Genomic DNA, 58,992 nt, shown 5'->3' with positions numbered 1-58,992 from the left:
TGGAGCAGGTCTCCACTTTGATTTCATTTGGCTCTGGAAAGTGTTTCACCAGGTTTCAGATTAGTTTCAAACTAATTTGCATTAGTTTCTTTTATTTATCCTATTTTCAGGGATATGAATACAAGCATATCCCATAATGTCTTGAATTTCTCCAACGGATGAAAAAAATCACGTTAAAATCAAACTTAAGATATTTATACCATAATTTGATCCTTTTAAGAAATCCTGAAGTCTACAATATTTTATATGATAAAAATGTATACTCTGATATGATAGACTGAGGCTGCTAAAAAATAGAATATCTCATTGAAATATGCTACTTGAAAAAAATACTTTAAAAAAATGGCATTACTAATGTCATGGAGAAATGCTTTTGTCTCATCCCTGATTTTAAAAGCTTGTTTAAACACTTTTATCTTGATAAACAGTTTTGTGTGGAAAAGAAGGCTTGTACTTACTACCAATTCCTTCACAAAGCATGCTTAAAAGATAAACACTCAGTGACCACAGTTTAAATGTATTAACTACTTTCACCAACTATGTTCTGGAGATGAAGCAAGGGATAAGAACACAACCATTTTATCCGAATAAGTAAACACTTCCTCCTTGAATTCATAACCAATGCTGGCAATATCTTTCCAGCTTACATCATGGCTCACAAAATAATTGCCAACTACATGAAAAATCCCTAGCATGGGGGTGGTGCAAGGAACTAACCAGTAGGTCACTGAGCACTTCCCTTTCATTTATTTCTGCACATTTCTGCCAGGCATTGATTGATACTCTGCACATCTTTGATTCTTTCCAAATGTAAGCCAAGTGTCTGCCAGAAAGCTCACGACAGACATGACCCTTCTATGCTGAACGGCATTAATGTTATATGATGTACAACAGTCCACTTGGATTATGAAATTCCCAGTGGCTAATTAAAGTTTCTTCCTGGGCATGGTTATTATCATTAGCCTTAGAGTTGGATTTGTAAACTTTTCAGCAGTATGTAACTTCTATATTTTTTTGTTTGTTCCTGTGTTTTGTTTTGTTTGGTATACAACTTTGATGAATGTTTCTTTAGCTTTGGTCTCTTCTCCACCTTTAAATGACAAAAATTTATCAATTTCATATTAGAAAGCATTATTTTGTGCTTGCTCAGGAAAAACTCAATTGGTTTATCAGAAAGGTCACGATACTTTGAAAGCAATGCAAAAGCCCCCGTGGCTTCTTGCCATTCTTTAACAAAGTTTTGAAACAGACAATGCAATAGGAACTAGAGGCAAATTGATTGCTGGTCTGATAAAATCAAATTTTCACGTATTCATCAAGATTCACTTGTTCTAACATATATGGCCTCACATGTGCTGTTTGCATTGGACTCCTGTTCACTGTTTACATTTATGCTACTGTGCTTCTGTTTATATTACCATTTTCATCACTTCCTTTATGTTTTACTTAACTACCTCTAAGCATGCGATTTCTTTCTGTGACTTGCCTATCATAACACACAATTAAAAATATAGAATTAGATGTAAAGAGCATTTAAATATATAAAATCTAACAGGGCAGGAGTGAACCATTAACTGGTGAACTAGTTGAGATAAACATTTTCGGAACATAGTGATTATTATGCATGCAACTAGATTCCTATCCAAATGATAAATTGATCTTAACGTTCAAACCTGCAAAATGAAGAAGAACTCAAGTGTTCCCTTGCTCTTTCCTTCTGTAGCTAGCCTGGGAACACAGATGATCCACAGTCTGCCTGTGATCAAGAATTCCCCCTGGGGTGGGATTTCAGGGTGTTGGGACAGCTGTCTGCCCTCCAGAATAGCTCATCCTCTAACTAGCCTGATAGCCAAAGTCCTCAAGTCATTAGTGATTCCTCCTAGGAGCAAGATAGACCTGGCTCACAAAATTCAAGGTAACTTTTATGAAGCCCACAGCAGAAAGGTGGTTTATAAATACAGGCAATATATGAAACAGACACAGTTCCTGCCTTCTGGAGCTTATGATTCAGACCTTAAATAAACACATAAATTGCAAACTACTGATTATGGTAAGTGCTGAAGGAAAAGAAGGACGAAAGAGAGAATCATAAAGTGGCAGGCGCGGGGAGGGGAGATCTAATTTAAATAGACGGGTCGAGGGCAAGCGCTGTGTGAATTATTCTCTTTGAGATCCTCAAAAAGCAGAATAATCCGTGGGTACTATATATATGTACATTCTTTTTTCTAATAACATTTGTGTAGTGTAGGAACACCTAAGAAACAACATTCTTTTTGTTCTTTCAATTATTATTATTATTATCATTGATGCTTTTAGTGTTTGCTATGTTCTAGGTACTGTTCTGGGCTCTGGTGTAGAGTTGTGGACGGAACAGACATTTCTGTTCTCATGCAGCTGAAAGTTGAGATGCTCCTCAGAATATGAAAAGAGAAAAAGATAACTAAACGCTGGAGTAATCTGTTAATAAAAAAAAAATATGTAACTTCTCTGGTAGCCCAGTGGTTGCGACTTTGCTTTCTCTTGCAGGGGGTGTGATTTCGATGCCTGGTCAGAGAGCTAAGATCCCATATGCTTCGCAGGCAAAAAACCAAAACGTAAAACAGAAATATTGTAACAAACTCTATAAAGAGTTTTAAAAATGGTCCATATAAAAATCTTAAATAAAAAAGCTTATAAAGCATCATTTCATCAATAATGCAAGATCACCATGGGAATAAGAAATATGCCCTTGCCTGACAACACCTGGCTGTAACCTGACTGCATGCTAAATCATACGTTTAAAAACAGGCATATATCAGTCAAAACTAGAGAATAGCAATGTTGAAGATAAAACCCCCGTAATGGAGCTGCTGTATCAGGTTGTATAGATCAATGACACCAGACATTAATATCATCTTACTCTTGTGATTGAAATTTGGACTCAAATGGAAATTGGTCTATAAAAAGAATTGTTGACAAGTCTGTGTTACATTTTTATAACTGATCAATAAATTGGCATTCTGGTCAATCTGTAGAAGTATGTTTAACCTGAATGTTTACAAGAGAGATCATACATCAAGTCTGCAAGGCCTAGTACCTGCCCATCAGGGTGGCCCTAGGCTTTCTCCCTGAGACCACTGGCTTTAGGGTAAGTTCTCTTTCTGATCAGCAATTTGCATTAATCAATAATCATGAGATAGTTGGAAGCTACCTCATCAACTGTCCCTAGTGAGGAAAATAATGATTTGGGATGTGGGGTAGGAAATGGTTATTTCAAGGTTTACAATAAACCATTTTCAACAAAATCAGCTGATATTCCTAAGAACTGTCGAATAGACTAGAAAATGAAGGAGCAATTGAACCCACAACTTTTGATCCTTTTGTGAGTGTAGTTGCCTGCGCTTATCAGTAGGAAGACAGGCTAACACAACCAACGGAGTGCAGACGTTTCTCATTTATCCCAACAAGCTGAAATAGTACAGAAGATCAAAAAGGAAGCTTCCAGCAGTTCAGTCTTGTCTCCTTTCTTTGTGAAACTGAAAAGAACCAAAGTAAGCACATCTGAATTTGGCATAAATGGGACTAAGAATGTTTATCGTAGACAGTTGAATATTAGTCATGAGATCAAAGCTGTTCCTTCCAAATTTAGCAGAAAAACACAAAGAATTTGATAAATATTGAATTATGCTATATGGCAGCTGCTCATACTTTTAATATAATCTGCTTTTTATGAATTTCTTTCCTTCTACTTTAAAATCAAAGCCCATCACCAAATACAATTAAAAAAAATACTACATTGAATTGCTTTTCATCTCAGCTTAGGGAAGAGTTTTACTTGCTTTCACACCATCATCTTTAGCAATTTTTCCTCTGAATAAGGGGGAAAAAAAGCTTAAAATTTCCAGAGAAATGTAGTGAAAAATAAGCTGCCTGGAGAATGATGTGGTCATGTCAGACATATCACATATATTACTCTTCAGTTAATGTATTTAAAGACATCAAATTAGACTATGGTAATTATTTTAGAAATTTGATTTTTCATTTTATGGAACTTTCTATAAACTGGAGCATATTTAAGCACCTGAAAACATTGGTCACTTTTTCTAAACTTTGTACATTAGGATCACTTGGCTGGGACACAGGTGGATGGTGGAGGGAGTGGGGAAGGGCCAATTTTAAAATTGCTAATACCTTATTTCCACCCATGAGAATCTAGCCTCCTAGCTGATCATAATCTGCCATCAAAATTAAGACTATTCTAAAAAAGAATTGTGGTAACATAACCACCAAAATTCTCGAAATTCAAAAGGCATTTAAGTTTAGGTTAGGTTGCCAGATGAAATAGAGAATGCTTATTTAAATTTGAATTTCAGATAAACAACAAATACAAACACTGCAAAGGCACCCTATGTTTTTATGTACTGACAGCCCTAAATTAGGTTCTTTTTTCTCTTTTTGCTTAAAAATTCTTTGGAATAAAGTTGTTTACCTACTCTTGGAGCTGCTTAGAAACAGACTTCTTTGATTTAAAACAAAACAAATATCCTGTGATATCACTTATATGTGGAATCTAAAAATTGGTACAAATGAACCTATTTACAAAGCAGAGAGTCACAGATGTAGAAAACAAACTTATGGTTCAGAAGTGGAAAGGCAGGGGTGGGGATAAACTGGGAGGTTGGGATTGACATATACACACTGCTATATATAAAATAGGTAACTAATGAGAACTCTACTCAGTGCTCTGTAATGACCTATATGGGAACAGAATCTAAAAAAGAGTGGGTATGTGTCCATGTCTAACAGATTCACTTTGCTGTGCAGAGGACCGCGTTGCAAATCAATGATACTCCAATAAAACTTAATTTTAAAAGATGTATTCCTTTCCTAGATCCTAAACCTGTTCATCTCCTCCTAACACTTCCAAGTTCTCCCTTGGTTGTGTCTTGACTTGTGTCCATGGTTTACAGTTGTCCCTAGCAGGGAGGGGCTGCTGCTGCTGCTGCTGAGTCGCTTCAGTCGTGTCTGACTCTGTGCGACCCCATAGACGGAAGCCCACCAGGCTCCGCCGTCCCTGGGATTCTCCAGGCAAGAACACTGGAGTGGGTTGCCATTTCCTTCTCCAATGTATGGAAGTGAAAAGTGAAAGTGAAGTCGCTCAGTCCTGTCCGACTCTTAGCGACCCCATGGACTGCAGCCCACCAGGCTCCTCCATCCATGGGATTTTCCAGGCAAGAGTACGGGAGTGGGGTGCCATTGCCTTCTCCGGCAGGGAGGGGCAGGGAAAGACAAAGCTAAACCATCTTGTTGAGACCCCAAAGCAAAGTACCTCTCTGCTGTCATGATTAGAACTTACGTTTCATTCAGAAAAGTGAAAGAAGTGCTCTTTGTATATTAAGTGAAAACATCAAGAAACTGGGAGATAGCTGCCGCTAACATTATGTATCCCTTTAAAGCCTGCGTGCGTGTGTGCTACATCGCTTCAGTCGTGTCCGACTCTTTGTGACCCCATGGATTGTAGCCCGCCAGGCTCCTCTGTCCATGGGATTCTCCAGGCGAGAATACTGGAGTGGGTTGCCATGCCCTCCTCCAGGGGACCTTCCCCGCCTAGGGATGGAACCTGCATCTCTTACGTCTCCCGCACTGGCAGGAAGGTTCGTTTCCACTAATGCCAGCCGGGAAGCCTCTATTTCTTTCCAAGTTCTAAATAAATACATTAGATAGATGTAGACCTAGGAATCGGTACTGGGAGATTGGATAACTGAGGCAGAAAACTCTCAGATCTGCTGTCTTCCCTGTTTTCTACTGTGTATCTCAAAGAGGAGGAGCAGTGACCATCTCAGCTTCACATACTTCCTCGCTGTTTCTTCCCTGCCTAATTATCCAGTTCTCCCTAGACTATTGATTACGTAACTTTTCTCATTTATTTGTGATGCTGTCTTTCCTATTTACAAATTTTTGTTCATATTGTGAACCAGGTATTTTTAAATTGTGCCTTGTAAGTCATTTTCTGTTATAAAGAAAAGTTCTTAACGTTTATCAATTTGTTTTATTTTGACTTCCTTAGTCAAGTTTTTAGGAAAGAAGCTTGTCAAACTCCGGGAGTTGGTGATGGACAGGGAAGCCTGGCGTGCTGAGATTCATGGGGTCGCAAAGAGTCAGACACGACTGAGCGACTGAACTGAACTGGACCCCTTCTTTGGTGAGACTTTATTCCATCTCTAGAATCTCATCCTAGTGAGTGGAAGTGTTTTGACACCAGGACATAGGAGACCAATCAAGGCATTTGGGTCCCTTTTGTGTGTTTGTGTGTGCGCGCTCAGTTGTGTCTGACTCTCTGTAACCCCATGGATTGTAACCCACCAGGCTCCTCTGTCCATGGAATTTTTCAGGCAAGAATACTGGAATGGGTTGCTATTTCCTCCTCCAGGGGATCTTCCCCACCCAGGAATCAAACCCACTTCTCTTTCATCTCTTGCATTTGCAGGCGGATTCTTTACCGCTGAGCTACCTGGGAAGCTTTTTATTCCTCATCAGATACCATCAAGTACGTTCAAACAGTCCTCATCTTGCTTCTAGCCCTCTTGTGAAGGAACGACTCCTTGGGACCACTGCCTTACTCCTCACAAAAGAGGGGTGTGCAGACCCCTGTTACTACCACCTCTGGGTCAGAACCTGTGTGCTCAAGGTATCCTTCAGTCTCAAGATGTTTACCAGCGATACATGTTCTGTGGTGATTTCCAAAAACCTAACTTGAACGTCATTAAGGCTAACTTGTATACCTACACACATTCTCCTGCATATTTCAAATTATCTCTAGATTACATATAATACCTAATACAATATAAATGCTATATAAATAGTTGCATGGCAAGTTCAAGTTTTACTTTTTGAAACTTTCTGGAATGTTTTTTTCCCAAGTATTTTTGACCTGATAGTGGTTGAATCCAAGGATTGGGAACCCATATGGAGGGAATGGAAAACAGACTATACTGAATTAAAAAATCACTTTTCTACTTTTTTCCCTTAGTCTTCCCACTCAAGTATTGATGATATCCATAAATACTATAGGTTTTTTTTAACTTCATAGAAATGGAATCATATAACGTACAGTATTTTATATCTAGATTCTTTCACTAAATATTATGTTTTTGTGATCCATCAGTGTTGATCTGAAGCATTCTTATGGTTACAACTCTACAGAAACGGCTTTTATTTCCCACCCCTGCTCTGCTCCAAACCAAGGCAACCTGCTTGTGTACGTATGGCTGAGTCCCTTCACTGTTCCCTTGAAACTATAACAGCATTGTTTATTGCTTATATACCCCAGTACAAAATGTTTTTGGTGTTAAAAACAAAATTTTTTTAAAAAAAGAATAAGTTGGTTATGTTCATCCTGCTTTTGGTGTCTTGGCTTTAAGAAGGAGGGATCTCCTCTTAGACCTTTACCTTGGGTAGACCCTGGGCTTCCATTTCTGTTTTTTACACTCTTCAAGGCTACTAAAGCCAACATTTGCCTGGTTTAGGAAATGTTCTTAAGGCAAAACCAGTTCAAGTGCTCTGCTGATATTTCCAGGGTCCCTTCACTATTTAGATTTTGGCCTGGAAATTCACCATTTTAAATTGCTCTTCCCTCCAGCTGGGAGAGTTGGTCTAAGCAATTTAGCCTTTCATATTATGGGAAATGGAGGTCTTTTATAATAAAAAATTATGTTCAACCTGTATTTCTATCCCTATTTTCATTCCACATGCATTAATGTGTGCTTATATGTGTGCATTTCTTAACCATTATTTCCTAGTGCATTTTTGTATTATTTTTTCCTCCAGAGATATAACTTGATTCCCTTACAGCTCTAATATTTTTTATTTCCTAATTCTTTAATTTCTGCTTTTATCCTTATTTCCCTTCTCATTTTTTTTTTTTAATTTCTCTAACTTATTGTGTGGAACACTTAGTTCATTTACCGTTAGGCTTTTTTTTTTTTTTAATATTGAAAATTTTTAAATAATGAATTTCTTTTTGAGTCTATCTTTGTTTGCATCCCATTAGTTTTATTATTTCATATCCTTCTTTTGTAAAGGGTCTGTAATTGTAGTTTTTATTTCCTTTATGATCTTAGGCTTATTTGGAATGATTTCCTTCCTCAATTTCCAAAGGATTGCGTTTTTCATCCTTGTTTGACCACTTATTATTAAATTTGGATGTATTTTACTATTTTTAGAGAATGTGACCTTTTCAGTTTCAGAGTTTTAAAAAGTTTACTGAGTCTTTCCAGCCAGCGCCAAGCAATGGGCATCTCTCAGGACAACTGGCACAAGCGCCGAAAGACCGGGGGCAAGAAGCAGAGGCATGAGCTGGGACGCCCCGCTGCCAACACAAAGATTGGCCCCCACCGCATACACACAGTCCATGTGCGGGGAGGCAACAAGAAGTACCGGGCCTTGAGGCTGGACGTGGGGAACTTCTCCTGGGGCTCGGAGTGTTGTACACGCCAAGACAAAAATAATCGATGTTGTCTATAATGCATCCAACAACGAACTGGTCCATACCAAGACCCTGGTGAAGAGCTGTATTGTGCTTATCGACAGCACACCGTACCGACAGTGGTACGAGTCCCACTATGCACTGCCCTTGGGGTGCAAGAAGGGGGCCAAAGCTGACTCCTGAGGAGGAAGAGATTTTAAACAAGAAATGATCAAAGAAAATTCAGAAGAAATACGATGAGAGGAAAGAGAACACGAAAATCAGCAGTCTTCTAGAGGAGAGTTCCAGCAGGTCAAGCTTCTTGCGTGCATCACTTCAAGACCAGGCCAGTGTGGCCAAGCAGACGGCTATGTGCTAGAGGGAAAAGAGCTCGAGTTCTATCTGAGGAAGATCAAGGCCCGGAAAGGCAAATAAACCCTCTTCCCTCCTGTCTTAGCTCATCTAATAAAGGTGTTTACTGTTCTATGCCAAAAATATATATATATAGTTTACTGAGTTTTTTGTAGCTTAATATATTATCATATATATTTATACATATAACATATATATGTTTATATTTAACATATATATTTATTATATATATATTTAACATATATTTTACAGATCCTTGTCAAAAAGAAGGAATGATACATTGGGTCTAACATTCAGGATATACATAACATAGATTAGATAGTTACACAGATACTAATTTTTAAAATTATATTCATCTAAGGCAATTTTTTTCCTACTTGATTTGTCAAGTCATTAATTCAAACGACAGGTATCCTTACCTTCTTAGGGATAATATGTTCAAGGCTATACCCTTCTAAATTTGAAGACATTATCCTTTACATTAGGGGTGTCCCTGGTAGCTCAGCTGGTAAAGAATCCGCCTGCAATGCATGAGACCCTGGTTGGATTCCTGGGTTGGGGAGATTCGCTGGAGAAGGGCTAGGCTACCCACTCCAGTATTCTTGGACTTCACTGGTGGCTCAGCTGATAAAGAATCTGCCTGCAATGTGGGAGACCTGGGTTTGATCCCTAGGTTGGGAAGATCCCCTGGAGAAGGGAAAGGCTACACACTCCAGTATTCTGGCCTGGAGAATTCTGTTGGACACAACTGAGCGACTTTCACTTTCACTTTCCTATACATTACTTTAGAAAACTTAATATTTTCATTAACTAGTGATACTGGAAAGAGTAAAGCACATGATTATTGTCTGTTAAGTTTTTATTCCCTGTACCTCTTTCAAACTAAATGTATACCGACTATACCACAGTCAAATACATATCAACCATGGTCTTTATAGATCTTGTCTCTCCAATAAATAACATGACAACTGTGTTTTTTTCTTCATGCCTTGGACAGTCCCTGTGTCCATTTTTTCCTAGTAACCATATGTTTAGGGGAGAAAATGAGCAAGAATGGTATCTCTAACTAGTATTTTGACTTTGGAAAGTCCCTCCCTCTCTCTTTACTTCTTCCTTAATCATTAAATTGATAAAGTATAGGAATAAAATAAGAATTTAATAGGAATGAAATGACTTCTCATAGAAAATTTGAAAATAGTATCTGCAATATTAAAAACTGGAAAAAATGATATGCAACTCCATCACTCCAAGGCAACAACTATTAACTAGTTTTCCTTGTTTCCTTCTATTTTTTTTTTGAGAATTGTTTTTACACAATTGAGATCAATTTTGTGTCCTGACTTTTCTAGTATTTCTTTATTTTTTTTTATATCATAGGCATTTTCCATTATTTAAAAATTCTCCATCAAACTTATGTTTAAATGCTTCAATAACATTCCACTATTTACTAAATATTTGTTTAATGATAGAGTATCATTTTTAATATCTTTGTATTATAAATAACATTTTGATGAATTTCTTCTTTTTTTTCCTCCAGTAATACAGTGGACCCTGAAATTTCAGGTGCATCAGAAGCATCTGCAGAGCCCCTTGTCCAGAGTTTCTGAGTCAGTAAGTCCAGAGCAGGCAAAGAATTTACATTTCTAACAACTTCAGGTCATGCTGATGGTGCCAGAACCACAGTTTGAGACGTGTCACTGGAATCAGTGTAACGAATAGAATGTGCAAGGATTTGCTTCAATAAATTTCTGAGAAGCAATGCTTCTTCTTTCCACAGTAGGTTGTATCTTTGACATTGCAGGGAAAAAATTGTAATGCTTATTCTTATTAGAAAAGAAAATAGTGATGTCTATTTCAAGGTTCTCTTAAAGTCTTTTAGTCACTGGCTTTTGCTAACCCATTTGCATTTACTGTGGAATCTTACTGGAACATTCATCCATTTGACCCTGGAGCTCCATCACTATACAGCTGGTCTCTTTCTTTATTATTTTTTTTTGGTAGGTCACCTGCTCTCATTTAATTCATTTCCTTTGGTGTTTTCCTTCCTGTGGGAAGTCTCTGACATCTGTCCCACATACTTCTCTATGAATACAAAGGCTCATCTTTTATCTTTTTATTTTTAACTTTTATGAGTCAGTTACTCTTAACCTTTTTATAGTTGTGCTTTTTTCATGCCATATGTTTTAAAAAGACACTCTAGACTGTAATTCTTTATGGTTGCCTTTTTTAAAAAAAATGTTATTTTTTAACACCTTTAATTGCATTCTGTTGACATTTATATTTAGGTCTGAGCCTAATATGTCACATACTAGGAACACATGGCTTCTCACTTTATTGGCACCATCATGTGGTGAGTTTGTGTATCACATTGGAAAATCTGCTGTATATAGTGAGTCAGGGTGTCATATTATCACATCCTTATGATGAACTTAGAGAGGTCATCATAAACTGGGGGATCTACAGTAATCCCGTTACTTTAGTAAACAGCAAAACAGGAGCTAATAAACATCAGCCGTTAAGCATGTGGACACTGGAGTCAAGGACATGAACTCAAACCCTGGCTCAAACCACTTGTAATAAATACTATGACCATGGGTACTGGGTTAATCTCCTTGAGCCTCCGTTTTCTGCAGAGCATGGGGGTACCAGTAGCATCTATCTCGAAGGGATGTGAGAGGAGCAGTTAACATTAAGATAACAGTTCACAATGGTCATTAAATAGTTTAATAATATTAGCTATCATTGTGTTGCGTGCTTAGTCGCTCAGTCATGTCCGACTCTTTGCAACCCCATGAACTGTAGCCCGCCAGGCTCCTCTGTCCATGAGGATTCTCCAGGCAAGAATACTGGAGTGGGTTGCCATGCCCTCCTCCAGGGAATCTTCCCAACCCAGGGATTGAACCCAGGTCTCCCACATTGCAGGTGGATTCTTTACCATCTGAGCCACCAGGGAAGCCCATTAGCTATCATTAGCTGTTAACAAACCCTCACATTTGGTTTTTCCTTTATATTCCAACTCAATAGGAAGAGTATCAGGAAAGAATAATTCCCCTCACTTTTTAGAAAATTATACCACAATGGTATATTTTTAGAATGATAAGAAATAGCTTGAAAGGGACTTCCCTGGTGGTCCAATGGCTAAGACTCAGTTCTTCTAATGCAGGGAGCCTGGGTTCGATCCCTGGTCAGGAGGCTAGATCCCATACACCACAACTTAAGATCCCGCATGTTGCAACAAAGACAAAAGATCCTGTATGCAGTGACTAAGACCCGGTGCAGCCAAATAAATAAAGAGAAGCTGACTGTGAATAATTATATTTTTTTAAAAGTAGCATGAAGTTAAAAACTGCAAAAGGTAGATACTTAAAAAATATTTAAAATAAAAATGTTTTGGTTTTTTTTTAGAAAAGAGGAAGGAAACTACTGGAAAAAAGGTCTTCTTAAGTCTACTTACAAAGTGAAGTTTGAAAAACATCTGGCTAAATTAACTATAATTTACAGTCAAAAGAAATAATTACCAAGGGAGCAACTTAACATTGTTTTCAAGGGTGGGAAAAAAACTTTCAAATATTAAAAACAATTTATAGCCTCAAGTCTTTCCAAAGGTCTATTAAAGAGAAATGTTTACTTTTATAAATCCTTGAGAAAAAATACACTTAGGACAAATCTAGGTATTGGAAATTTTTCTATTAAAAATTAATTTTAATTATTTGATTAGAAAAACAGGATGAAAAAGTTACTTAAGAAATAAAGCATGTGAGGTACTCCCTACCCCCCTTAAAACCATACATCATGACTGAGTGGAATCGGGGATCTTGCCAGAACCAGTCTTACACGCAGTTTCCAACTGTGGTTTCCTCAGATAGTTAGCATCATTCAATAAGTTTTTGTTACACCATTATGCAAATGTACTCTATGTTCATTATCTTTCTACTTATTAAATTCATCAAAAGCCATCCAGGACCAGATTTTTTGTTTTGTCAGCCACACAGTCTTGTTCCCACATTCTTCATCAGCATTTATAGACTGTGAGGGAAAGAAAACAAGAAATGAGAACGATTTCATGAATTTTAAACATGCTGGAACTCTGTTTCAGTGCAATATTCCAGGGTATAACAGCCGTCTGCCACTGCTCCCAGCATACCCAGTCTCAGGGCGCTGCCGAGTTGGTTGGAATGGGGATTAACACGTCCATAATCAATTCTTACGTCATTCCACTGGTTGTGCAGTGCAGAAAAATGTCCTCTGTGTCAACCTGAACTTCGGAGGCAAGCAGTCTAGAAAATCATTGCCTTTGATTATTGAAATTTGGGGATTTTCCAGAAATCCCTTTATTATTGACTGCTATTTTAATTTCATTGTGGCCAGAGAGCAAATTTTGCATAAGTTGAATCCATATAAATGAGTTGAGGTGTATTTTTGCTTGGAGCATGGTCTGTCTTCGTATATGTTCTGCGTGCACGAATATGGTATGTATCTTCGTTTACCTAGCTCTCCTTTCATTTCAGCAATGCTTTGTAGTTTCAGAGTAGAGTTCTTACCTTTCATTGAATTTATTCCTAGGTATTTATAATACTGTTATAAATGGTACATTTAAATTTTTCATTTTCTAATTGCAGCTTGCTATCATAGAGAAATATTGATTTTTCATATACTGATCTTTTACCCTATGAGCTCACTAATTTCAATGATTAATTCTAGTAGATTCCAAAGATAATCTACATGGGCAATTTGTTAATTTAAAGACAATTACTTAATTTAATCTATTAATCAAAAGGCAATTAATAGTTTAAGAATTAGACTTTCTATGTAGACCACTGTGAAGAGGCAGTTTTATTACTCTTTTCTAATCTTTATACCTTCTATTATTTTAGTTATTTTTCATCTATTGTACCATCTAGACCTCTGAAACACAGCCAAATGGAAGTGGTAAGAGCAGACAGTCTCACCATCTTCCTCACAGAATTGACTAATTGACCGCTAAACATGATAGCAGCTGTTGGTCTTACAGTATCTATACATGTCTTCATAACATAAGCTCTGTTCTAATTTCTAATTTTCTGATTGTTTTTGTCATTAATTGGAAATATATCAAATTATTTTTTTTGATTCATTGAGATATCATAGAATTTTTTCTCTTATATTAATGTTGTTAAATTACATTATTTAAATAAATGTAAGGCCAACCTTGCATGCTTGGAAAATCTCCAGTTGACCAATGTATCTTTTTCTATATTGCTATGTCCAATTTACTAGTATTTTGAATAGGATTTTTGCACTTATGTTTAAAGATGTGATGGTGGTCTGTGATTATTTTCTTCTAATGTTCACTTACATATTTCTATCAGGGTGATCCAGTTATTATAACATTTATTGGTAGTATTTTCTCCTCTCTTTTCTCAGAGAGTTTATGCAAGATTGACATTATGTGCTCTCTAAATGTTGAGAGAATTTACCAGTGAAGTCACCTGGACCTGGAGTTTTCTCTGTAAAGTGCTTTTGGGTCATGAATTCAGACTCTGTAGTAAATGTACAACTACTCTGATTTTCTATTTCTTCTTAGTTTTGGTAGATTTTATTTTCCAAGGAATTTGTTCATTTATTCTAAGTTATCAAATCTTATTGATCTAAATTTATTTATAATATTGTCCTTTTAAGATTTGAATTAGAATTTTTTGACCTCAGTACTACTGATGGAAACAGTGACAGACTTTATTTTCTCGGGTTTCAGCATCACTGCAGATGGTGACTGCAGCCATGAAATTAAAAGATGCTTGCTCCTTGGAAAAAAAGCTATGACAAAACAAGACAGCATATTAAAAAGCAGAGAGATCACTTTGCCAACAAAGATCCATATAGAAAGCTATGGTTTTTCCAGTAGTCACATACAGACAGGAGAGTCGGGCCATAAAGAAGGCTGAGTGCTGAAGAACTGATGCCTTTGAACTGTGGTGTTGGAAAAGACTCTTGAGAGTCCCTTGGATTGCAAGGAGATCAATTCTAAAGGAAATCAACCTGGAATATTCATTAGAAGGACTGATACTAAAGCTCCAATACTTTGGCCATCTGATGCGAACAGCCGACTCATTGGAAAAGACCCTGATGCTGGGAAAGATTGAGGGCAGGAGAAGGGAGCGACAGGGAATGAGACGGTTGGATGCCATCACCAGTTCAATGGACATGAGTTGGAGGAAACTTGTAAAGATAATGAAAGATGGGGAAGGTGGCATGCTGTAGTCCATGGGGTCAGACACGACTGAGCCACTGAACAACAACTATTGATATTTGGGGCAAGAAAACTCTAGTGGGAGACTGTTCTATACGCTGCAGAATGTTTAGCAGTATCCCGACTTTTCCCCGAGGGAAGCTGATAGTTTGAAAACCAAATATGTCTCTCAGTTCAGTTCAATTCAGTTCAGTTGCTCAGTCATGTCCCACTCTTTGCGACCCCATGAATCGCAGCACGCCAGGCCTCCCTGTCCATTACCAACTCCCGGAGTTCACTCAGACTCATATCCATCGAGTCAGTGATGCCATCCAGCCACCTCATCCTCTGTCGTCCCCTTCTCCTCCTGCCCCCAATCCCTCCCAGCATCAGAGTCTTCTCCAATGAGTCAACTCTTCACATCAGGTGGCCAAAGTACTGGAGTTTCAGCTTTAGCATCATTCCTTCCAAAGAAATCCCAGGGCTGATCTCCTTCAGAATGGACTGGTTGGATCTCCTTGCAGTCCAAGGGACTCTCAAGAGTCTTCTCCAACACCACAGTTCAAAAGCATCAATTCTTCGGCGCTCACCTTTCTTCACAGTCCAACTCTCACATCCATACATGACCACAGGAAAAACCATAGCTTGACTAGATGGACCTTTGTTGGCAAAGTAATGTCTTTGCTTTTCAATATGCTGTCTAGGTTGGTCATAACTTTCCTTCCAAGGAGTAAGCGTCTTTTAATTTTATGGCTGCAATCACCATCTACAGTGATTTTGGAGCCCCCCCCCCAAAAAAGTCTGACACTGTTTCCACTGTTTCTCCATCTATTTCCCATGAAATGATGGGACCAGATGCCATGATCTTCGTTTTCTGAATGTTGAGGTTTAAGCCAACTTTTTCACTCCCTTCTTTCACTTTCATCAAGAGGCTTTTAAGTTCCTCTTCACTTTCTGCCATAAGGGTGGTGTCATCTGCATATCTGAGGTTATTGATATTTCTCCCAGCAATCTTGATTCCAGCTTGTGCTTCTTCCAGCCCAGCGTTTCTCATGATGTACTCTGCATAGAAGTTAAAAAAATAAGCAGGGTGACAATATACAGTCTTGGCGTACTCCTTTTCCTATTTGGAACCAGTCTGTTGTTCCATGTCCAGTTCTAACTGTTGCTTCCAGACCTGCATATAGGTTTCTCACGAGGCAGGTCAGGTGGTCTGGTATTCCCATCTCTTTCAGAATTTTCCACAGTTTATTCTGCCAAATGTTCCTTGGGGACCAACAGCTCTGATTGAGAATCAGTGTTTTAATGTCTATAGGATCTTTAGTGACCTTTCACCCCGTGTACTGGTAATTTGTCTTTTTATTTTTTAATTTTGTTAGGAGCTTTGCATGGTGTACTAAACAAACCAGGTTCTGCCCGAGATTTGGCCCATGGATCATTTTGCTGACCTTGACTTAGAACATTAACTCTTTTGTAATCGTGGTGATTGCTGGTTTAGTCGCTAAGTTGTCTGACTCTTTGTGACCCCGTGGACTGTAGCCCACCAGTCTCCTCTGTCCATGGGAATTTTCCAAGCAAGAATACTGAAGCGGGTTCCCATTTCCCTTCTCCAGGGAATATAATTTTTCCCTCTAAGAATACTTTATTTGTCTCATAAATTTCAAAATGCTATGTGGTGTTGATGGATATTAGCCAATAAATGGGTATGGAGAGTACTGTTTATCTATGTAGATAACATATGGGCATTATTCTTGCAACAAAACTACTTACAAATGGATTTTGGGTTCTATGAGAGATAAGCAAGGAACAATATTAATATAACAATACAATACAATTTAATCACATAGATATACTCTCACAACTAGTTGATATAAATTCCTATAATCTGGCAATATTATTTTAGCTCTTCTAGCTAAGAAAAGCCAGTCTGAAACATCCAAGCATGTTTACCAGGATGAGAAAACAATGATTTTACAGCAGCTTATCGAGTATTGATTTGCTGCCACCTGCTGGGAGGCAGATATGGGTTTCCAGCATCCTTAAAAGGTGAGAATGATGAAATTAGAAGTTGTAAAAGTTTGCTTATCCCATAAAATGAAACATAATATATGTAACTTTAGGCTTGGAAGAAGTCAATAACTCTAGGATAAATTAACTACATGTAAGGAAAATACGATGTGCATAAAAATGAAAGTATTATTTTCCATTTAAGAGAAATTAGATGGCATATTTACATTTACCATGAAATGATTATATAATAGTTCCTGAAAATGGTGAGCTCCTCAGGTACTGATTGTGGATTTGTGTAAAGGTAATTAATCACTTGACTGGGGCTTATGGAGAAGCTTAAGATCTGAAGAACCACTGCTAAATGAAGATTATAAAAAATAAAACTAAGTCTAATGATAACATTGATTGTGATAGGCAGCAGAATAATAGCCCCTCGAAGCCATCCACGCCCTAATTCTCAGTGCCTGGAGGGTGAAGCCTTGAGCCCAGGGAGCAGAACCAAGAGCCACAGAGGATGATTCCTGGGCCTTGAAGTGTAATGGAGACTGCCAGGCTGGATTTTGTAATTGTCTGGGCTTGTGACTCCTTCCTTCCGTTTTCTCCCTTTTTGAAAGGTAATGGTTATCATTGCTCTCCTGGACCTCCTCTATGTTATTCTGAGAGCAGAGAACTTGTTCTCTAGTTTCACGGGTCTACAATGGAAAGGGACTTTGGCCCCAGCATGGATTATACTCACTTATACCTTAGATGTAGATGATATTTGCGATTTTTGAGATTTAGATGAGATGCTGTAATGGCTTGAAAATCTGGGGGACTTAAAGAGGGGATGAATTGATCTTGCATGTGAATGGACATGAATCTTTAGGAGACAGAGGGTGGACTGGGACAAGCAGAACAGCCCCTCCCAGAGATGTCCATAGTCCAGTCACCAGAATCTGTGAATAAATTACCTTATGAGAAAAAGTGACTTTGCAGATATGATCAAGGTTAAGGACCCTGAGATGGAGAGATGATCTGGGTGGGCCTAATTTGATCACCCAAATCTTTAAAGTTCTTTGACCAGTGCAATCTTTGACCAATGTTACTAGCCAGGGGATGTTGCTGCTGCTGCTGCTGCTAAGTCACTTCAGTCGTGTCCTACTCTGTGCGACCCCATAGACGGCAGCCCACCAGGCTCCCCCGTCCCTGGGATTCTCCAGGCAAGAACACTGGAGTGGGTTGCCATTTCCTTCTCCAATGTATGAAAGTGAAAAGTGAAAGTGAAGTCGCTCAGTTGTGTCTGACTCCTAGCGACCCCATGGGCTGCAGCCTACCAGGCTCCTCCGTCCATGGCATTTTCCAGGCAAGAGTACTGGAATGGGTTGCTATTGCCTCTAGAATCAGGGAAGATCAAAACAGCAGCTTCTCCCTAGAGCCTCCAGAAAGGAAGCAGTCAACTGATGCCTTGATCTCACCCGCAGAGAGACCTGTATTGGACTTTAGACCTGCAGAATGTTAAGATAATATATTTGTGTTCTTTTAAAGCACCAAGTTTATGGCAATTATCTTACAACAGCAATAGAAAATGAATCCAGTAATAACAGCTAACATGCTATGCTCTTGCATTACAGCACTACATCCATCTAACTCCCTTAAGAAAGGAAGCTAAAGCTCATCTGAAATTATATTATGAAATCTGGCCTTGGTTACCTCTCTGATGTCATCTCCTACTACTCTCCCTCTTGCTTCTATTATCCATTCACTCTAGTCTCCTTACTATTCTTTAACTATGCCAAGCAAGCCATTCCCTAATTTTAGTATGTGCTTTCCTTAGATATCCACAACTAACCCCTCCCTTTCTCAGGTCTCTTCTCAAACATCACCTTCTCAGTGAGGTCTTCTTTTTCACCCTATATATGCCCACACTTAACCTGGCACTCTCTAGTTCCTAATTATTCTATAATACATAGCAATTACAATCATTTTATTTGTACTGGAATGTTGATTCTGTTTTTTTTCTTGCTCCCTAAATATAAACTCTATGTGAGCAGGGGCTTTATCTATATTGATGACAGCTGTATCTTCAGAACCTAATATAGTGCCTAGCACACAGTAGTCACTCAATAAATATTTGTAAGCATAAACGAATATTTTTAAAACTATTGACAGATTACAAGAATTCATTTATGCTAAAATTCTCATGCAGAATACACAGCATAAAGCGGGGCAGATAATACACATTAACATTGCTTTGGTTGGCAATTAATGGACCTCAGTGTACAGATGCAATATTATGCCTTGAAGAATGAGATCATTTCTCAAATGACTTCCTATATATGGTTCTTAAATATGGTACACCTTTCTCAAGGTCAGATTATAAGAAAACTACTATACAAATGAGCGCTTCCCTGGTAGTTCAGCTGGTAAAGAATCTACCTGCAATGCAGGAGACCCGGTTCAATTCCTGGGTTGAAAAGATCCCCTGGAGAAGGGATGGACTACCCACTCCAGTATTCTTGGGCTTCCCTGGTGGCTCAGAAGCTCCGCCTGCAATGCAGGAGATGTGGGTTCAATCCCTGGGTTGGGAAGATTCCCTGGAGGTGGGAGGGCATGGCAACCCACTCCAGTATTCTCACCTGGAGAATCCCCATGGACAGAGGAGCCTGCAGGCTACAGTCCATGGGGTGGCAAAGACTCGGAAACAACTGAGCAACTAAGCACAGCACAGTATACAAATGCATTTTGCATTTTCTTATAAATAAACATAACCAATGCATTTTTAAAAGGTCAGTGCTGGCTACATTTTTCCCCCCAACTTTTTAAGTGTTAACAAAATTTCAAACCTATAGAAAATTTGAAAGAAAGAACCACAATAATTAACATAATGCCATATTTTCTCTCAGGGTGTCCCTGATGGCTCAGATGGTAAACAATCTGCCTGCAATTTGGGAGACAGGAGTTTGACCCCTGGGTCCGGAAGGTCCCTGGGAGAAGTAATGGCTACCCACTCCAGTATTTGTGCCTGGAGAATTCCATGGACAGAGGAGCTTGGTGGGCTAGTGACTCAAAAAATCCATACTCCTATCCAAATCACAGTTGTCCACTAATGCAGACAAGTACTCTGCCTTGCTTGTCTTTCAGGATACTGACATTACTGAAAAGTCCAAACAAATCACATTCTGAATTAAACTGTTTCTTCACAGATTCAAGCTGTTTCTGTTAGAACATTGAAACAGATTCTAATGTTCTGACAAGAATGCTACACCACTGTACTTCCAATAATTTGTGTTTTACTCAGTATTGATGCTAGTTGTTTTTTTTTTTTCCATGAAGCAATTATTAACTTTTTGCAAAGTGCTAATGTTCCATGGAATATGCTTCAGGGAACACTTAGACAAGGAAAAAAAAAGTGAAATGCACTAAAATGTTTTAGAGTTTGAAGTGAAAAAGCAGGTAAGGATTAAAAATCATTTTTAAATTACAAACTTCATTTCCTTAGGATATGCAAACTGAGCTTTCATAAAGTTTGCCAAAACCCACCACAAAACACTGTTCTAATGCTCAGCTCCTGGCTTAAAGAAAGAAGCTTCTCCCAAATTCTGCTGCTGCTGCTAAGTCGCTTCAGTCGTGTCCAACTCTGTGCGACCCCAGAGACGGCAGCCTACCCGGCTCCCCCATCCCTGGAATTCTCTAGGCAAGAATACTGGAGTGGGTTGCCATTTTCTTCTCCAATGCATGAAAGTGAAAGGTCAGAGTGAAGTCTCTCAGTCCTGTCTGAATCTTAGCAGCCCCATGGACTGCAGCCTACCAGGCTCCTCCGCCCATGGGATTTTCCAGGCAAGAGTACTGGAGTGGGGTGCCATTGCCTTCTCCATCCCAAATTCTATCATTATGTTATTCAGGAGCTAAGATCTAAAACCAGATTTGACCGCTTACACGTTCTTTCCATCAGCCCCTCTCCCTTAGCCTTCAGTTCTAGTTTCTGTAATTGACTTTTCTTGGATCTACAATTACTCTGGGATAAAAGTGGCTGTCTTTTAGTCTAAATAAGAATAATAAAGATGATAAGGAAGACTTAACTCATTTTTTATTGTTCCATATTCAGTAAGAATCAAGAAATGGCAGAGGAAGGTCTAATCCCTCCCACAGGCATGCAATTATGCAAATCATATGCGGGGGCCTGGGATTTCGGCTCCAGACACTAATTGTATTATTATAATTAGGAACCTATTTACGACTATTTTTATTCACTGTAATTTGATCCCTGCTATTGCCTAATGATTGTCTTTACTACATTACAGCAAACATATAGGAGACGCCAGTATTTCTTAAAAGTCCTACAACTCAAGCTCAGGTTTTACTGTTCTTCCTCGTGATAGTGAAAAGTGAGTCACTCAGTCGTATCCGACTCTTTGGGACCCCCATGGAATACAGCCCATGGAATTCTCCAGGCCAGAATACTGGAGTGGGTAGCCTTTCCTTTCTGCAGGGCATCTTTCCAACCTAGGGATCAAACCCAGGTCTTCTGCACTGCGGGCAGATTCTTTACCAACTGAGCCACAAGGGAAGCTCACTCTTCCTGGTAGCTCAGTGGTAAAGACCCACCTGGCAAAGGCAGAAAACAGGAGAAACCAAAGGGACAAACCAGACCAGAAGGCAGAAAACAGGAGGAGTTCCATCTCTGGGCAGCAAAGATCCCCTGGGGAGGGGAATGGCAGCCCACTCCAGCATTCTTGCCCGGGACATCCCATGGACAGAGGAGCCTGACAGGCTACAGTCCACGGGGTTCCAGAGTCCACCACGACTTAGCTACTAAACAATAACAACAACAACGGATCTAACAGGTTTCCAAAAAACTTAGTTACTATTCTGACGCCCAGTGAGGTCGCAAATGGTAAGCATGTTCGTTTTCACCCCCATTTTAGGCGAGAGCCTTCCCTCTTCGGGTGACTTTCCGGCGGCGGTGAACGTGGGTCCTTGGTTTTAGTACAAATTAGGAAATAGTAATCAGTACAAATACGTAACTTTTAAGAAAAAAAACTGCGAGCCCTTCAGCTGTTACAAACTACGCCATGCTTTAAAAACTCGAGTTGTATTTCAACTGAACACTGAGCATTCACTCCCACAGGCTGGAAATTGTTTGCCGAGTTTTAATTCTCTTAATTTCACCATATTATCAAACGACCCATGTCTCACCTTCCACCCATATAGTTATTTTTTAAATTAGAGGATAACTGCTTTACAATATTGTCTTGGCCTCTGCCATATATCAATATGAATCAGCCATAGGTATATAAATATATAAATACACGACTACATATATATATATATGGGGGAACATATGTACACCCATACACTTTTAAGCTTCCAGGAAGCGTTAGGAGAAGGTTGCGGCTGGGACCGCCGCTGATTGCGCGGATCCGGACCGGACTCGAGCTCCATCTCCCGGCTTCGCGAAGCGCCGAGGCCGGGACAGAAAGGATTTAACTCTCCGCCTTTGGAGCCGATGTGAACCTACAGGAGGGCAAAAGCTATCCCTAAAGACTGTCAACCGCCCTTCTCTGTTGCACTTCTCAGACACATGTCCGGCGCCCCGGGGTCGCCCCGCGGACCTCCCCACGCTCGAGAACGCCGCCAGGCCTTCAGGGTCCCTGGACCGCCCTCACACACCGGAATCCCGCGGCCACGCCCGCCGGGGCCCAGGCCACGCCCCACGCCGCCGCCCAGCCCCGGGTCGCTCCCGGGGGCCCGGCACCCGGCAGGGGGCGCCGCGCCTGCGCGCGGGAGAGCGCGGGGCGGGGCGAAGCGGCCCGCCGGAAGGGGCGGGGCAGGAGGACGCTGCACTTTTACGGCCGCGGGCGGGTGAGTACGGGGCGGGGGTTGCGCGCCGCGTCCGGATTGGGGCCAGGCTCGTGCCTCAGGCCGCCGGGGGCTCAGCTCTGCGTCTGGGGCGCCCCCTGGAGAATTCGGGGAAGGGAGAGGGAGAGGAGACTGTGATTGAGTCCGATTGATGATGGGGGTGCGGGAAACGTGTGAACGAGCAAGCGTCGGCAAAATGGATTCACAGGGAAGGTTGGTTGGTTTTCTGCTGAAAAAGGAGATTCTCTGTGAACAGCGTGTTACATTTTTCATTATTTTGGACAAGCTTGTGATTTTACTGTTGTGCCGCAGTAAGACAGTTTTCATAAAGTGGCTCGTAGTTTGCCGCTGGCAAATGGTTAACCAGACGGTGGCCTGTAAAAAGGCACTGTAGTTCAGTGTAGCAACTACCCAAGAGGGAGGTTAAACCTCGTCTTTAACGGAATAAAAATCAGTAAATAAAAATAGGACTTAGACTGGAAGTCACAGAGACAGCATCAAGGTTCGATGAAATGCTGTGCTGGGCGTGGGCTAGGTCTCTTCCAGCAGACATACTGTGTTAAGTAATTCGTGTTTATCATTATGAAAGATGAATACAAATTGTTACTATGAAAGACAGTCTAAGCCAAAATGGCATGAAAAATTTTAATTACCTTGATAGTTGTGCCCTAATATACTTTGGAAAACAAACACTACTATAGCTTTTCCAAATTGGTAGAAAACCAGGAGTTTCCCAAAAGCCTGTGTACATTTCTACTTGTTTGGGGGTCTAGTACTCTTGCCTGGAAAATCCCATGGACGGAGGAGCCTGGTGGGCAGCAGTCCATGGGGTCGCAAAGAGTCGGACAAGACGGCGACTTCACTTTCAGTTTTCACTTTCATGCATTGGAGAAGGAAATGGCAACCCACTCCAGTGTTCTTGCCTGGAGAATCCCAGGGACCGGGGAGCCTGGTGGGCTGCCGTCTGTGGGGTCGCACAGAGTCGGAGACGACTGAAGCGGCTTAAGCAGCAGCAGCAATGTCCAGAATATTCTTTTGTATAGTGAAAACCCATATTGTTTTGTGTTCGAAGTAATGAAAACCAGGACAGTTCAGTTCCTTTAAGGGTTGTATTCTATTAGAGCCAAAAAAAAAAAAAACAACCATAAAAAGTTGCGTAAGAAATGTAAGTTACGGTTTGAGATATTTGAAGACGTCTAAAAACCTATATTTGGCATGGAAAGAGCTGGTGACTGCTGGAAACATGTGCCCTTCCACTGATTGTTGCCATGTGGGAATGTGCGTCCCTCATGCACAGATCTGACTTTCCCCCTCACAGGCCAAAAGTCTCTATCTTTGTAATATTTCTTGATTTTTATTGTTATTGGCAACCAATCCTTTATGCAGTCACATAGCCTCTATGGGCCAGGAACAGCCAGTTTGTGACACCTGCAGATTATCACCTGAGTACTCAGAAATAATTGGAATTAAGAGAGGAAAAAGTTCCTGGAAACTGTGTCAGGAAGGGATTTAAGAAAACAGTGGGATTTAAAATGGGTTGAAAAGGAGCAGTGTCATGGAGGAGAAAAATATAACCAGTGAAGACTTCGCTGTTGGTCTAGTGGCTAGGACTCTGCATTGCCAATGTAGGGGTCCCTGGGTTCAGTCCCTTGGTAGGGGAACTAAGAGCTCACAACTAAAGATTCTGCATGCTGCAGAATAAATGTGAAGCAGCTAAGTAAATAAATATTTAAAGAAAGAAAGAAAAGAGAATGCAATCAGTGAGTAAAATCTCAGTTGGAAAGTGAATAGTAGGTTTGGAAGATCGTAAGTAAACTCTCCTTAGGAGAAGTCTGAGAAGGCAAGTACGGTAAATGGAGGAAAACTGGTTTGGGAGACCCTTGAAAATACTAGAGTTTATCCTCAGGCACTGGTTCTCAAATTTGAGCTTATGTCATAATCACCTGGCAGGTTTGTGAGATAGTGGCAGGCATGGCCCCCACCTCCAGAGTTCTTGCTTCAGAAGTTCTGGGGTGGGGCTTGAGAATTTCCCTCTTATCCATTCTCAGTTGCTGGAGTTGCTGTTGGTCTGGGGACCACACTGAGAACTACTGTCCTAGCATGGGGGAAACTATTGGAGGAATTTGAGGTGGATTAGTAAGGAGATCACGTTCATGGTTCAGTGTAAGTCTTGCTGTGTTGTCCAAGATGGAGGATTGGGGAAGGGAGGAAAGAGAGAAGAAAAGGTTCCTTACAGTTAGTTAACACCTGTTGGTGCCAGGCCCTCTCATGCACACAATTTCATTTCATAGTCTGATGTGTAAGTCTTAATATTTTCACATGGAGAGTAGTAGAGATTCCCCAGGTCCTATAGCTCTGAGATTATCAGAGCCCCTTAAGACTAGCTCAGATTTGAACTAGGGTAGTAGCAGTGGAAATGAATCAAAACGTTGGCTGGTGATAGAATTTAGAAAAATCGAGACTCGCCCAGAAGACTGAAACCTTGAAGTAGAAGTTGGGAAATCAGTCCTAACTGGAGGGGTGATCAAAGGTAAGGCAGACAGAGAACTTTAGAATATTCCCTACATGAGCTCAGCGCGTGTTCTCTCTCACTCTTCTGTAACAATGACCTAGGTAAAAGTCGCTTATTTAAAAAGCCATTCTGTTCTACCCAGATTTTCTGAAAATTATTTGAAAAGGAGAAAGTAAAGCCTCCAGTGGGGGTGGTGGTGGTGATGTATTCACTAAGCCGGGTCCAACTTGCAACCCCATGGACTGAGCCCTCCAGGCTCCTCTGTCCATGGAATTCTCGAGGCAAGAGTGCTGGAGTGGGTTGCCACTTCTTTCTCCAGGGGATCTTCTCAACCCAGGGATCGAACCTAGGTCTCCTGCATGGGGGTGGTGGGAGATGGTAAAGAGATGGATGGCATCCGACAGCCTAGCTCCACATTAAAGGTAATTAGCATGGAGAAATGGAAACGCATGGTGTAACACCACTTTGCCTGTATGAACTGTTGTGCTGCAGACGCTGACCTAATGTATTGATTTTGGAAATCCTCTCTGCTGTTTCTTGCCAGAGTAGTTATTGAAATTAAGAATATTCATTGGATCAATTTCAAGACAAATACTCCAAGTCAGACTGGCTGCTGCCGAACAAATTTTTAATGAAGGAAACATCCATATATTGAAACCAGACTTTAAGGAGGAAGTCCTAAAAATATACAGTGAAATCTAGAAAAATGTAAGTTTTCGAACATCAGTCAACTAAGTAATCAACATAATGGAGTTATACATACGAAATTATAGCATACATTCATTCATTTATTCCGTGACTGATAAACTATGTTGTGGATCCAGTGATAACTCAGTCTAGGAAGACTGACACTTTTTAAAAAATGGTCACAAAATGATGTGATCAGCATTGTAATGCTGATTTCAAGAGTTAGAAATGGTGACTGAAGGAGTGTAGAAAGGAGGCCACAGAAATGTTTTTAGAGGAGACCCTTTTAAGTTGATCTTCAAGGCTGAGGAGGAATTTGCGAGGTGATTAAGGCATTCTGAGAAGAGACATCAAGAACAATGGCCACGATGTATAAAAGACTGAGTTTTTCTGGGACCTTCGTGCAGATCAGGATAGGTATAGCAATATGATAAGAGTGGAGGAGGGGGATGAATTCACTTGGAAGGGTGGATAAGAGCACTCATAAAGAATATGAAACTAAACTTCATGTTAGGAACCATGTTGGACCCGTATACCAATGAATGCTAAGGCCTTAACAGAGCTCCTAGGATATAACAGAGCTCCGTAGACTGTCAGTAAATAGTTGCTCAGTGAATGAATGGCTAAAGCACAGGGGAAACAAAATTGAACAAATAATACACAAGGAACTTTTAAAGTATTTTAAGCATTTTAAAGTATTTTAAGGGGAGTAATATAGTCAGTTTTACATTTTATGAGGATAAGTGGTGGTATGGAAGATGAATTAATAATGGCCATAGTTAGCAGTCAGTCTAATGAGTGTGGGGTGGTATCTCATTGTACTTTTAAATTGCATTGTCTTTATGATTGATGATGGTGAATTTCTTTTCATGTGCTTATTGATCATTTGTGCATCTTCTTGGAGAGCTGCCTCTTCAAGCCCTTGGCACTTTTTTGATTTGGGTTGTTTCTGTTGTTGAGTGTCAGAAGTTCTTTATATATTCTGGATATGAATCTCATGTCGGGTATATGATTTGCAAGTATTTTCTCCCATCCTGTTGGTTGCTTTTTACTCTGTTGACATTGTCTTTTGATGCACAAATTTTTTAAATTTCCATAAAGACGAATTTGTTAAAAATACTGGCCATAGCAATGGCTATAATAGGTTGTGCCCATTGGTAGATTACAATTTTTATCTTAAGAAAAACTTGAAAAGTATTAGCATATAGCACATGTAATAGGGATAAAAAATGTTTTGTGAAGCTTGTTTCAGGTATATGTCTGTGTATTGAGTGGTGTAGGTGTGTTTCTTTCTATGAACTTCTGTCAGAGTTTGAAAGCCATTATACTAGAGAAATCTGAGTGTGATGGTAAGAGAATGGAATGGATGTAAAAGATATTTAGAGGAAAACAAGTGTGAAACCACGCACCTTAAAATTCTGCTGTCCATATGAACCCTCTTGCAGGAGAGGGGATGTACTTACCCAACCTCTTTCAGTATTTTTGCCTACTTGGTGCTTTCATTATATATTAATAAGTAGACTTTCTGGGGGAATATTGGTGCTTTGAGGTATCTTACTGAGTGTTGTAAGTGCTACAAAATTTCTTTTTATTTTCCTACTCAGTGTAAAATTGTAGGATGAAACCATACTCTTAGGAATTGTGAAAATTCGTTGTAACAGTTTGATTATTGGCCAGCTTCTTTGATTTCTTTCCCTAAGAAAGCAGGAAAGGGTGCTTAGATACATGAGCAGGTGGGAAGTCCTTCTCCCTGTTGTTGCTTAGTTGCTAAGTCGTGTCGGACTGTTCTGCAGCCCCATGGACTGTAGCCTGCCAGGCTTCTCTGTCCATGGGATTTCCCAGGCAAGAATACTGGAGTGGGTTGCCATTTCCTCTTCAGTGGATCTTCCCGGACCAGGATTGAACCCAGGTCTCCTGCATTGGCAGGCAGGTTCTTTATCACTGAGCCACCTGGGCCTGCATGATTTTGCCACTCTAGTAGACTTAGTCTATTCTGTCTGTGACATGTACATACAGGCAGAATGGTGCTCATAGAAGGCTGAGTCATATTGGCGCTTTTTAAAAACTGTGAGCAAGAGCCTTTGTTGTGATTTATTTATGTATTATTATTTTTCGATTGCACTTCCTCTTCATCACCGCGTGCGGGCTTTTTCTAGCTACAGTGAACAGGGGCTGCTCTTCATTGTGGTGCACAGGTCTTGCGGTGGCTTCCTGTTGCAGAGCACAGACTCTGTGGCTTGCAGGCTTTGGTAGTAAGGGCACATGGGCTGTATTGTTCCAAGGCATGTGGAATCTTTCAGACTAGGGATCGTTGAACCCATGTCCCTTGTATTGGCAGGCGGATTCTTAACCACTGGACCAATATAGAGGGAACTCCTCTGTGCTGGCGTTTAAAAAGTTTACGGACTTCTTTAAAATCCAGTTGGTTTTGTGAAATTAATGGATTTAAGTATATTTTGCATTTAGTTGTCAAGTGGAATTATTCTGTATAGAACAAGAAAACATTAAAAATTTTAGAAATTGGGTCTGTTCTTTCACCTAATACATTATTAGGATCTCCTACTGATAAGGTTTGCACAGAAAATGTAAATTAAGTTTTCCTTTTGGCCTAAGCCAAAGAGAGAAAGGAACAACACAAACAGCCTGTGCCATAACCAAATATGATTATTTGATGTTCCCTTAATGCGACATGGTGCCACTCCTCTTTTTATACAACAATCTGCTGCTGCTGCTGCTGCTAAGTCGCTTCAGTCATATCTGACTCTGTGTGACCCCATAGACGGCAGCCCACCAGGCTCCCCTGTCCCTGGGATTCTCCAGGCAAGAACAGTGGAGTGGGTTGCCATTTCCTTCTCCAATGCATGAAAGTGAAAAGTGAAAGTGAAGTTGCTCCGTCATGTCCGACTCCTCACGACCCCATGGACTGCAGCCCACCAGGCTCCTCCGTCCATGGCATTTTCCAGGCAAGAGGACTGGAGTGGGGTGCCACTGCCTTCTCCAATGCAAGAATCTAGATACTGTATAGATCTGGCTCAATGAAATCTGCAGTTTCCCCAGATTCTGCCACTGGTTGTTAGGCGTTGGTCAGTCAGCCTTGCCTTACGAGCCTCACCTGTGAAATGGACTTTGGTCTGCTGTTCTGAGGTTTAGCTGAGGGAATGCCTGCTCAATAGCTCACACATTATCAACATTGAGTAAAAGGTAGCAGCTGCTGCTCTGCCTTTCAGAAGGTCCAGAGGGTTTGGAAGCACCAAGAAAATCAGCCCTCAGGGAGAGATTTGAAAGTATAAAATTCTGGAATTATATACATGTGGATAGCTTTCTAGTTTTGGCAAAGAATGAATGACCTAAAATGTTATCCTCTTCCTGGCTCTTCCTTTTCACTTAAAGACCTTTTCAGATTTCTGTTGGCATGAAAGGGCAGGGAACTTTACAATCCCAAATTGTTATAAATCCTACAATATAAGCCATAAGCTTGTCAGATAGCTGGCATGGATTTTCTGAGAAAAACTACAAATAAATTGTTGTAAGAAATCACTATTCTAAATGTTACAGCAAAATCTATATTCTACTGATATTTATTGTTGTTGTTCAGTCACAAGTTGTGTCCGACTCCTTGCCACCCTGTGAACATCAGGCTTCTCTGACCTTCCGTGTCCTTCACTGTCTCCTGGTGTTTGTTCAAACTCATGTCCACTGAGTCAGTGATGCCATCCAACCATGTCATCCTCTGGTGCCCCCTTCTCCTGCCTTCAATCTTTCCTGGCATCAGAGTCATAGTGAGTGGAATCTTGGCATCAGGTGGCCAAGAATTGGAGCTTCAGCTTCAGCACCAATCCTTCCAACGAATATTCAGGGTTGATTTCCTTTAAAATTGACTGGTTTGATCTCCTTGCAGTCCAAGAGACTCTCAAGAGTCTTTTCTAGCATCACAGTTCAAAATCATTAATTCTTTGATGCTCAGCCCCTTTAATGGTCCAGCTCTCACATCCATACACAACTACTGGAAAAACCATAGCTTTGATTAGACGGACCTTTGTCAGCAAAGTGATGTCTCTGCTTTTTAATACTCTGTCTAGATTTGTCTGGCTTTTCTTCCAAGGAGCAAGTGTCTTTTAATTTCATGGCTGCAGTCACCATCTGCAGTGGTTTTGGAGCCCAAGAAAATTAAATCTGTCACTGTTCGCATTGTTTCCCCATCTAATTGCCATAAAGTGATGGGACCAGATGCCATGATCTTAGTTTTTTGAATGCTGAGTTTTAAGTCAGCTTTTTCACTCTCCTCTCTCACCTTTATCAAGAGGCTCTTTAGTTCCTCTTCACTTTCTGCCGTTAGAATGTTGTTATCTGCATTTCTAAGGTTGTTGATACTTTTCCCAACAATCTTGATTCCAGTTTTGATTCATCCAGTCCAGCATTTAGCATGATATACTCTGCATAGAGGGGGCTCAGTTGGTAAAGAATCTGCCTGAAGTGCAGGAGACTTGGGTTCCGCTCCTAGGTTGGGAAGATCCCCTGGAGAAGGAAATGGCAACCCATTCCACTATTCTTGCCTGGAGCGTCCCATGGATAGAGGAGCCTGGCAGGCTACAGTCCCTGGAGTCGCAAGAGTCGGACACAACTTAAAGATTAAACCACCACCGCCACCACTCTGCATAGAATTTAAATAAGCACGGTGACAATATACAGCCTTGACGTACTCCTTTCCCAATTCTGAACCAGTCCATTGTTCCATGTCCGGTTCTAACTGTTGCTTCTTGACCTGCATACAGGTTTCTTGGGAGGCAGTTAAGATGGTCTGGTGTTCCCGTCTCTTTAAGAATTTTCCACAGTTTGTTGTGATCCTCACAGTCAGAGGCTTTAGCTTGCTCATGAAGCAGAAGTAGACGTTTTTCTGGAATCCCCTTGCTCTTTCTATGATCAATGGATGTTGGCGCGAGATAAAACCTGTACCTCATCCTTAAGTGTTGTCTTTCTCTCCCATCCATATCTTATGTTACCAGCTCCTCCAGAATTCATCCAGCATCTAACTCCAGCCTGCCTGGTCGAGGTCACTGTTAGCTCATCTGCATTTTTGCAGTAGTTTCTTAGCTGCTCTTTTCCTTTCTGTTCTTGCATCAGATCTGAAGGGAAGTCAGATTGGGTTCTCCTCTGCCCCTTGACCTCCCCTCTCACTCAGAGTCGAATTCCTTCCAGTCATCTTTAAGGCCCTATATCTGATCCCCTCTCTGGCCTTCTCCTTTACACTTTCTCTCTTGCTCATTCACCTGCAGCCACACTGACCTTCTCATTCATAGCCTGTTGTCTGTTTCCCTTGGATGTTAGCCTCATGGGGGCAAGAACTATTGTTCTGTTAGATCACTGTTGCATCCCCAGTGCTAAACTGCTTTGTTGGATAAATGCTTTTGGATCTTGTTTCTCTCTCTCTTTCTCTTCATATTACTTTCCTCTTTTTGAAGAGCATAGCTCTGTTGGGTAAGAGATTGTCATGGGAAGAATTAATTAAAGAATTAATTAAAAAATTTTTTAAATTAAGTTAATTAAATATTTTAAATGTAAGTTGTTCTTTGGCTCCTCCTAATGATGCCCCATCACTGTACCCTGAAAATGCTTCTTACCACTTTGGGAGGCACAGAGTTACTAATATCCATTTCCCAAGGTAGCTCCTTTATTCTAAAATAATTTATGGAGAAGAAAATGCCACAGAGAGTCAAAAACCTGGGTTTGAGTCCACCGGCTATGACTGTAGTCAGCTAACTCACTCTTAGTTTCTCTCTTAAATGAGAATAACTATCCAATTGTCCTCATGGAATTGTCTGGGAGAATAAAGTGAAATAAAGTATTCGAAATGGTTCATACACTCTTGAGTGACAGGCAAGTGGGAAATGAAATAAGATCAGATTAGCATTCTTTAGAATAATTGCAGTATGTCAGACTCCATGGCAAACTTTGAGGATCCTAACATGGAAAATCAGTTCAGTCGCTCAGTCATGTCCGACTCTTTGCGACCACGTGGACCACAGCATGCCAGGCCTCCCTGTCCATCACCAACTCCCGGAGTTTACCCAGACTCATGTCCATTGAGTTGGTGATGCCATCCAACCATCTCATCCTCTATCATCCCTTTCTCTTCTTGCCTTCAGTCTTTCTCAGCAAAATGAATCAGTTCTTCACATCAGGTGGCCAAGGATTGGAGTTTCAGCTTCAACATCAGTCCTTCCAATGGATATTCAGGACTGATTTCCTTTAGGATGGACTGATTGGATCTCCTTGCAGTCCAAGGGACTCTCAAGAGTCTTCTCCAACACCGCAGTTCAAAAGCATCAATTCTTTGGCTCTCAGCTTTCTTTATACTCCAACTCTCACGTCCATCCATGACCACTGGAAAAACCAAAGCTTTGACTAGACAGACCTTTGTTGGAAAAGTAATGTCTCTGCTTTTTAATATGCTATCCAGGTTGGTTATATCTTTTCTTCCAAGGAGCAAACATTTTTTAATTTCATGGCTGCAGTCACCATCCACAGTGATTTTGGAGCCCCCCAAAAATAAAGTCTGTCACTGTTAACATTGTTTCCCCATCTATTTGCCATGAAGTGATGGGACCAGCTGCCATGATCTTCGTTTTCTGAATGTTGAGGTTTAAGCCAACTTTTTCACTCTCTTCTTTCACTTTCATCAAGAGGCTTTTGAGTTCCTCTTCACTTTCTGCCATAAGGGTGGTGTCATCTGCATATCTGAGGTTATTGATATTTCTCCCGACAATCTTGATTCCAGCTTGTGCTTCTTCCAGCACAGCGTTTCTCATGATGTACTCTGCATATAAGCTAAATAAGCATGGTGACAATATACAGCCTTGACATACTCCTTTTCCTATTTGGAACCAGTCTGTTGTTCCATGTCCAGTTCTAACTGTTGCTTCCTGACCTGCATATAGGTTTCTCAAGAGGCAGGTCAGGTGGTCTGGTATGCCCATCTCTTTCAGAATTTTCCACAGTTTATTGTGATCCACACAGTCAAAGGCTTTGGCATAGTCAAGAAAGCAGAAATAGATGTTTTTCTGGAACTCTCTTGCTTTTTTCCATGATCCAACAGATGTTGGCAATTTGATCTCTGGTTCCTGTGCCTTTTCTAAAACCAGCTTGAACATCTGGAAGTTCACGGTTCACGTATTGCTGAAGCCCGGCTTGGAGAATTTTGAGCATTACTTTACTAGTGTGTGAGATGAGTGCAATTGTGCGGTAGCTTGAGCATTCTTTGGCATTGCCTTTCTTTGGGATTGAAATGAAAACTGATCTTTTCCAGTCCTGTGGCCACTGCTGAGTTTTCCAAATTTGCTGGCATATTGAGTGCAGCACTTTCATAGCATCATCTTTCAGGATTTGAAATAGCTCCACTGGAATTCCATCACCTCCACTAGCTTTGTTCATAATGATGCTTTCTAAGGCCCACTTGACTTCACATTGCAGGATGTCTGGCTCTAGGTGAGTGATCACACCATTGTGATTATCTGGGTCATGAAGATCTTTTTGTACAGTTCTTCTGTGTATTCCTGCCACCTCTTCTTAATATCTTCTGCTTCTGTTAGCTCCATACCATTTCTGTCCTTTATCGACCCCATCTTTGCATGAAATGTTACCTTGGTATCTCTAATTTTCTTGAAGAGATCTCTAGTCTTTCCTATTCTGTTGTTTTCCTCTATTTCTTTGCACTGATCACTGAGGAAGGCTTTCTTATCTCTCCTTGCTATTCTTTGGAACTCTGCATTCAGATGCTTATATCTTTCCTTTTCTCCTTGGCTTTTTGCTTTTCTTCTTTTCACAGCTATTTGTAAGGCCTCCCCAGACAGCTATTTTGCTTTTTTGCATTTCTTTTCCATGGGGATGGTCTTGATCCCTGCCTCCTGTACAGTGTCATGAACCTCATTCCATAGTTCATCAGGCACTCTGTCTGTCATATCTAGTCCCTAAAATCTATTTCTCACTTCCACTGTATAATCATATGGATTTGATTTAGGTCATCCCTGAATGGTCTAGTGGTTTTCCCTACTTTCTTCAATTTAAGTCTGTATTTGGCAATAAGGAGTTCATGATCTGAACCACAGTCAGCTCCCAGTTTTGTTTCTGCTGTCTGTATAGAGCTGCTCCATCTTTGGCTGCAAAGAATATAATCAGGCTGATTTCGGTGTTGACCATCTGGTGATGTCCATGTGTAGAGTCTTCTCTTGTGTTGTTGGAAGAGGGTGTTTGCATTCTCTTGGCAAAACTCTTTTAGCCTTTGCCCTGCTTCATTCCATATTCCAAGGCCAAATTTGCCTGTTACTCCAGGTGTTTCTTGACTTCCTACTTTTGCATTCCAGTCCCCTAGAATGAAAAGGACATCTTTTTTGGGTGTTAGTTCTAAAAGGTCTTGTAGGTCTTCATAGAACCATTCAACTTCAGCTTCTTCAGTGTTACTGGTTGGGGCATAGGCTTGGATCACTGTGATGTTGAATGGTTTGCCTTGGAAATGAACAGAGATCATTCATTTTTGAGATTGCATCCAAGTACTGCATTTCGGACTCTTCTGTTGACCATGATGGCTACTCCATTTCTTCTGAGGGATTCCTGCCCACACTAATAGATATAATGGTCATCTGAGTTAAATTCACCTATTCCAGTCCATTTTAGTTCGCTGATTCCTAGAATGTCGATGTTCACTCTTGCCATCTCCTGTTTGACCACTTCCAGTTTGCCCTGATTCATGGACCTGACATTCCAGGTTCCTATGCAGTATTGCTCTTTACAGCATTGGACCTTACTTCTATCACCAGTCACGTCCACAACTGGCTATTGTTTTTGCTTTGGCTCCATCCCTTCATTCTTTCTGGAGTTATTTCTCCACTGATCTCCTGTAGCTTATTGGGCACCTACTGACCTGGAGAGTTCCTTTTTCAGTATCCTATCATTTTGCCTTTTCATACTGTTCATGGGGTTCTCAAGGCAAGAATACTGAAGTGGTTTGCCATTCCCTTCTCCAGTGGACCACATTGTGTCAGACCTCTGCACCATGACCCGCCCGTCTTGGGTGGCCCCACAGGGCATGGCTTAGGTTCATTGAGTTAGACAAGGCTGTGGTCCATGTGATTAGATTGACTAGTTTTCTGTGATTATGGTTTCAGTGTGTCTGCCCTCTGATGCCCTCTTGCAAGACCTACCATCTTACTTGGGTTTCTCTTACCTTGGATGTGGGGTAACTCTTCACGGCTGCTCCAGCAAAGTGCAGGCACTGCTCCTTACCTTGGATAAGGTTGCCCCTCCTGACCTTGAATGTGGAGTAGCTCCTCTTGGCCCTCCTGCGCCCGGGCAGCACTAGTTCCATATATTGGGTTGGCCAGGAAGGTCATTCCTGTGTTCCTGTAACAGCCTGAAAAACCCAAACAAACTTTTTGGCCAACCCAATATATATGCCCAGTGTGTCTGCTTCTTTGAGTTCCTCAGTTGTCTCTGATGTGGTACAGACCAAGCCCAGCCTCTGTATAAGTACGTCCTCAGCCTGGAAGGCCTGCCTCGTCCTTCTGCAGCTTTATTTAACCTTTCACACCCAGCCCCGGCATTGACTCCTCGGTGACTTTGAACCTTCTCCTGCCCCAGGAAAGTTCTTTTCCATGACCTTGTCTGTTCTCACAGCCTATTGCTCTTTCTCTGAACACAGTGTTTGTAGTACTATGAGCTGTTGAAGTGCTGGGTTTAGACCATTTAGGGTAAGATAATGAGGCAGTCCACCAAAGGAGGTGTAGTGGAGTGAATGTTGGTCTCCAAAATGATTTGTCCACATCCTAAACTCTGGAACTGGAGAATGTGATTCTCTTCGGAAAAAGGATCTTTGCAGATATAATTAAGTTGAAGACCTTGGGATGAGACCATCTTGGATTATCTGAATGGGCCCAATTCAGTGACAAATACCCACACAGAAGAGAGACACAAAGAGTAGGCCATGTGAAGAAGGAGGCAGATATTGGAGTCTTTTAACTATGAGCTGAGGAGCCCCTGATGCCCCAGGAAGCTGGGAGGCGCAGGGAAGAGTCTCCGTCTAGAGCCTTCAGAGGGAGCGATGTCCTCCTAGCATTTTGGTCTCCGACTTCCCACCTCCAGAGCCATGAGACGATAGGTTTCTGTGGGTTTAATCCACTGAGTTTACGGTAACTTGTTACAGCAGCCTTCGGGTGCTAATATAGAAGTTTATAGTACGGTGACTGGCGCATAATAAAATGTCATTGTCACCACCATCGAAAACATTATCATGACTGTTGTTATTGTAACCTGGCATGGGGCGTGGACGGTAGTACTGCTCAGAAGATCGCCTTGCCTGTGCATGTCCAGTTTGCTGGTAGTGATAGTGGTGTGGATGAGAAGTGTGTTTAACGTCTCGAAGAGAGCTTCCAAAACAGAGTCCCTCTTAACTGTTTTTGTTTTAAATGTCTCTTTGTGTATTTCTTCACAAATTACCCTTTGTGAAGCGTAGTAGTGGATGTTTTGAACTTTTGGATACATTTTTACACATTTTAAATTAAATTGTACTTTTAGAATAAGACTAATAGAAAAATGATGAGCAGTTATAGTTCTAACAATAAAAAAAATCTTAAAATGTTTCTTTTTTTCTCCTAATAAAACTGTTATTTAGTTAAAATTAATTTTCTGCTGGCCTTGGAATATAATTTAGAGAGGTACTTTAGGGCAATAAAGTAATTTATTTCATTGTGCTACATGGTACTTGAAAACCAAAAATTTCAAATACTCATGAATGCAGACTTAAGTATTATATGTCATTTGCCTGACATAATTTTTACTAAAGTTTTATAAGTTGGCATCTCAAGAATAAAAGCTAATTAAGTTTATTAAGCTAATAAAGTTTATTAAGCTCTTACTCTGTGCTAGGCACTGTCCCCAGCTGTCTATATGAATTAACTCGTTTTGTTCTCACAGCTTTCCTAGTCCTTGATGTGTTCTCTTAACTCGAGAGGAAGCTGAGGCGCACAGTGGTTAAGTGGCTTGCCCAAGGTCGTTGCTTAAGTGGCAGAGATGCCGAGTGGCCGTGGCCCATAACCTCTGCACTCTCCTGACTCGCAGTGGACCCTGTGAGCCTTCATTGTCTAATACAGTCTGAAGCAGAATATCAGTACATCTGAGTAAAACACCCTGTCCGGTTCCATAGTTGTTCAGACTTTAGTGTGCTTGCCCACAGAGATTCTAATTCTTGGGGCTGGGGTATGTAGTTTTCATAAGCACCCAAGTGGTTCTTTCCGTACTTTGAGCATCCCCACACTGGATCGGGTTCCAGAAAGCCTGCAGTTCATTTCCCGCAAAGGCTTGTGGCGGTGGTTGTGGTGGTCTGTGTGGAATGTCAGACCGTCCCTGGCGTCTGTCTGTGTTCCAGGTGAGTCTATTGAATGCGTGCTGTGCTGTGCTCCGTCGCTCAGTTGTGTCCCACTCCTTGCGACCCCATGGACTGTGGCCCACCAGGCTTCCCTGGCCATGGGATTCTCCAGGCACAAGCACTGGAGTGGGCTGCCATGCCTTCCTCCAGGGGATCTTCCCAACCCAGTGACTGAATCCACATCTCCTGCATTGCAGGTGGATCCTTCATCATCTCAGCCACCGGGGAAGCCTCAATACTGGAGTGGGCAGCCTGTCCCTTCTCCAGGGCATCTTCCCAACCCAAGAATTGAACCAGGGTCTCCTGCATTGCAGGTGGATTCTTTACCAGCTGCGCTACCAGGGAAGCCCATTGAATATGTACATGGATCTAAACTTATACCTCAACGCCTGTATTACTAGGCACTTTGCTTTTGGGGAGATGAATAAAAAAGGGATTTTTTTTTTAACCTATTGAATGAGTTTTAAAATAAAGTATATTCAATCTGAGGAAATTGTTATAATAAAAGGTTTGCAGACAGAAGAAAATAACCATTATATAAAGTTTCTATCCTGATAGGTTGTGGGTTTTTGGGGGAGAGGGGGTCAGTTTGGTTTTTGTTTAAAAGAAAAGTTTAATGTGCTGTGCACTTCACAGCAGAGCAACAGTTTATGGTTTGGGTGACTCTGAATATTAACTCTGGACAAGGTGGGAGTCTTCGCTCTTAAGTTTGGAAAGAAACTTTTATGCCTTTGTACTATCAAAATCCGTGATTCTGTGTGTTTTGGAATCTAGGGAGGACACTAAGCTTGCCACTTCACCACTTTAATACCTTAATTGGATGTTGAACTGGTGAAATACGTTTTTTTTTTTTCCTCTCTTAGGGAGTCACAAATCACATTGAACCAAAAACCATCCAGCGTTTTCTTCAGTTACAAGCACAATGAATATTCCCATGCTGCTCCAGCGTCCTCACCAGCACTTCCTAAAAGGCCTTTTGAGAACACCTTTCCGACGTTACCGCTTCATCTTTCACTCAAGTCCTCACTTCGGATCTGGAATCCCGTGTGCTCAGCTGCTCAGTTCTCCTGGACTCCATTGGGCAAAGTGGATGCTGCCATCGAATGGTTTAACAAGAAAATTATGTTTGCAGACAACCTTAGAGGAACACACAGAAGGACTTTCTGATAAAGAACAAAGACTGGTGGATAAGCTCTATGCTGGTTTAATCCAAGGCCAAAGGGCCTGTTTAGCAGAGGCCATAACTCTTGTAGAATCAACACACAGCAGGAAAAAGGAGTTAGCTCAGGTGCTTCTTCAGAAAGTATTAGCCCACAACAGAGAACAAGAAAAATTAAATAAAGGAAAACCACTAGCATTTCGAGTGGGTCAGTCTTTTTTTTTTTTCAGTACATATTTTTCAAAATTCTCTTCTTTTAAAATAAGTCTAAATAGCTTATGATTTAAAGGGGATTTTTTTTTTCCTTGCAGAAGTTTGGAATGACTTTTAGAGGCCTTTTCTGTGCAAACATTAGTCTTGTTATATTGGTGTGGAGGGAAAATGCCATGGCCATTTGAACCAAGGCTCTGTATTTTAAGAGAATAATATGAGATTTCTATTTTGGCAGAGACCTTGCTATGGATTTCCCTAGTGGCTCAGATGGTAAAGCATCTGCCTCCAATGCGGGAGACCCAGGTTCACTCCCTGGGTTGGGAAGATTCCCTGGAGAAGGGAATGGGAACCCACTCCAGTATTGTTGCCTGGAGAAATCCATGGACAGAGGAGCCTGGCGGGCTATGGTCCGTGGGGGTCTCAAGAGTTGGACGCGACTGAGCGACTAACACTTCCTTTGCTGTGGCTTCCAGAGTAGAAACAGGTGTAGGAAGAAGTGTCCACTGGTTTCGTCCCTTCTCTCAGCAGAATTTCTGCTTAATAGTCTAAAGTGAATTCCTTGTGGTTGGGATTATTTCAACCATAATTGTCCTTATCACATTTCAAAATTATGCTTCTTAGGTGTTTCATTAGTCTTTCTCCAGGCCAGTTTCACTTCTGTCAGGTAGTTTTTTATTAGAGTTTCGGAAATGGCTCTAAGCATAGTCATCTCAATACCTAAATGTATTTTAAAGGTGACTCCATGTTCATATACTGTCTAAAATGTTCACTTGATTTCGTGAACAGTTGACCTGTTTCTATAATTGCAAATAAGCTTGTTATATTTTCAAAATTGTGGAGTCTAGAACAATGTAGATGTGTTTGACCAGAAGGAATTAAGCAGGTCAGTTTTGGGTAGGATGCGTGCTTTTCATGATGGCAGACTTAAGTGATTCCAACCAACCCTCCCACTTAAAACAACTAGAAGTGGTGGACAAAGTGCAGAATGTTTTTGAGGAGTGAGTAAATACACTTAAAAATGGATTGACATTACATTATACTCATATCTCAGTTTATTTGCAGTATAGAGCCTAAAACCTAGATTTTTGGGGTAATGGGGCCAGAATACTTTAAAGATAATTTCAAAAAGAGCTCACCAACTGCTATTTGTACTAGTCCACATTTTTCCTACATCTTATTCTTCTGCCCTCACTGAGAGGTGTCTCTTTTTGAAGGTACTACACTGGATGTTAATAATCATTATGTATTGTAGACAGATAAAATAGCAAACTCCCATAGAGAAATTCCAGTTATGATCAAGTGTTTACTTATTGGCTGTAGAGAATCTTTGAAGAGAAAATGTCCAGAAATACCTAGAGTTAACGAGCAACTCACACCTAACTGTTGTTGTTCAGTTGCTCAGTCGTGTCTGACTCTTTGCAACCCCATGGTCTGTAGCACGCCAGGCTTCTCCATCCTTCACCGTCTCCTGGAGTCTGCTCAAACTCACGTCCATTGGATCGGTCATGCCATCCAACCATCTCATCCTCTATCACCCCTTTCTCCTCCTGCCACAACCTTTCCCAGTATCAGGGTCTTTTCCGATGAGTTGGCCCTTTGCATCAGGTGGCCAGAGTATTGGAACTTCAGCTTCAGCATTAGTCCTTCCAATGAGTATTCAGGGTTGGTTTCCCTTAGGATTGACTGGTTTGATCTCCTTGCTGTCCGAGGGACCCTCAAGAGTCTTCTCCAGCACCACAGTTCGAAAGCATCAATTCTTCTCTCTGGACCTTTGTTGGCAAAGTAATGTCTCTGCTTTTTAATATGCTGTCTAGGCTTGTTATAGCTTTTCTTCCAGGGAACAGGCATCTTTTAATTTCATGGAAATTTACAGCACTCTTCTGGTTCTTCCATCTTGATCTTATGAGGCCAGATAAACCTGGGTCTTTGTTGCAGTTGTTTTATCACCAGCATAAATTAAAGCAACAAATGTTTATTCAGCACCCATTAAGACAGAGACCTGCCCTCAAAATTATGGTATGGAGCCAAGCATACCATATGCCATGCATACTTTTGAGTGTAGTTACAATTAAGTCCTTATGTTTTATAGTTTTTATTGAACATAGTTATATATCTCTCTTGACACCATGTGCTGTTCTAAACATATTGCAAAATTAACTCATCTAATCCTCACAATAACCTAAAGGTGCTCTTACATCCATTTTATGGCACAGAATACTCAGCGTACAAAATGATTAAGTGACTTGCCCAAGATTACACATCTCATGAGAGGCAAGGCTAGAAACAGAACGGGCCAACTGGCTGTAGAGTTTGTGTTTTCACCTTCCAAGCTCTATGGACCCTCCAAATAGGGGTATTTCTCTCTTCTTATAATTTTTTCCCCAGGATTCAGTTTATATTATTTATTTGAATTATGGGTGAGATGAAAAATTATCTTTCATAAATAGAAAGTTAGTTTCTCAGTTACTGGGAATTTCTGGAGTAAAGAGTTGTTTTTCAAATGGGAACATGGCATTGGGGTGGGTGGAATAATTGGTGATCATGGTGAGAGGTGGGCAGATACTGTAGAAATTGAGCACAGTAATAACATAGGAAACGAAATCAGCCCCCAAAGATCTACATTATAGTAAAAAAGAAAATCACATTTAGTAATTTTTACAAGTGAATCTGGTGAATGTATGGAACTCAGAATCATTTCCTGTGTGTATCCCTGTTAATTCAGGGAGTAGATAAATAGGTAGATTTTCATTTACTGCTTTAGGAAATGTTAAACTGAGTTAATGGTGGTTTTAATAAATTAGGAGAAATGGAAGCCTAAGATTTTAGTCTAATAAAACTTATTGTGCTGATTTCATTTATTTCATTAAATTACAAACTCTCCACTGTAGGATTGTCTGGGCCTCCTGGTGCTGGAAAATCAACCTTTATAGAATATTTTGGAAAAATGCTCACTGAGAGAGGACACAAATTATCTGTGCTGGCTGTGGACCCTTCTTCTTGTACTAGTGGTGGTGAGTATCACAGGTTCTTTATAAACTGCACAGGAGTGGTGTGGGCCCTTCTTGTACTAGTGGTGGTATCACTGGTTTGTTTGTAAATTGCAGAGCAGGGGCTCCTGGGGCCAGCTCTCTGTTACAGTTTAGAGGCAAATTGAACCAGATTTGAGTTTGGTATCAGTGAAGTAGAGAGTTCAGGGGGCAAGGTGGAGACTGAGGGAAATGGTTTGGGTCGTTGGGTTTTCCAGAGGAAGTTGGCTTCCAGGTCCCCCAGGAGTAAGCTGGGTGCTTAGAGAACTAGGAGAACAAGTGCCAGAAGTTGAAGATAATCAAAAGCAAATGTCAGTGCTTTCTCTGTCACACCTGGGGCTCAGCCCCTTTTCCCTCCTGTTGGCTTTCCTGCCTGCATCAACCCCTGCGAAGTACAGAAAATGACGTCTCACTCACTCATTTCCTCATATTGTTGTAACTTCTTTTAAGCTTAAAGAAAAAAAATCTTCATGCCCTATCTAACCTGTCACCTGTTTCTACTACTTGTTCAGTTACACAGAAAGCTCTTAGAAGGACCTTGTGATATACTGCGGTTCCCCACGGCACTTAGCCCAGTATGCTGCACATGGTGCTGTGCAATTACTTACTGATTTGAGGTCATGCAGTCACTCAAAGCTTAATTTGCAGCTCATCAGAGGTAAAGTGGATAAACTTAGTTCCCAAAAGGGTCATTTAAGGGAAACATAAAGCATGCTATATAAATACTCAAGAAAGCTTTTTCTTCCCTTCTCTTTATGATTTAAGCATCTCACATGCAGTTACTCATTTAACAAGTATTTTAGCACATACAGCGAGATCCTGTGCAAAGAACATGCTGTGTTATTTAATGGTGAATAAGACACAGTCCTCTTGGCCTTGTGGAACTTTATATCTTGTGAGGAAAATAGGTGCACACAGGCCATTACAGGGTAATGCGTGTTGTGAAGGGGGAAAATCAGCATGCTTTGTGGAAAGGTTGTTTTATATCCTGTGGGTTTAATGCTAAAAAAATAAAGATATCATCATATTTTAGGGGCTTTAGATCAGCAGACAGGTGGATAGCAATTCCTATTACCACCCATTGAGAAATTTGGCTGATAACATTCACAGTTTTTGATTCACTATAATGAAAAGGTTAACCATAAAATAAAATTTATACTTGCAAAGTTCAAGATTAAATCCATGTCAGTGCATTATCTTTTTTTATAGTCTAAGAACTTTGTTAAAGGTAAGTACTAGCAGGTGTAAAGTACTAATAAGGTATAAAGAATTTATTTACAGTGGTCTTTATTTCCATATAGGTGCAAAGGCTTTTCTCCTCACCTTCATAAATATTCTATCATACTTGGAATAGCAAAAGAAAACAGTAGCTTGAGATGGAAGTAGCAGAAATGGTGACATAAGATAATCTGACTGGGACTTCCCTAGTGGTCCAGTGGTGAAGACTCTGCACTTTAATTTCCAGGGGCACAGGTTCAATCCCTGGTTGGGGAGCTAAGATCTCAAATGCTGCGTAGTGTGGCCAAAAAAGTAAATAAAAAATTTAAAATAAATGTCTTTTTAAAAAAGGTAGTCTAATTAAAGCCGCATAGCCGTGTGGTTTTTGACTTTTCTCAAACCAAAAATGATCACCTTTTCAGGTGAAAATACATAGACTTTGAAAGAAAAAACTACATAAAGATAAACAGGACACGCCAGTCTTACCTTATCATCGCAACAGTACATAAACATTTGAAAATAGCATTCCATTGAATGATCTCTGTTCGTCTGCAAGGCAAACCATTCAGTATCACGGTAATCCAAGTCTATGCCCCAACCAGTAACGCTGAAGAAGCTGAAGTTGAACGGTTCTATGAAGACCTACAAGACCTTTTAGAACTAACACCTAAAAAAGATGTCCTTTTCATTATAAGGGACTGGAATGCAAAAGTAGGAAGTCAAGAAACACCTGGAGTAACGGGCAAATTTGGCCTTGGAATGCAGAATGAAGCAGGGTAAAGACTAATAGAGTTTTGCCAAGAAAATGCACTGGTCATGGCAAACACCCTCTTCCAACAACACAAGAGAAGACTCTACATATGGACATCACCACATGGTCAACACCGAAATCAGCCTGATTATATTCTATGCAGCCAATATGGAGAAGTTCTATACAGTCAGCAAAAACAAGACCAGGAGCTGATTGTGGCTCAGATCATGAACTCCTTATTACCAAATTCAGACTTAAATTGAAGAAAGTAGGGAAAACCGCTAGACCATTCAGGGATGACCTAAATCAAATCCCTTATGATTATACAGTGAAAGTGAGAAATAGATTTAAGGGCCTAGATCTGATAGAGTGCCTGATGAACTGTGGAATGAGGTTTGTGACATTGTACCGGAGACAGGGATCGAGACCATCCCATGGAAAAGAAATGTAAAAAAGCAAAATGGCTGTCTGGGGAGGCCTTACAAATAGCCGTGAAAAGAAGAGAGGCAAAAAGCAAAGGAGAAAAGGAAAGATAAAAGCATCTGAATGCAGAGTTCCAAAGAATAGCCAGGAGAGATAAGAAAGCCGCCTTCAGCGATCAATGCAAAGAAATAGAGGAAAAGAACAGAATGTGAAAGACTAGAGATCTCTTCAAGAAAATTAGAGATACCAAGGGAACATTTCATGCAAAGATGGGCTCGATAAAGGACAGAAATGGTCTGGACCTAACAGAAGCAGAAGATATTAAGAAGAGGTGGCAGGAATACACAGAAGAACTGTACAAAAAAGATCTTCATGACCTGGATAATCATGATGGTGTGATCACTAATCTAGAGCCAGACATCCTGGAATATGAAATCAAGAGGGCCTTAGCATCACTACGAACAAAGCAGGTGGAGGTGATGGAATTCCAGTGGAGCTGTTTCAAATCCTGAAAGATGATGCTGTGAAAGTGCTGCACTCAATATGCCAGCAAATTTGGAAAACTCAGCAGTGGCCACAGGACTGGAAAAGATCGGTTTTCATTCCAATCCCAAAGAAAGGCAATGCCAAAGAATGCTCAAACTACTGCACAGTTGCACTCATCTCACATGCTAGTAAAGTAATGCTCAAAATTCTCCAAGCCGGGCTTCAGCAATACGTGAACCATGAACTTCCAGATGTTCAAGCTGGTTTTAGAAAAGGCAGAGGAACCAGAGATCAAATTGCCAACATCTGCTGGATCATGGAAAAAGCAAGAGAGTTCCAGAAAAGCAACTATTTCTGCTTTATTGACTATGCCAAAGCCTTTGACTGTGTGGATCACAATAAACTGGAAAATTCTGAAAGAGATAGGAATACCAGACCACCTGACCTGCCTCTTGAGAAATCTGTATGCAGGTCAGGAAGCAACAGTTAGAACTGGACATGGAACAACAGACTGGTTCCAAATAGGAAAAGGAGTATGTCAAGGCTGTATACTGTCAACCTGCTTATTTAACTTCTATACAGAGTACATAATGAGAAACGCTGGACTGGAAGAAACAGGGTGGAATCAAGATTGCCAGGAGAAATATCAATCACTTCAGATATGCAGATGACACCACCCTTGTGGCAGAAAGTGAAGAGGAGCTAAAAAGCCTCTTGATGAAAGTGAAAGAGGGGAGTGAAAAAGTTGGCTCAACATTCAGAAAATGAAGATCATGGCATGTGGTCCCATCACTTCATGGGAAATAGATGGGGAAACCGTGGAAACAGTGTCAGACTTTATTTCTGGGGGCTCCAAAATCACTGCAGATGGTGACTGCAGCCATGAAATTAAAAGATGCTTACTCCTTGGAAGAAAAGTTATGACCAACCTAGATAGTATATTCAAAAGCAGAGACATTACTTTGCCTACTAAGGTCTGTCTAATCAAGGCTATGGTTTTTCCCGTGGTTATGTATGGATGTGAGAGTTGGACTGTGAAGAAGGCTGAGCGCTGAAGAATTGATGCTTTTGACCTGTGGTGTTGGAGAAGACTCTTGAGAGTCCCTTGGACTGCAAGGAGATCCTATCAGTCCATTCTGAAGGAGATCAACCCTGGGATTTCTTTGGAAGGAATGATGCTAAAGCTGAAACTCCAGTCCACCTCATGCAAAGAGTTGACTCATTGGAAAAGACTTTGATGCTGGGAGGGACAAGGGGCAGGAGCAGAAGGGGACGACCGAGGATGAGATGGCTGGATGGCATCACTGAGTCGATGGACGTGAGTCTGAGTGAACTCCGGGAGTTGGTGATGGACAGGGAGGCCTGGCGTGCTGCGATTCATGGGGTCACAAAGAGTCGGACACGACTGAGCGACTGAACTGAACTGAAGTTTGAGAAGCCTATTGTCAATCCTTATTGTATTTTGAAATCACAGGCCCCCTGCAGTGGAAATTTGGAGACCTCCCTAAGGGCCTGCAGTCAACAGTTTTGGATTTACTGACAGACAGCTATATGGGACAGTAATTCCATAAATGTTTAGTTTGGTGTGTAGGGAATAATAGGATAATAATTTAAAGTATAGCTTTGGCAGATTGTTGACTTACACAGAGATGATTTCACCCAGAAAATTACTTTAGAACATTTTATGTGCAGTAAATATGGTAGTTGAGTTCTGTCATAGGTATATGTTCTAGAATTAGAACCTATGAGAATTTGAAATTGGACTCATCAGAGAAATGATCATCTCTTTAAGGACCGCCTCAGTGTTTAGCATCAGCCTTGGAAAAGTCACCTCTTAAGCTGAAATTAAAATTTAGGTTAGCACAGCACCCACCCCCTTCAGATGTTATTATGTGCTTAGTTGTTCAGTTGTGTCTGACTCTTTTCGACCCTATGGACGGTAGCCCGCCAGGCTCCTCTGTCCATGGAATTCTCCAGGCAAGGATACTAGAGTTGGTTGCCATTAGCTTCTCCAGGGGATCTTCCTGACCCAGGGATCAAACTCGGGAAATGTTACTATGTACTAACAAAAAGAAGATACAAGGTAATCTCACTAGTTCTAGAGCTCTCAGTCTATTAGAATTTGCAGGTACTGGTGTTTGCCAAAATAACTGCAAGTAAGCCCTGAAACAGCACCAGTTCTGTTCAATAGGTATTGCATTAATTGCCTACCATGAACAAGCATTAGGTGTACAGAATATGTAAGAAATGAGCCTACAGACAACGAACACAGATTAAAGCAGTTTCTCTTTAAATGGCCCTCTATGTTGTGGGCAGTTGTTAAGGACATTCTATGTTGTGGGCAGTTGTCCTGCACACTGAAGGATGTTCGGCAGTATCCTTGGTCTCTTCCTGCCAGATACCAGGACACCCAACCCCCCAGGTGTGACAAGTGCACATATCTCTAGATACTGATAAACATGTTAAGATGACAGTAAAGAAACCACGCCAGCTGAAATGGAAGCTTGGTTTGGGGATTAGTAGAAGCTGAATTGGACAAGCAATTAGGTGGCAATCTCAGGGCCTCCAGTGCAGGGCTGAAGAATCTAGATTTGAACCACTAGTCAGTGAGCCATTTGAGGGGCTGGAAATGTTAAACAGGTTGATTTGGTATCATTACAATACACTGTGTTGGAAGAAAGTTTAATAGTATGAGATATAGTTTGAGATTTTGGGAGAAATGTCCTAAAGCATTTCCCCTAAGAATTGGCTGATTGATCACTGGCCCTTATAGGTATTCTGTGATTGTAAAATGTAACTGTGTGTTTCAGGATCACTCTTAGGTGACAAAACCCGAATGACTGAGTTATCTAGAGATATGAATGCATACATCAGGCCGTCTCCTACTAGAGGCACTTTAGGAGGTGTAACGAGGACCACAAATGAAGCTATTCTTCTGTGTGAAGGAGGCGGATATGACGTCATTCTTGTTGAAACTGTGGGTGAGTGTTTTCTATTTCATAACAATAAAGTGCCAGGGGTCCAGCCCCGGTGGATCCAGGGTGATTCGAAGGTGGGGACGGAGTTGGCATCCTTGGAAATAACTTATTTAATTACAGAGAGAGAGGGATTAGAAAATTAGCAGAGAAAAAGAGGCTGAATAACTTGGTTTACATGGAATACCAATCACCACCTACGTAGGCTGCAGGCGTCTTCCCGTTCTCCTGAAGGAGAGGAGGCACTGAGGTCCACCCCAGTCCGATTTTAGAAGCCCAGGCAAAATTAGTAGGCTTGGTGGGTACCGATGCACCAGATGGGAATTCGGCCAGAAAAACAGAGAGCAAGAAAGAAGCGACATGGGGGAATCAGTCTTTCCGGAAACTGATCCCATTTCTTTATTTTGGATTTGCTTATATACCTTTTGTTACACATAGGAATGAATACAGAGTCACATGGGGGTCAGCAGTCCTGACCTTTATCAAAATCAGGTGCTTCCCATAAATGTATTAAAAAAAAGGTCTTAGGGGTTTTACATCATCTTCTGGCCATGAGACCTGCTGACATTTTATGACCCTTTCTTTCTGATAACCAAAAAACTTATTTTTTCCAAGGGTGTTTTTTCTTAAACCAGGCACCTCCCTCCAAATAAAGTTGCATTCCTATAGGGTGAGGGTGTAGTGAGTTACAATCAAGAAAGGAATTTATTTAACCCAAGGTTAACATGATTAATCTTAAAGGTTAATACCTATTTCTCCTATATGCTTAAAGGTTAATATTTATTTCTCCTATATGCTAGTTATATTCATTATAAGGGCAGGGAACATGGAGATTTAGCAGCAAACATCAGCCCAACAAATGAAAATCCTTTCACCAGTGCTCCCCTTAAGATCTATTTAGTCTTAAGATAGTGATAAAGTTACATTTTTACATAGCAAGGACACAGTGATTTATAACAAAGTACAGTAATCTATTACAAAAGAGAAAATTCGTTGACTCAAAAAGTCTAGTATTGTTAACCTTAAAAACTACTATATTTCCTTTTCTATATGCCAAATACATTGATTAATATATTCCCAGGTGCCTAAGGATATGGAGGCCTGGCAGCAATCATTGACTCAACAATGAGAAAAGCCCTATGCTAATTAAGACTCTCAAAATAGTCCAAAACTCTCTGTGCTGTTTATGGGTGAGAGGTAGTAAACAGGATAATCCTGTCACACAAGCTAGTTTGCCAGCAGAGAGGTTTGACCTGAGACACCCTTGTCACACCCAGGGCAGGGAATTAGCAGCAATTATTGGCACAACAAATGAAAAAACCCTTCACCAATATAATTCCTAACCAACCCACTATACTGACAATTTCCAACTTACCAAAGGAATTTGCCTTTAATAAGTCTAAAACATCTCGTGCCTCTCAGGTTGGGAGGCTGTAAACAATCACATGTGGCCGGACAAACCTATACAGGCGGGCTAGATAACCTTCAGAGGAGTCCGTAAGCTGGAACACTCTTGTCACGCCCAGGAATTTGTATTGACTTGGAGCTGCACGTTTACTCCTTCTCTGAGAGAACCGGTGGGGAGCAGCCCCCATAAAGTTAGAGGTGTAGGCGAGAGCACAAAACAGTAAAGTAGGTAGACTCTGGTTTTGGGGGTAGATGCTCGGGAACAGGGGGTTTCCTGAGGCTCGATCCCGCCTTTGCGAATGCCAAGCCTCCTTCCTCATGACCTTTGCCATGGGCGGAGTTCGTCATGCTGGCCCCCGGCAATAAAGTACTGTTATAATGGACGTTCTATAGAGATGAGTGACAACTAATTTCATTTTGTTCGTTCAACAGATACTTACTAAAGAGATAATTAAATATAAGCTATTGCAGACTCTGTAGGAGATACGAGTATGTAGGCTATAATCCTTTGTCGTTATTGTTCAGTGACTAAGTTGTGTCCAGCGCTTTGCAACCCCATAGACTTCAGCCTGCCAGACTCCTCTGTCTTCCACTGTCTCCCATACTTTGCTCAAACTCATGTCCATTGAGTCAGTGGTGCTATCTAACCATCTCATCCTGTGCCACCTTCAGTCTTTCCCGGCATCAGGGTCTTTTCCAATGAGTCGGCTCTTCGCGTCAGGTAGCTAAAGTATTAGAGATTCAGCTTCAGCATCAGTCCTTCCAATGAATATTCATGGTTGATGTCCTTTAGGATTAATTGGTTTGATCTCCTTGTAGTCCAAGGGACTCTTCAAGAGTCTTCTCCAGCACCACAATTCTTCGGTGCTCAGCCTTCTGGATGGTCCAACTCCCAGCATCCATACATGACTACTGGAAAAACTGTAGCTTTGACTATATGGACCTTTGTTGGCAAAGTGATGTCTCTGCTTTTTAATACACTGTCTAGGTTTGTCACAGCTTTCCTTTCAAGGACCAAGTGTCTTTTAATTTCATGGCTGCAGTCACCATCCGCAGTGATTTTGGAGCCCAAGAAAAGAAAATCTGTCACTGCTTCCACTTTTTCCCCCATTTACCTGAAGTGATGGGACTGGATTCCGTGGTCTTAGTCTTTTGATTGTTGAGTTTCAAGCCAACTTTTTCACTTTCTGCTTTCACCCTCATTAAGAGGCTCTTCAGTTCGTCTTCACTTTCTGCCACTAGAATGGTATCATCTGCATATCTGAAGTTGTTGATATTTCTCCCGGCAACCTTGATTCCTGCTTGTGATTCATCCAGTCTGGCAAAGGATAAGCCTTATATCTGTGTAGTAATGACACGAGGTGGTATGTTTTCAGTGCCCAGAGGAGAACTGTCAGCATTAGGATGACCTGTGGAAACACTACTTTACACCCAATTTGGGAATTCCATGGTGGTCCAGTGGTTAGGACTCAGCGCCTTCACGTCCATCGCCCTGTTTCAGTTGCTGGTCAGGGAACTAAGATCCCACAAGCCTTGTGGCATGGCCAAAAAAAACACCCAAACAACCAAACAAAAAACATAACACCCCATTTTCTTAAGGCAGTCATATGTCTACAATATGTTTTCATTAAGAAAGCTAATGTACTTGGGCACATCATGTTTTATCTTTATATCCCTAGGACATAGTTGTACCCAGTGAATATACTGAAAAGGAAAAACTGAGAACCTCACATTCCTATGGAGAGACAGTCTGTTGTATTACTGTGTGATCAGTGTTTGTGACACAGCCTCGCTCATGTTTAGGGGATCGGGGAAGACTTTGGAGACGAGGTGACAGAGGAACTCAGTTTTAAAGGGAGAATTAGAGTTGAGTAACAGAGGGGCTAGAGGGCCTTCCACCGAGAATCAGAGCAGTGAGTGCACGTGGCCCCGTCGGGGGGCACTGCAGTTTGGGAAACAGGAAGGAAGCTGCATTGAGGGCCATCGCTTTTCCTGGACCGCGAGGAAGAAGGCGCTGGCGTTGAAGCCCATGACCCTCTGGCGGCGCCCATCCACACCGTCGAGGGATTTCTCTGGGAGAGACGCAGACAGTAGCGCTGATCCATGGTGGGGTTTGCAGAGCTGATAGAAGGGTGAGGAGGCAAGAAAGCTGCCCTGTCGACAGGCCTGGTCTAAGCTTAGAATCGAGCACTCCGGCTGTCCACGCACAGAAGGGAAGCCGAGAAGGAGCACTGCTAGCGAGGAGGAAGCGCAGGTCTCCACGTTCCCTGTTCAGAGACTGAGCCGGTGGGAGTGGGGACGGGGGCGAGGTGGGGAGGACAGCTTTGCTCATCAGGTGAGGCAGCGGCCTTTAATACATTGTTCAGAGTGTTTAAAGTGGGATCAGGTTGAGCGTGTGATGCTGAGTGATTCCTGAACTGGAATGGAAGCAGTGCTCAGGGTAGTCGAGAAAGTCAGATTTTTGTGACTGTTTTAGTAGACAGTTGTGACTTAAAATTTCAGGTGTGGGACAGTCGGAGTTTGCTGTCACTGACATGGTTGACATGTTCATTTTACTACTGCCACCAGCGGGAGGAGATGAATTACAGGTAATTATTTTGATTTTTTTCAGCACCCCCTGCCAAATACAAAGTATACCTCTCTGAAAGTACAAGTTCCCGATGTTGTGATTTTTTGTCAATTAAGTTGATATTAGTGTAGGGGAAGAAATATCATTCACATTGGCTAAAATACCTAAGGCAGGCAAACTCTGCATATTTTTTTTCCCGACTTAGAGTTGTAGAACTTATGACCTTGAGCTAATCATACAGCTCAGACTTTCTACCTGTAATGTGCGAGTGTGCCAATTTAGCAGTAGCTCCAGCCAAGAGACTGTTCCATGGTGGTTTGTGCTATAGTCAGTTGAAATACTCTGCATGAGAGATGCCTTTGGTTTTAAACTGGGATCCCACTAATATAGTTTGTGTATTGTAGAATAGAGTTCCTCTTCTGGCCTGCAATGCATGTCTGGAATTGACTCCCTGAGTTAGCACAGCCTTCACAGAGTGGGGGCCCCACCCTTCACAAGACTGGCTTCACTCCAGACTCCAGCAGCAAGCCTGGGGTTCCCAGGCCCCCCCATGCCTCTGACTGGCTGCAAAGGTGGGGGTTCACACTGCCCCTAGGGTTCAGTAGTTCACTGGAAGGATTCACAGATCAGGAAAGCACTGTGTCACCAGTAAGAGTTTTATTATAAAGGAGACAAATCAAGACCAGCCAAATGAAGAGACACAGAGAGACAGGTCTGGAAGGGTCACAGCCTCAAAGGTTCTGTGTCCTCAGGACACATTTACCTCTTGGCACACTTGTGTGTATCACCAGCCACGGAGTTCTCCTGAGCTTCAGTGCCGGTCGTTTTTGTTGGGGTTTTATTATGGAGGTGTGATTGACCAAATTGCCATCCATGTGAGGAAACTCAATCTGCAGCCGCCACCCCCCAAAGGCCATCAGGCTGCTCTCACGTGGCTCAAAGCCCCTGCCCCTTAATCATGTGGGTGACTTTCTGGTGCGGTCAGCCCCCATTCCGAATGATCTCTTTGCATAAACTCAGGTTTATGGGCACTCACTGTGAATAATGGAGTCGCTCCTGTCACTCGGGAGACGACAAGGCTCTAGAGGTTACCTCCCAGGAACCTTGGACAAAGACCAGCTGTTGCTGCTGCTGCTGTTCAGTTGCTAAGTCACGTCCTGCTCTTCGTGATCCCGTGGACTGTAGCCTACCAGGCTCCTCTGTCCTCCACTAAATTCTTTATTATACAACACCCCACTTTCAGTTGAAAAATTCTGAAAAACTAGTGACATCAGACTCTGGTTGCTGCAGTTTAGAAACATTAGTAGAATTTAATCATTGAAAGTTATGTTTTAAAATGCTTGAAAAGGGATTTTAATCTTAGATAGCAAAATATTCATTTTCCACATAAGGTTTGGCCTTAGGATTTTTCTAGTGTTTTCATACAGGGTAATTTAAATCAAGAGATTGAGACATTTTTAGCCATCAGGTTATTTTTTCCTCAGATGCAAATAGAAAAAAAAAAGCTGCATCTATTTAAGGGAAATTTCAAAGACTTTGTTTCTGGAAATGCATATGTTAGTGACAGGGTGTTTTCTTTAGAAGCACCTGAATGATGATGATTTTGCTTCCTGCAGGGTGAGCTCTGGGAGAAGTGGAATCCATCATGAGACCGTGTGAACTGTCTCCTATCACTCAATCACATTGTGTCTGAATGATGCATTTACTCTAATTCTGAATGTATTCCAGCATGTTAGTCTCCAAGTTTGAAAGAGATAGTACAAATGACTTTCATAATCCTGAGACGCGATGCTTTTGAGTAAATTCCATCAAATAATTGTGATTCCTAGTAGAAGGTGCAGAGACAGTTACAGTATTTGACTTTCAAAACCCTAGCGTGAACTGGTGTCCCATGTTTTCTAGCATTAAATATTTGGGATAAGTCACTTTCCTCTCTTTTTCTCACGAGGGCATCAAAAGAGGAATAGTGGAGATGGCAGATCTGGTGGCTATCACCAAATCTGACGGAGACTTGATCGTGCCAGCTCGAAGGATACAAGCAGAGTATGTGAGCGCGCTGAAATTACTGCGCAGGCGTTCAGGAGTCTGGAGACCAAAGGTTAGCTTGCGTCCCGTTCTGCATTTTTCTCCCCGAGTAGACTGTGCGCATCAGAAGAGAGGATGTAAGTCCCAAGCTAGACATACAGTCAGTCTTTGCTTGAATATGAGATCACAGTTTTAAAACTTATGACAAAGCCAGAGCCCATAGTTATGATTTTAAATACAGCCCGTCAACCACCAAATGTCAAAAACTGGATGTGAGGTGATAGATTAGATTGCTTAATGCTGGGCTGGAGCTGTTTGGAAGTGATGGCAAATCCATTCTGAAAAGATCCACCCTTAAGATTATGGCGCAATTAATGACTTAATTATCTATATTAGAGTTTGAGTAAGAGAGAGATCTTTTGATATGGTAACTTTCCTTCCCATTATATTTGTTGGGTGATGTTTTTAGTAAGGAAAAAAAAAATCCAGTGGTAAGTGATGCAGTGATATTGATGGATACACTTTATCTGTAGAAGGACACCATGTTACTAAAGAATAAGCTGTCTTCGCTCTAATGAGACGATGGTAATGTCTCTTGCTGTTGGCTCCCAGCATCCTGTCTTTTTTGCTGTGTCTGGAGCCACCTTGTCTGATGCTCAGGTCATAGCACCTGCCAAATCATGCTGTTTGACGGAACAGTGCTGTGTTCTCAACTCGGTTTCACTGTATGGCACTCAGGCCTCAAGGAAACCTGCGTAGCATTGCCCGTCTCATCCCAGTGACCCTCCCACAGTTCACCTCTGTGACCTTTAAAGACCGTGCAAGCAATCCTTGGTCAAAATAAACCTCTGAGCAAAAAATTTGACCTAGAGTCCGTGTCTGATTTCTGCTTTGCACTTAGTAATCTTAGTAAGTTATCTTAGCATATTTCTCAGTGTATTTACTTTGACACAGTGATAAAAGATCTCATTTTTGTCACTTAGCTCTTTCCACAGACTGTAAATATTAATTGGCAAATGCCGGCGTCCCCACGAAAGGGTTTTCTATCATTGTGAATACAATAATTCTGGTTCTTCCCTTTTCAACAGGTAATTCGTATTTCTGCCCGAAGTGGAGAGGGGATCACCGAAATGTGGGATAAAATGAAAGAATTCCAGGAGATGATGCTTGTCAGTGGGGAGCTGGCCGCCAAGCGACAGAAGCAGCAGAAGGTCTGGATGTGGAACCTCATTCAGGAGAACGTCATAGAGCATTTCAGGACCCACCCTGCAGTCCGGGAACAGATTGCTCTTCTGGAAAAGAGGGTTCTCAGTGGGGCCCTGTCCCCAGGACTAGCAGCAGACCTGTTGTTGAAAGCTTTTAAAAGCAGACACTAATGAAGTGCAGCCTACACAGTGATTTTAATATATCTTTTAATAAAGTATTTTAATATTAAAAGTCACCCGTGTGCTTGTCTTTCCAGTAATTCTCTCGTGGTGCCCCTCGGCCTCCTTATTTGTGAACCGTGCTTGGAAAGTTGGAAGAGCATTAGACGCAGATGTCAAAGATCAGGCGGTCAGCAGCATTTGCAAGGTACATGGTGTATGTTCCTCAGCTCCACTTCTTCCTGTTCTTATACCCTGACACGGTGGCCTCTCAGCAGTCACAAGCAGATGGTGTCTCTCAGCAGTCACAAGCAGAGACAGCTGAGGACAGAAAGATGTACCTTAAAATGCTTTCTTTGGTTCTCTGTTCTCTGAGTTTCCAGAGAAAATGTAAGCCAGAGTGACTGCATATTTGAAGTCTTCCTTGAAGCTAGAATAATATACACTGGGTTTCTAAGAGCTGGAAATCACGACATTTAGCATACCAGACTGTTCCAGGAATTTCTGAAGTGGCCGTGTACATGAGTAGCACAGCAGTTGGAATGTGTAGGGATGTGAACAACTTTGAAGTCTGCTCGTCTAGACTTGAGGATCCCCCGCGGTAGGCGGGAGAGCCCAAGGGAACTGGAGAAATCAGCTGCAAATAATGTGGGTCCGGTAATCCCCAGGAGTTGAGAGTACATCGTGAAAAGGCCCAAGTGAGGTCAAAACGATTGAAGGGTTATTCAGTTTGAATGTTATCAGAGTTTCTGCTTCTCTTCCTCCTTGGCTGTTTGACTTCATATTAGCATCTTAAAAATGTACTTGATTCTTGATGATGAGGAACCAGTTTTGTCCTCTGGAGGAAGCATGGCACAGTGATTAAGACCTTGGGTTCTGGTATTGGGAGTGGTGAGTTTAAACCCAGATCAGTTCCTTACCAGCTATGTCAGTTTGGACAAATGACCTACTTTTCTTTTCATTTATTGTTATTTTTATTGGAATATAATTGCTTTAAAGGGTCGTGCTAGTTTCTGCTGTACAGCAAAGTGAATCAGCCACACACACACACGCCTACCGTTCTGAGTTTCCTAGTTTCTCCCCTGGTGAACGTGGTGACTCAGATGGTAAAGAATCTGCCTACTGTGCAGGAGATCCAGGTTTGATGCCTGGGTTGGGAAGATCCCCTGGAGAAGGGAATGGCTACCCAGCTTAGAATTCTTCCCTAGAGAATTCCATGGACAGGGGAGCCTAGTGTACTGCAGTCCATGAAGTGGCAGAGTCGGACACAACTGAGCAACTAACACACGAAATGGAATTGACATGGTGACTTCGTAGGGTTGGTGAGGATAAATGAGCTAACAGGAAAATAATTTTGCTGTCGTGATGGTGCACTGGAAATGCTCAAAGTCTGCTTGACATTATCATTCTGTTAAAGTTACAGTACATGAAGCTGTGCAGACCTTATAAAAAGTTCAGTTTTTTCCCATGGTCTTATTAATTACATCATAATCTTATGATATTTTATGATAGTCTTTAAAGTACCTGCTCTAGTTAATTCTTTGAATATATTTTATAGTATTTGATGATAGTTATGACTATGTACATTTAAGTAAAATTATTTCTAATCATAAAATTTCTCCATTATTACTATTTTAGCAAACATTGTTTTACATTTTTTTTTTAAGGTTAGTGTTATTGGCATACCTACCTGATATTTTAGGATTAGGAGAAAATTGAAAAGGTAACACAGTCAATTTACCTAACTTTAAAAAGGACCACTATCAGACCACCCTAGCAGATGAAAAACTTTCTAGAATCTTCCAGAGAAGGAATTCAATAATTTCCCTTAGTAAGTAAGCGGTTACAGGGAATAGCAGCCCTGTCATCTGTGGCCCAATGGAAGCAGCGCTAGGCCACAGACACACTGTTACGAACAAGGCAGAGAAAGGGTGGCATTTGTTAGGCCTAAATTTTTCTATGCATTTATTTCTCAGCTTGAACTGCTTTTATATGTTATATATACAGCCATAAAAAGCATTAGAAAACCTTCCTTGTGTTTCTTGTGTGGTTTTTATACAATTGGCCATGATATAGAGACCAATTTCCAAGGTTCACATTTTTTTATTTGCTATACTAGATGCTGTATAATATAGTAAAGTATATATATACTGTATAATACAGTAAAATATTTGTGGCCTTTAAAAATAATTCATGTTCCCTTTTATTAAGTTCAAAAATGCCATCATTCCTCCCCGCCTCTGATTTTAGCATGCTGGACCCCTGACCTGGTCAAAAACACAGGTTTTGACTTAGATACCCAGAGTGAAGTCTCAGCACTGTCACTAACCAGCTATATGATTGGAGGCAAGTTATTACTCCTCCATATGCACTGACCTCCTCATCTGTAAAATCAGGGCAAGAACAGCTACTTTACGGGCTTAGGTGACTCCGTGGTAAAGAATCCACCTGCCATTACAAGAGACACAGGACGTGGCTTCCATCCCTGGGTTGGGAAGATCCCCTGGAGGAGGAGATGGCAACCCACTCCAGTATTCTTGCCTGGAGAATCCCATGGACAGAGGAGTCTGGCGGGCTACCGTCTGTGGTGTCACAAAGAGACACGACTGAGCACACACATGCATAGCTACTTTATAGAGTTGTTGGAATGATTAAAATGAGAGTGTATTTAAATTGCTCGGTAATTAGCGTGTGCTACATGCTAGATCGCTTCAGTCCTGTCTGATCCTGTGGACTGTGGCCGCCAGTCTCCTCTGTTCCTCGGATTCTCGGGCAGGATTACTGGAGTGAGTTACCGTGCCCTCCTCCAGGGGGTCCTCGTGATCCAGGGACTGAACCTTTGCCTCTGAAGTCTCCTGCATTGGCAGGCGAGTTCTTTACCATTAGCGCCACCTGGGAAGCCCACAGTAATTGGGAGGTGCTGTTGGAGGTGTTACAGTTGACACTCTTTGTTTCACAAAACAGATTCACATCATCTAATTTTAGTTTGGCCAAACTACTTAATTTCACTGTGCCTCAGTTAATGAATGGGTTTGATAATAGTATTCACCCAGAGTTGTTGAAAGGACTGTCCTGGAACTTCTCTGTTGGTTCAGTGGCTGAGACTCTGCACTCTGAATGCATGGGGCTCAGGTTTGATCCCTGGTCAGGGAACTAGATCTCTCATGCCACAATTAACAGTTTGCATATGCAGCAGTGAAGACTCGATGTGCCAAATAAATAACTATTAAAAAAGAGAAAGAACTGTGTTAGTTAATATACAGACAGTACCTGGACATAGTAAGTGCTAAATAAATATTTAACAATGGAGAGTTGCTACCTCTTAGGGTTGTTGTAAGAATTAAATGAGCTCATCTCTATCTCAAACGGATAATTCTTTTTTGGAAAAACAAACAAACCTGACTTCAGTTCAGTTCAGTCGCTCAGTCGTGTCCGACTCTTTGTGACCCCGTGAATTGCAGCACGCCAGGCCTCCTTGTCCATCACCAACTCCCGGAGTTCACTTAGACTCATGTCCATCGAGTCCGTGATATCATCCAGCCATCTCATCCTCTGTCGTCCCCTTCTCCTCCTGCCCCCAATCCCTCCCAGCATCAGAGTCTTTTCCAATGAGTCAACCCTTCGCATGAGGTGGCCGAAGTATTGGAGTTTCAGCTTTAGCATCATTCCTTCCAAAGAACACCCAGGACTGATCTCCTTTAGGATGGACTGGTTGGATCTCCTTGCAGTCCAAGGGACTCTCAAGAGTTTTCTCCAACACCACAGTTCAAAACCATCAATTCTTTGGCACTCAGCTTTCTTGAAAGTCCAACTCTCACATCCATACATGGCCACTGTAAAAACTATAGCCTTGACTAGACGGACCTTTGTTGGCGAAGTAATGTCTCTGCTTTTGA

The 58,992-nt window shown here is 41.4% G+C and overlaps 1 protein-coding gene and 1 pseudogene across 4 annotated transcripts; both read left to right on the top strand.

Moving 5' to 3' along the window:
• The first annotated feature begins 8,268 nt into the window (after positions 1 to 8,268).
• LOC138094076 (small ribosomal subunit protein eS8 pseudogene) lies at positions 8,269 to 8,878 on the top strand (annotated as a pseudogene).
• Positions 8,879 to 23,044: 14,166 nt separating this feature from the next.
• MMAA (metabolism of cobalamin associated A) lies at positions 23,045 to 55,111 on the top strand. Of its 4 annotated transcripts, none has more exons than XM_068990108.1 (7): positions 23,045 to 23,081; positions 38,344 to 38,847; positions 41,741 to 41,863; positions 47,567 to 47,737; positions 51,641 to 51,726; positions 53,656 to 53,805; positions 54,821 to 55,111. In XM_068990108.1, the coding sequence occupies exons 2-7, from the start codon at positions 38,403 to 38,405 to the stop codon at positions 55,106 to 55,108; spliced, it is 1,263 nt and encodes a 420-aa protein (XP_068846209.1). In that variant the 5' UTR covers positions 23,045 to 23,081; positions 38,344 to 38,402; the 3' UTR covers positions 55,109 to 55,111. The 4 variants fall into 4 exon arrangements, with proteins under 4 accessions (XP_068846209.1, XP_068846208.1, XP_068846211.1 ...); XM_068990107.1 differs by lacking the exon at positions 23,045 to 23,081 and adding an exon at positions 37,420 to 37,480; XM_068990109.1 differs by lacking the exon at positions 23,045 to 23,081 and adding an exon at positions 37,678 to 37,794.
• The last annotated feature ends 3,881 nt before the right edge of the window (positions 55,112 to 58,992 follow it).

The sequence above is a fragment of the Capricornis sumatraensis genome, chromosome 17 (assembly GCF_032405125.1).
Source record: "Capricornis sumatraensis isolate serow.1 chromosome 17, serow.2, whole genome shotgun sequence".
Taxonomy (NCBI): Eukaryota; Metazoa; Chordata; class Mammalia; order Artiodactyla; family Bovidae; genus Capricornis; species Capricornis sumatraensis.
Note: the sequence above shows the minus strand (reverse complement) of the source record. Positions and strands in the feature narration are given on the sequence as shown.

Coding starts and splice junctions, on each gene's coding strand:
- MMAA (XM_068990108.1), top strand. CDS start 38,403: ATGAATATTCCCATGCTGCTCCAGCGTCCTCACCAGCACTTCCTAAAA. Junction 41,864..47,566: donor TTCTTCTTGTACTAGTGGTG/GTGAGTATCACA, acceptor TGTGTGTTTCAG/GATCACTCTTAGGTGACAAA. Junction 51,727..53,655: donor CGGGAGGAGATGAATTACAG/GTAATTATTTTG, acceptor TTTTCTCACGAG/GGCATCAAAAGAGGAATAGT.